The sequence below is a fragment of the Pelophylax lessonae genome (genome assembly GCF_965119305.1).
Source record: "Pelophylax lessonae genome assembly, chromosome: 1".
Taxonomy (NCBI): domain Eukaryota; kingdom Metazoa; phylum Chordata; class Amphibia; order Anura; family Ranidae; genus Pelophylax; species Pelophylax lessonae.
In genome coordinates, this window is record NC_138768.1 from 3,904,330 (window position 1) to 3,973,260 (window position 68,931).

Genomic DNA, 68,931 nt, shown 5'->3' on the forward strand with positions numbered 1-68,931 from the left:
CTGTTTCTCCTCTCTCCCCCTCTCCTTTCAGTTTATCCTCTCTCCTATCCCTCTCCTTTCTGTCTCTTCTCTCTCCTCTCCCATTCTCTGTTTTCCTCTCCTCTCTTTTTATCCTCTCTGTGATAGACTCACTCAGGACAGGGGCTTTTGGAGGGGACTGCAGGCTAGCCACTTGCCTACTGACTATGGGCCCTGGCTTTTAAGGGAACACTACTCTTTGTGGGTTGTATGCTGTATGGGGACCCTTGGAGTAATGTTGCTTTGGATTCAAGTACGTCTCCCCAAGACACACAGCTATGGGACTTTAGGCCTAGGGTCCCTGTTTATGGCCTAGCTGCCCCATTACCCATAGGGACTGCTCCACACAGTCAGACTCATAGCAGATGCTAATATCATCAGCTCAACCACCTGTCTTCCACACATTGTTAATTGTGCTAATTAACTCACCTATTGTCTGCTAGCAAACTATTTGGGGATGTGTTTTCACTTGTAATAATGTGTATTGTTCTTTGATAGCTCAATGCTGGCAAGTCTGACCTGGAATGAGAACCCTGATTGTCCAAGTGGTTAATTGTGTCACCTATTGTTTGCCTGCTAGCATTCTGTGTACTCCACTTAGGCTGGTTTAAGTGCTGAGTTAATTAGCATGGTAATTAGAACATTGTCAGCTAGTAGTTTCTAGAGGGGGATTAGCCATGAGTCGGCCCTGTCTCGTTAGTTAAACCATTGTGTGATGGTTTGGGTAAATATGTCGGTGGTCACTGACATACTTCTCAAGTGTATAAAAAGCCTGTATTCTTGTTCAATAAACAGTTCCAGACTTGCAGCTAAAATGAGTTCTGCCTAGTTCTTGGTTGCAATAGGGAGCTATAATATTTGATATCTATGTTCAAGACTGGAGGAAGCACTATACTGACGGAAGCACTCAAACACAGTGCGGGTCGGTTTGGTCACATTTGTGGCAAGCAGAGGGATGCTTCCTTCAGTCTGGGACATCCAAACCTTGATTGGTTCACGCTGCCGATGTGTCATTGTTTCTGGTGGATTTATAGGCATGATGGCCACGTCCGGTAACCACGCCCGGACGATGTCACGTATGATGAAACCGGTCGGGCGGTACCTGACGTGACGCTACCACGCCCCCTTGTGACGCCGGCTTTGTATCTACACGCGGGACGCCGCAATTTTACTGCTCTGCCTGTTTTTAATGGATGTATTGTAAGTGCAATTCCAATTAAACATTTGTTTATTATTTTACTGGATTACGCTATGTGCTTTTCCTTTCCACATTCCACATTCGGCTTTTACTAAATACCCCTGGAGCTGATTATGAGAGTCTATATCTGATATACATCTCCTCCCATGAAACCTGAAGGAATGATAATACTGTGGTTTCATATTTAAGCGCTTATGGCCTATCCATTAATTTGGAGGCCTAAGTTTCTGGTAAGCAGCCATTTTTTATATTCCCCACGGGTGTATTCCTGCTTCACCACCTCCTTGGGATCAAAGTCTTCCATCTATCATCGTCTATCCTGGGACTTGTTGTCTTGATTTATTTTGATTTTTTTCAATGGACTTTTTTCATATAGATGCACAGTCTTATGATATGGATAGGTCACCATTAAGTTTCATATTATTTGTATCTTTTGAGTACAATTTTCACACTGGTTTGATGTTAGCGCTACACATTTATAGGTATTATTGTGTTTGGTTTTCTATAGATCAAGTGTATTTGCTACTTTCATTATCACATATTTTCTCATTTACATTTATAATTTAGGATTCCTTTTGAATTTACCTATAATGTCTTGGATAAGACTTAGACTCCAAGCGGTGAGTCTGCTCCAGTGAAAAGTTCAGAACCCAGCCAAACCTTTGTAAGGTCTAAACTGTCAAAGTCACATTGTTGGCCAGAACCTGCACAAACAGTTTTTTTCAGCAAAAGGTCCTCCAGCTGTCCCATAATGGGACATGCCCTGGGATCATAGAAAGGCAAAACACAGGGGCTAGTACATTGGTGAACACTTGAGCTGCTGGGGCTAGGCCGAATGTCAGGACAATAAACTGTAACTCCATAAGCAAAAAAAAAAAACAGCTTGATCAGAGCCTGGGTCCCTTCTCAACCCCGCTCCAGTCCCCTGGGTCCCTTCTCAACCCCGCTCCAGTCCCCTGGGTCTCTTCTCAACCTCGCTCTAGTCAAATGGGTCCCTTCTTAACCTAAGTCCAGTCAAATGGGTCCCGTCTTAACCTCAGTCCAGTCAACTGGTTCCCTTCTCAACCTCAGTCCAGTCAACTGGGTCCCTTCTCAACCTCAGTCCAGTCAACTGGGTCCCTTCTCAACCTCAGTCCAGTCAACTGGGTCCCTTCTCAACCTCAGTCCAGTCAACTGGGTCCCTTCTCAACCTCAGTCCAGTCAACTGGTTCCCTTCTCAACCTCAGTCCAGTCAACTGGTTCCCTTCTCAACCTCAGTCCAGTCAACTGGGTCCCTTCTCAACCTCAGTTCAGTCAACTGGGTCCCTTCTCAACCTCAGTCCAGTCAACTGGGTCCCTTCTCAACCTCAGTCCAGTCAACTGGGTCCCTTCTCAACCTCAGTCCAGTCAACTGGGTCCCCTCTCAACCTCAGTCCAGTCAACTGGGTCCCTTCTTAACCTCAGTCCAGTCAATTGAGTCCCTTCTCAACCTCAGTCCAGTCAACTGAGTCCCTTCCCAGCCTTTAGTCCAGTCAATTGGGTCCCTTCTCAGCCTCAGCCCAGTCAATTGGGTCCCTTCTCAGTCCAATTAATTGGGTCCCTTCTCAGTCTTAGTCTAGTCATTTGGGTCCCTTCTCAACCTTAGTCCAGTCAATTGGGTCCCTTCTCAACCTTAGTCCAGTCATTTGGGTCCCTTCTCCACCTTAGTCCAGTCAATTGGGCCCCTTCTCAACCTTAGTCCAGTCAATTGGGTCCCTTCTCAACCTTAGTCCAGTCAATTGGGTCCCTTCTCAACCTTAGTCCAGTCATCTGGATCCCTTCTCAACCTTACTCCAGTCAACTAAGACTTCACAGACTAGTGTCACGGCCAAGGCAGGCTGCAAAGCAGGGCTTCAGTAAAATTATGGTGCAGCGCTACAATCTCAATAAGGATATAGAATAATATAATAAATATTCATAAAAGTCCATATATAAATTCATAAATGAATAAATACATAAATAAAATCTGTAAAAAAACAAGAGAAAGTGCATCCAGGCTTGTAAGACCCAAAGTGCACTGTGCTGTAAACTAATCAGAAGTGCTCACACTCAGTGTATATCCTCCACCAGTAGTACCAGCCTCTCACCTGAGGGCTGTGTAAACACAGCATATAATAGTAACCACGGACCGGCCTCTGGATAAAACCCTAAGGCAGTAAGGACTCAGATATCCACCTCTCAAATGGGTTCCTTATTCCTCTTGCCACTCAGAAGATCATGGTCCCCCAATGGATACAAAGATAAGGCAAACCATAGTGTAATACCATCAAACTAGTGAACTTTATTACATATGTTAAAAAGCCTCTTACTTGAACACAGGGGGAATCACAGCGTATCAGCATAAAAGTATAAAAGCATAACAGCATGTCAGGTACAAACGAAGCCGCTGGCGTCCTGAGCGCCGCTGCTCTTGCTTCCGACCGGACTGCGGGTGACGTCACAAACTCCTCCCTCCGCACGCGTTACGTCCCTAGGGGCGGGACTTCCTCAGCGGTGTGGGAGGAGGCTTAGATGTCACCTTTATACCCGAACTCCGGCTATCTAATCCAATGTATATCATTGCCTAGCGGCGACTTGGGAACCATCAAACAGGAAGTAACCCAGAAGTAAGCTGCCGAAGCGGCCATATTAGACTTCAGGGCACCCATATGGTAATGAATGAACCCGGAACTTAAAAGAAAGTACCCAGATGCATAGCCCATAATACTGCTCCTGGATTATAGCCAATTTTATTTAATGATTAATAACATCTATTAAAATACATGCTTTATATAGATGGAAACAATGGTTAAAAAATACCCTTATCAAATAAATACGCCAATAACATAAGAGGCATAATTAAAAGAAAAATCCAGAGATATATTAAAATATATTTCCAGAAAAATGGGAGGAGATACTAGACACATCACCCGCAGTCACCTGGATTACAAGCATTCTCAAAATATAAATATACTAAACAGAAAATACTAATATGGATATGTAAAACATTAAAAGATAAACCATTATAAAAATACAATAAAAACACAGTAAAAGACAATACATATTACCGGTCCGAAATGAAACAATTAAGGTCAAAATCAACATTGAGGCCTCTGGGAACTCCAACATTGGTCTCAAAGATCCAAAAGGACTCGCGTTTGCTAAGCTGTCATACAAAATTGCCCCCCCTCCAATGCTTCTTGACCTTCTCTATCCCCCAGAATTTAAGGTCACCGGGGTCTTTTTTGTGATAGTGCATGATATTGCACAACATGATGTAGTTTGCGGCCCTTTTTTATACTACTCATATGTTCTGCCACCCTGACTTGTAGGGTTCTTGAGGTGCGGCCAACATATTGCAGGCCGCACTTACATTCCAGCATATATACTACCCCTGTGGACGGGTAATCAAATCTTTAATTTTGTAAGACTTGCCAGTAGTGTGAGCCACAAATTCCTTTCTCTTCCTTAAGTTGGTTTTAGATGTCCGACAAGCCATGCATCTCCCACATGCGTGGAATCCGGACAGGAAGGAAAACGATTTGTTCTCACTATGTACTGGAGGGTCAATCACTCCCGATGCCAACACATTTCTGATAGTAGGAGCTTTTTTATATACAAATAATAGTTTGGCCGGTAGAGTGGGGCCCAATACTTTGTCCTGTTGGAGTATTGGCCAATGCTTAGCAATAATTTTTTCTACCTTTTTATGCTGAACATTGAAGTCTAAAATGATTCTACACCCTTCATTACCTCTAATTTGGGCAGAATCCTTATTAGTCAGCAAGTTATTCCTCTCAATGTTCTTGACCGCAGCAATATCCTTATTCAACTTGTTGCTCATGTATCCTTTTTCCACAAATCGTTCTTTTAAAATCTTTGACTGTGTAACATAATCCTCTTCCAATGAGCAATTCCGTCTCAGATGCTCGAATTGCCCCTTGGGTATATTACACAGCCAAGACCTGTGGTGGCAACTATCTAGGGGGAGCAGAGCAGGGCTTGTCAGGGAAAATAAAGCCTTGGACAGACTCCCCAGGCATTTGTTGATGGGATCCCTAAATACAGGAGCATCGGCTGCAGGGATCATCAGTGCTTTGTTAAGAAAAATGGGCATTTCCCACCAGGGATCACGCAATATTCCCTCTTAACAAAGAACCCTTCAAACTGATACTGGTCTAAAAACCATTTGGGGACTGTGGTTAACTTGTCAGGAGTCTTCAAGTAAAGGTTGGTTGGGAACAGCAGGTGCACTGAGAAGGTCTTGGTGGTCTTAAGGCCCCTAAAGCCTCGTTTCCACTGAGTGGTACGGTACGGTTCGGAACGGTACACCTTGCGTTTCCACTGCCAATAGTACCCTTTCATGATAGGCGTGGTGTAGCAGGAAAGCTGTGATAGATGATTCTCGGTCAACCAATCAAAGTTCTGCAGAGTGTAGCTCCACCCTGTTGGTACGGTACTAATGTGCTTGGTACCCCAACGAAAGGGTACCAAAAAGGGGTACGGTACGGTTCGGAAATAGGGTACCATTCACAATGGAAATGGCATAAGTAGCGTACTGTACCGAACCGTACCAGAAAGCTCAGTGGAAATGAGCCATTAGAGCCTAGCCAGGTAATGGCACTAGTAGAGGCTGTAGGCTGATCCTCCCGTTAAAGTGGAGAGAACCACATCATGAAGAGTGAAGACAATCTATTTAAGACTTGGACAAATGGCAGTGGCCGTGGCAACATCGTCCCTTAAAAGCTTCAGAGACTCAGCATCAGAAGGTTCAGATATTGAATGGGATAGAACCATAATGAGGGCCATTCCTGAAGGAGCTAAAGAAGGCTCACAGGATAACAGGAATGCAAGCAGAGGACAACAGTGTCAGGCCTTTCAGTGACTGCATTGCATGCAACCAAAAAACTGTTAGTGGATTGTGAGCTGAGGGGACCCAGTACAGTGGGACTGCTATTCGTGCATCTGGGATATATGTTGTTCTGCAAAGCAAGGACAACATAGCCAGGTAAGACCATGAGTACTTACAAGCCAGCCGCTGGTGGCAGGGCAGGAGAGGTTCAGGCCCACAGAAGTAACCAGGTCACTGTATCCGGGCAGAAAAGACCAACTTAAAGCGGAGTTCCGGGCACAAAAACGATATATTTTTTTTGTGCCCCTCCGCTAGTTCAACATTACCTGAAAAGGAATTGGATAGTTATTTTTTTTTTTTTGTTTACTTACCTTTTAATTGAAGATCGTAAATACTCACCTCAGAGTACTTCCTCCCTCGGCGCCGCGGCTCACCCCGTCACTTCCTGTCTCTCTATGATTCCTGGGAGCTGAACGTCATCGCTCCCAGGAATCAATGCGACGGTACCGGCCCCGCTCGTCACTTCCGGGCGACGCCGCATTCCCCTGCTAAACAGCTTCTGGGCATGCCCAGAAGCTGTTTAGGAATGCGGCGCCGCACCGGAAGTGACGAGCGGGGCCGGTGCAGGCGCATTCTGGGACAAGAAGACGCGGAAGAAGACACAGAAGAGGACCGCGCCAGCTTCAGCTGCCCACAAGAGAGATGGAAATGCTGTGGAAGAAATTTTATAAGTGAGTATTTCTTCTAAAAGGTAAGTGCGAACCGGGACAGATCAGAGGCTATCCATTGTGGAATGTGCTAGCCCTGACTGTCCCGGGGGTATGTTTGTTAAAAATTGACTTCTGTGCCCGGAACTCCACTTTAAGAAAGTCGACGTCGCTTGCAATCTGCAGCATAGTTACATAGTTGGTGAGGTTGAAAAAAGACATCAGTCCATCCAGTTCAACCTATGATGTGTGTGTGTGTTTGCTTTTAACCGTACATCGTATACCCCTGTATGTTGTTGTCTCTAAGGTGCCCATCTACTAGTTTTTTGAAACTATCAATGCTTCCTGCTGATACGACTGCTTGTGGAAGAGAATTCCACATCCTTACCGCTCTTACAGTGAAGAACCCCTTACGCACTTTAAGGTTAAACCGCCTTTCCTCTAGTTTTAGTGAGTGGCCACGTGTCTTATTGTATCTCCTCTCTCTGAATAGTTTGTTCCTTATGCTAGGGTCACCAGTACAGTATTTGTACATTGATATCATATCCCCCCTCAATCGTCTCTTCTCCAGAGATAATAGGTTCAGTGCTTGTAGTCTTTCCTCATAGCTGATGTCCTCCATTCCCCTAATCATTTTTGTTGCCCTTCTCTGGACTTTCTCCAGTTCCAGCACATCCTTCCTGAGGACCGGTGCCCAGAACTGGACAGCATACTCCAGATGTGGCCGGACCAGAGTCTTGTAGAGCGGGAGAATAATCTCTTTATTTCTGGAGTGAATCCCCTTTTTTATACATCCCAGTATTCTGTTGGCTTTGCTTGCAGCGGCTTGGCATTGCATGCCACTGCCAAGCCTGTTGTCTACCAGTACCCCCAGGTCCTTTTCCATCTTAGACTCACCAAGAGGTCCCCCCCCCCCCCCTAGTGAGTAGCTTGCTTTCTGGTTTCTGGCCCCCAGGTGCATTACTTTACATTTTTCCACATTAAACCTCATCTGCCATGTAGTTGCCCACCCCGTTATTTTGTTCAGGTCCGCTTGCAAGGTTTCCACATCCTGTATAGAAGCAGTGTCCGCAAGATGCTTCCTCAATGTTGACTCGTGCATACAAGACAATGGAGCAGGTGCACGAATCGATAGCCGATGCCAGCGCTGAGTCCCTCTCTTCGTGGTACACAATGAAGGATTGGGGATTAAAATGGTGACTAAATTTTTATTAACTAGTTATCTTCCAGTGCTTGGCCCACTAACAAAGTGAGTCACCGGAGGCTGAGTCAAATATGAAGCCGTGTGATGGCACTGGACCCGAAACATGATCCACACCTAACACAGCACACTCAGGTCTGGAAAAGCACCACAGTGCCGAGCCCGGGGGTTAAAGGTCACATTCAAGGTGAGCCCAGCGACAGCCAGCCCAATTAGGTCCAAGTACATTCTCCACAACTATAGCTGAGGAAATGCCAATCCTAAAGATGTGCATAGACAGCCCAGCTCAGTAGCTGGTAGAGAATCCTGATTCAAATAAATATGAATAGCCAGCAACTCCGACATCCGTGGTCAGATCTTTATTGGCTACAAAACGGTGACTGTTAAAACCAGCTTACGCGTTTCAAAAAATTGCCTTAGTAATAGCTATGGCTAAGGCTATTTGCCGAAACGTGTAAAATGATTTGGTCACCGTTTTGACTCAGGCCAAAAAACAAATAAAAGAACACGGATGTCCAAGTTGCTGGTTCTTCATATTTATTTGCATCTAGCACAAGTTTGGGGGACACTTGGAGCTAGAGCAGAGCATTGATGTTTTCAGATAACTTGTGTGGAAATATTGGACCCTGAATTGAGTGCTGCACCTGCTTCTTATAGGAGAATCTTGACTGAAGAAAAAAAGTGTCATGTGGAACAACAGAGAGAAAAAGAGAAAGCACCCAAAGGATCTTCCTCAAAAGGAAGACCCGTTCTGGTCTGAGGATATCTGTGGCAGGAGACTGGTGTTTTGCCCACCAAATGTCCAGTAATTTACTGGGCCTTTCTCTGACTACCTTCACCTACAGCCCAGGGAAGGAAGAGTAGTGGGATGATGCTTTCTCTATAACGAACAGCAGAAAAAAGGACACAGAGCACATGTATGCTCTACTTCATCCTGAAGCGCTAACCCTTTCCACGTTAAAACCAATGCTAATGGGAAATCTGAAAGTCAAAAGTGGTGCAAGTAGCAAGGTTCCAGTGCTCAGCCTGATTACCCTACTCAATAGAGTCTTTACAGAAAAGAAAAAAGCTTAGACACTGCCATGGCCCTGAACCTCAAAACCACTCTGCAGCTACGTTCTATCAGGACACAACACCTGGAAAGCACCACAAGCAGAACCCAATGGTCAAACGAGATCGCCCCTATGTAGAAAATAGCTCAAGCAGAGATGTGGTGAAGAAGAGTCCGCAATCCAAAATTGAAGACAAAAAGTTGGCAAAAGTTAGTTAGCCTATTCCCATCGCAGCTAAAGAAAAGATGCCCCTTCTTCTAGAGCAGGGGTCTTCAAACTTTCTAAACAAAAGGCTAGTTTACGGTCCTTCAGACTTTAGGGGGGCCAGACTGTGGCCAGTGGGAGAAGAAAGTGTTGAGACATCAGTGGGAGTAAACAATGCCCTGTCATTTGCATTAGGAGGAGAAATAGCGCTCCATCATTCGTGTCATTGGGAGGAATGGTGCCACCTCATTGGTGTCAGTGTGGGGGGGGGGGGGCAGTGCCCCATCATTGGCGTCAGTAGGAGGAATAGTGCCCCATCATTGGCGTCAGTGGGAGGAATAGTGCCCCATCATTGGTGTCAGTGGGAGGAATAGTGCCCCATCATTGGTGTCAGTGGGAGGAATAGTGCCCCATCATTGGTGTCAGTGGGAGGAATAGTGCCCCATCATTGGTGTCAGTGGGAGGAATAGTGCCCCATCATTGGCATCAGTGGGAGGAATAGTGCCCCATCATTGGTGTCAGTGGGAGGAATAGTGCCCCATCATTGGTGTCAGTGGGAGGAATGGTGCCCCATCATTGGTGTCAGTGGAAGGAATAGTGCCCCATCATTGGTGTCAGTGGGAGGAATAGTGTTCCATCATTGGTGTCAGTGGGAGGAATAGTGCCCCATCATTGGTGTCAGTGGAAGGAATAGTGCCCCATCATTGGTGTCAGTGGAAGGAATAGTGCCCCATCATTGGTGTCAGTGGGAGGAATAGTGTTCCATCATTGGTGTCAGTGGGAGGAATAGTGCCCCATCATTGGTGTCAGTGGGGAGGAATAGTGCGTCATCATTGGTGTCAGTGGGAGGAATAGTGCCTCATCATTGGTGACAGTGGGAGGAATAGTGCCCCATCATTGGTGTCAGTGGGAGGAATAGTGTCCCATCATTGGTGTCAGTGGGAGGAATAGTGCCCCATCATTGGTGTCAGTGGGAGGAATAGTGCCCCATGATTGGTGACAGTGGGAGGAATAGTGTCCCATCATTGGTGTCAGTGGGAGGAATAGTGTCCCATCATTGGTATCAGTGGGAGGAATAGGGCCCCATCATTGGTATCAGTGGGAGGAATAGTGTCCCATCATTGGTGTCAGTGGGAGGAGTAGTTTCCCATCATTCAGCTTCGGGTGTGGCTGCTGGAAGGTTCTCTGGCTGTGTTTCTGGAGCTGCTCCAGGTGATGTGTGTGAGAGGGGAGTGAGGTGAAATCCCTCCCAGCTCTCCTGGCTCCCTTCTGGGGAGGCCATGAAAGCCAGCGGGGCCTCTCCTGCTGGAGGCTCTCAGCCATCCCCTGGGCGGATGGATGGCATGCCTGCTCCTGGACAAGCCGTGGTTGGTGATCTCTCTGCACCTGGTGAGGATGAAGATGCTGGATCCATTTGGGAGCGAGTGGTGGCCGGGATCAAAGTCCTCAATAAGGAAAGAGACAAGCTCTACAAGCTTAGAGCGGATTTAAAGCGCCTGAGAAAGCAGCGTGAAGGCTTGTTCAGCCGGAACAGTGGATCCATGGATTCAGAGGTCCAATTGGCTAAGGTCCGTGTGGAACATCAGGAAACCATCGTGGCCATGATGGAAGGGAGAGCTGGTCCTTTCAAGGAAAAGTTTAGCAACGACCGAAGGTTTGCAAAGATGGACGTGGAGGAGGAGACCCCCAGTTCTGACCCCCTTCCCCCTCAAGGTGAGGTAAGCAGCCCAATGCCATCTCAGGGCTCAGGAGGCATGCTGAAAGTTATCCAGGTAATGGAGTCTCCAATGCAAAGTGATCAGCTGGTGTTTGGTGGTGTGGAGGACTTACCTGAGAGTGTGCCTGATAAAGTAAAGTATATAAAGCCCCAGGTAAAAGATAAAACAGTTTTTGTGCCTTTTAGCACCTTGCCTAGTGATGGGTTTCCTAATGACACTCAGTGTGATTCCCCTATGCTCAGCAATGTTGTGCCTGCTGCTGATGTCTCTAAACAGGAAAAGTTACGTTTAAAAAATGACATTTCTGCTGAAGAACCACAAAACCCAGAAGAGCCGATTAACCCCCCTTCTGGTGAGCTCAAAACTGTTTCAGTCACAGTTGAACAGGACTCTACAGCGCAGCAGCAGGAAGCACTTGGTACTGCATTAGAAACAGTAACTACACCTAATAACATTGCAGGTGTGGTGGGACCCACCATTGTATGTGGAACTGATAATGCTGCTTGTTTAGGCCAAGCTGGTAAAAATAATAATAGTAGTGTACCTGATAATGTGACATCAGTGTGGGGTCTTGGCCCTAATAAGCCTACATTTGCACAGGTGGTAAGCTGTGCTCCTGGCAATATCATCAAGCCAGGGTTACAATCAAGGAGGAGCTCCGCTTCCAATCGGGGTTTCCCTTGCAGGCTGCCACTATGAGCACCATTGGATCTGGTCTTGGGTCTATGGCTCCTGCTGGGGGTCCAAGGCGGAACGTAGTCCTCCTTAAATGGGAAGGTGGTGCAGTCCCTGTAGCACGGCGTATGGTGGTGGACCTGATTTTAGATATGGGTTTTGGGGCTGATGACCTATATGCCTTGATACATGTGGCTGGAAGCCGGGAGTACACGGTTAGTTTCACCAGACCAGAGGGTCTTGACTTGTTCTGGGAACGATATATGGCTCGGTGCAGGTCAAGACCCGAATGGGAAGGTCTGGTGCCAGTGGCAGTTTCCCAAAGGTCAACAGTAAAGAAAATTACTATTATCCTTACAAATGAGAGTGTTCCTTCTCGGGACTTAGAGGTCTGGTTGAAAAATTATGGGGATGTTTTGACCAGGCCAGATAAAATTTATGATGAGCGTGGCATCTGGACCGGGGGTTGGTCGGTAACGGTCAGGTTGGCTAGGGATGGGAATGTTGTCCGTCACCTGCCCTCCTCTGCCTTTATAGGGAGGGATAGGATGACTATTTTTTATCCCGGTCAGCCAAAACTGTGTCACCGCTGTGGAGAAAAGGGCCATTTTAGCTCCTCTTGTTCAGCACTGATCTGTTCAGTGTGTCGGGGACAGGGTCATGTGGCCAGGGACTGCACCCAGGTGATAAGGTGCAACCTGTGCCTGCGCCTTGGCCACCCCTACAGCCGATGTCATGAAGCCTGGCATAATATGGATAGAGAGGTGATAGATGATCTGTTAAGGCTGGACAGGATGGAGGATGAGGCCCCTGTTGTACCACCCTCCTCTGCGGGGACTGACTCCCCTGGTCTTGTTCAGGATCCCTCCCTAGTCCCTGTGCCCACCCCTCCTGTATCTATAAGTATTCCTTCTGTGTCTGTCCCTGTGTCCCCCCAGCCTACTGTACCTGCTCCTCTTGTGTCAGAATCTGCCAAGTCTGTGCCCCCCAAGTCAGTTATTCCCGATAAATCTTCCCTTCCTAGGTGTGACCTTAAAGAAGCCCCCCACCCACCAGGAGTGGTAGAGGGTACCAAAAAGGGTGCTGCTGCGGCTTCCTCTGTAAAGAAGTCTTCTGTGAAGACTTCAAAGAAGAAGACAAGAGATGAAAGCATCTCTGAATCTGACCTGCAGTACCTGGAGGAGAGAAGGAAGGTTGTGAGGCGGAAGAGACAGACGGTGAGGACGGAACAGGGACAGGATGCCTCAGTGACTGTCTCCAACCGTTCTAGGGCTTCTGCTTGGGATATCTCCTCATCTGGGGATTCTTCTGAGCAGAATTCAGAAATTGAAATGGAGTTGGAGGAGGCTTCAAGAAAGAGAGAGGCTTCTGGTGATGAGCAGCAGAGGGGAGCTAAGAAGCAATCCACCCAATAACCCAAATGGTGGTTCCCCCTCCGTTAAAAGTGGTGACAATAAATGTCGCCAGTATTAAGTCGGTAAGAGCTCGTTCTATGGCCTTCTTTTTGTTCAATATCAAGGGGGGAGGGGAAGGGGGGAAGGTGATGATGGTTGGTATCAGGAAGCAGAGGCAATTGGCATATTGGGTAAAACAAAGTAGTGGATAATGTATGGTAAGACATAAAATCCGTAGACTATATTTGAATATAAAGCCGATTCGCCTGAGGTTACTGACAAATAAAATAGGTAAGAGGGGAATGCAAAAAAAACACCAAGGAGAGAGCCAAGGATAAAAAAATGGGACTTTGAGTGAGAACAACTGGGTTGTAAAAGGAATTAATGAATGGTTTATTAAAAAAGGATCACATATACAACCGAAAAAACACATACAGAGAATAGACATGCAAAACATTGTAGGATTTGCATTATATAAACATAAATACAATTACACATGGATCACAATAGGATCTCTAAAGGTATAACAATTATGTAGTAACATCGTATCCCCTGTAGGTTTACATTCTTGACTTGTTCAGACTTAAAAATACATATGAGTTATTCTAGGCTCGACGCGTTTCTTGGACCTCCGTCCATTCATCAGGAGCTTAATTGTAGGTTGTATATCTGAAACTGGTAATCTGAATAAAAATATATATAAGGAAGGATTTTATTATAGTATAATGAAATAATCAAAAAGGATAAATTGGTAGAAAAAAATCACACTACCTTGAGTAGTCTAGTATATTTAAAAAGATATAGTCCAATCCCGAAGAGGGGGGCGTTTTTCCGGGTCGGCCCCGTCCCCCCTCTTCGGGATTTGACTATATCTTTAGAGATCCTATTGTGATCCATGTGTAATTGTATTTATGTTTATATAATGCAAATCCTACAATGTTTTGCATGTCTATTCTCTGTATGTGTTTTTTCGGTTGTATATGTGATCCTTTTTTAATAAACCATTCATTAATTCCTTTTACAACCCAGTTGTTCTCACTCAAAGTCCCATTTTTTTATCCTTGGCTCTCTCCTTGGTGTTTTTTTTGCATATGCATTTAGGGATGGAGGCAACTGGAGAGCAAAGGTGTCAGACCATAACTCTTCTGTTTTAGGTAAGAGGGGAAACAGATGGGACTTTAGATGAGGTGCATGAGAACGGTTGGCAGATAAAAAGTACAATCACAGATATAAAACATATGAAAAGATTTAATGGACAAATCTCATCACAGTACATGAATATGGATAGATGCATGATACAAACATGTAATACATAATAATGGAAACAGAAAACAATGTTGGGCACTCCATGCAAAATATAGGATGTACATTGGAAGGGGATGAACAATCATGGTAGTTGCTGTGTATGGAATCCAAATCAATGGAAAATAGGAAGGATGCACGTAAAGAAGCTCAACGCGTTTCGTGGATTTTCCCACTCATCAGGAGCAAGTGCATCACCAAACCCACTTTGACAGTGGAGCCATGTAGGTATGATAGAAGCGTTTGGTAAAATAGTTTGGTAAGGAAATTGGTAAAAGTATTGTGGACGATTGTCTCACCCTCCATTCACTCCCTATGCATTAGTACTACCATTTTCCATCACTCTTTTATTTTAGGCGATCTTGGGTCTAATTCTTTCCTCACTTTGGGTGCCTACTCTCACTCTATTTGTCACTCCTATTATCCCAACCTTTGAGTAATCATTTACCTTTTACCTTATTTACACAGTCATCCATGGGGATCTTATGTTGACATTCATCATCACACTTAACCCAGGCCTTTGTCGCCTTCTTCTTCCAGGGATATCCGTGAGGGGTGCCCTCTGGCCGCAGACGAGGCCACCACAGCTCCCGTATAAGACCCCTGGCCCTTCTGGACAATCGTCCACAATACTTTTACCAATTTCCTTACCAAACTATTTTACCAAACGCTTTTATCATACCTACATGGCTCCACTGTCAAAGTGGGTTTGGTGATGCACTTGCTCCTGATGAGTGGGAAAATCCACGAAACGCGTTGAGCTTCTTTACGTGCATCCTTCCTATTTTCCATTGATTTGGATTCCATACACAGCAACTACCATGATTGTTCATCCCCTTCCAATGTACATCCTATATTTTGCATGGAGTGCCCAACATTGTTTTCTGTTTCCATTATTATGTATTACATGTTTGTATCATGCATCTATCCATATTCATGTACTGTGATGAGATTTGTCCATTAAATCTTTTCATATGTTTTATATCTGTGATTGTACTTTTTATCTGCCAACCGTTCTCATGCACCTCATCTAAAGTCCCATCTGTTTCCCCTCTTACCTATTTTATTTGTCAGTAACCTCAGGCGAATCGGCTTTATATTCAAATATAGTCTACGGATTTTATGTCTTACCATACATTATCCACTACTTTGTTTTACCCAATATGCCAATTGCCTCTGCTACCTGATACCAACCATCATCACCTTCCCCCCTTCCCCTCCCCCTTTGATATTATACATTAGGGATGGAGATTTATACCATTGGTATAATGCCTCATCCAAAGTCCCAACTTTTTTTGTTTTTGTTTTTTCAGTCTTTTGATATTCATAGGGATGGAGGTGCATGGCTCTGTGATTGGACAGCAATGCAGGTTTTTCCAGCCTACATGTTACTAATGTATTCATTGTATCTATTGTTATTCTTGAATATGTATACTACTCCATCAGTGGATTTATGTATCATTGTTGCCATTCATCATGCACAAGGTTCATATTGGTTGGAAGCATAGATTTCCAATCTAATTTTGTTTCTGGGAGATTCTCCGCTTGGGCCGTTGTCTAGCTTGGGAGCTGCGATGCACTCTGGGGGGCCTCCAGGCGCGGGCTGGGCCGGGGGGCAAGGTGGCAATTTCCCCCCGGGCCGATCTGATCCCCCTCAGAAAAGGCCGCTAAGTATCTTGTGTCAGTCGGTAGTCGGTACTCGATTGAAAATCGGAGGCGCTCAGGCACTTACACAGTCACATGCAGCGCTGACACTGTCTGTCACTTCCTGGAAGTTCCGGCGACTGCCCTGCCCTGGAGACCTGGTTGCTAGATCACCGCTTAGCGTCTAGCAACCAGTGACGTCACGGTCTCCAGAGCAGAGAGGAGGACCCATGCAAAGCGCCGCGGTCAGCCGTCCTCCGCGCCGATTACTGGCCCCAGCCGCTCGGCCCCACCCTCCATCCATCAACGTGGGGCCGATGCAGAAGAGAGGGCTGGCCTGGCCTGGTAAACTTACGGCGGCAAATCGGCAATCCAGATTTAAAGTGAAGTTACCTGCTGGCTGCTGCGGTGGACACAGTGTCTGTGAGGACGTGGTCGGGACTCGGAGAAGAATTTCCAGTGAGTGACAAAAAAAAAAAAAGTGTCATGTGATGTGTGGACAACATGTGGAGCATTTTTTCCCTGTACTTACCCCCTGGCACTGTATACAGCCTGTATATTGATGTCTAGCTGTTCCTGGCACTATATACCTGTATTATACAGGTATGAGACAAGTATTTAGAGCCAGGAGCAGCTAGACATCAATATACATGCTGTATACAGGCCAGTTAAAGAGGTTGTAAACCCTTCTTTTTTTTTTTTTCTTTTTGACCCTGCAAGACAAACACATAATGAGCTAGTATGCATCGCATACTAGCTCATTATGAAATACTTACCTTAGAACGAGCCCCCGCCGTGCCGTCCGCTTACCTGTACGACGGGCGTTATGTCCAGTCACCCGTCTTCCGCGATCTCGGCATCTGGCCATCTGATTGGCTGGAAACCCGCAGTGACGTCACTCCCGCGCACGCATGCGGGAGCCGACGGTCACGGCACAGGCTCTGAAGAAATGGCACCAGCAGCCGTTCCTTCAGAGCGCATGCGCCAGTGACGTCACTGGCTGCATGTCAGGTAAATATCTCCTAAACCGTACATGGAGGTATTTACAGTACCTATAGGGAAGTCTTATCATAGGATCATCTATAGGTAAAAGTGTCAGAGGAGGGTTTACTTCCTCTTTAAAGAAATATTTACCTGACATGCAGCCAGTGACGTCACTGGCGCATGCACTCTGAAGGAACGGCTGCTGGTGCCATTTCTTCAGAGCCCGTGCCGTGACCGTCGGCTCCCGCACGCGTGCGCGGGAGTGACGTCACTGTGGGTCTCCAGCCAATCAGATGGCCGGATGCCGTGATCCCGGAAGACGGGCGACTGGACATGTCGCCCGTCATACATGTAAGCGGACGGCACGGCGGGGGCTCGTTCTAAGGTAAGTATTTCATAATGAGCTAGTATGCGATGCATACTAGCTCATTATGGGTTTCTCTTTCAGGTTGCAGCAAAAAAAAAAAAATAGTTTCATGGGTTTACAACCTCTTTAAAGGTATTGGGTTCCTGAGGTCCCCTAGGGCTCCCCCTTGTGTCATGGGAGCGTAAGCTGGCCGGAAAGGAGGAGGTCACATGTGTAGATCTCAGCCAGGGTTCATGCTGGGACTTGCAGTCCTTTGCTTTTGGGGATGTGATCCCCCCAAAAGTGAAGGACTACAGGTCCCAGCATAAGCCCCTCAGAGCTCAGCATGTGTCACCCACCCCCGATCCCCCAACTAGTGAAGGACTACAGGACCCACTCATCCAGCTTAACCACTTCCAGACCGCCCACCGCATATATAGTGTGGCAGGGCGGCCTGGCTGTGCAAAATCACATACCGATGCGTGATTTTGTGCACGGGTTCTAGGGGACGCGACACAGCGGGAGCCAATCAGCAGGTCTGCAATCATGCAGGAGAATGACAGAATGGCGGTCTGCCTTTGTAAACAAGGCAGATGGCTGTTCTGTCACAGGAAGCTGAGCTGAAACACAGATCTTTTTATTTTCTCTAGTACATCCATCCCCCACACAGTAAGAAAGCATTCCCTAGGAGCAAACATAACCCCTTGATCACCCCTAGTGTTAACCCCTTTCCTGCCATTGTCATTTATACAGTAGCAGTGCATTTTTTTAGCACTGATCACTGTATTAGTGTCACTGGTCCCCAAAAAGTGTCACTTTGTGTCAGATTTGTCCGTCGCAATCCCACTAAAAAGCACTGATCGCCGCCATTACTAGTAAAAACAATAAAAAATAAAAAAAATGAGTTTTTGCAGGTTAAGATGCCTGCTGTCCTATGTATTTTTTGTAATAAAAACTGGCATGTAGTTGTGTATCTGTATGGGGGGCGGCTGACAGACGGTAGTGACCCAGCGCTGCGGTGGACATCTCCTTGTGCTGTGCGTGGGAAGCTGAGAAGTGGGAGCCTGATATGCTGGATTTTGTAGTGCCATAAGGATTCTCTCTTCTCTCTCCCTCGCTTGCTTTCTCTTTCCCCCTCTCTCTCATTGCCTCTGTCTTTTCTCCCCATCTCTTATCTTTCTCTCTCCCTCCCTCTCTTTCCCCCTCTCTCTCTCCCTCTTCCCCTCTCTTTCCCTCCCCCTATCCCCCCCCCTCTCTTTCCCTTTCCCTCCCCCTATCCCCCCCCCCTCTCTCTTTCCCTCTCCCCCCCCCCCCTCTCCCTCTCCCCTTCTCTCCCTGACTTCTGTACTCCATACTCTCTGTTGTATGTTACACAGTCCTAACCAAAGTGTTCATTCTCTCAACAGTTACTAATTGTATTGAAGTTCTTCTTTAAGGTAGGCTCAGACAGACAAAGGGATATCATTCTCTGTGCAAAAAAGGCAAATGTAGTTAAAAAGTTTTAGTTTTGAAAAAATAATTGTCTATACTGAGGTGTGAGGTGTGAGGTGTGTGGCTGTGAGGCTGTCAGTTGTCCGTGCCCCGTGTAGTTACCACACATGTGCAAAGGATTCAGCAAGTGTGATCTTAAAGTGTTTTTGATGAAGTATAAAGACATTGGTCAGTCTCTCCTGACAGTAATCTGCAGTCACCCTGTATTTAACAATAGGTGAGGTGTGAGGTGTGAGGTGTGAGGTGTGAGCTAAGTGATTATAAAATGCTTACTTAACCCCTTAACGCTGACATAATGCAAATTTGCATTCTTTGGCTTCAAGGGGTTGTATTAGGGTCATGCCTACAGCTGCATGCATCACCCTGGTACCGTTTCTTAGTGCAGACAGTTGACTTTCTTGTGATAACAACCAGTGTGGTTAAGCAGCTGCTTGGCTGTTATCACAAGCAGCGGAAGGGGATGTCATACCATCACTTCCGGTCACTGGAGACCTAAAGGCAAAAGATTTTAAAAAAAACAAAATGGCAGTATTCAAAGCAACCAAACTTGGCTTTAGAGTGCTTTAAAATGCAGGGGAGGGATTTGGGGTCTTATAGACCCCCGATCCATCCATAAAGAGTACCTGTCACTTCCTATTACTGTCACCAAGGGATGTTTGCATTCCTTGTGACAGCAATAAAAGTGATCAATAATTTTTTTTTTAAACTACTTTCGGCCCGCACTATAGCCGAAAGACGGCTGCAGCGCGGGCTCTAATTTCAGGGAGGCCATCTTTAAACGGCCTCCCAGTGACAGGCTCCCGGCGCGCTCCCACGAGCGCGCATCTGGGAAAAATTTGTGTCTGCCGTGTCCCTTGGACACAGCCAATCACAGATCGTGGTAAATGGCCAATCACAGCGGCCATTTACCACGTGATCGGCCCATGCAATGTAAACATATGAGATCATCTCTCATCACCAGCTCTCCTTCCTCACACAGAGACTGCAGTGTGAGGAAGAGGAGAGCCGATCAGCCGCCGGGGACACAGAGGAATGTAATCAGGGCACCGATCACCAGTGCCCTGATTACAACAGATTACAATTTTATTTTTGTTAAACCCCCTTTGTTGCTATTAAAATTTAATTATGATACCACATTGTATCAAATTTGTCTTGCTATATAACATGAATATCCGTTTTAAAACCAGGTGGGCATGGATGATGAGTTGATTAGGTGGTTCAACGGGCCACTTGACTGGACTTGCCCCCCAGGCTTAAGGCTGCCAGCCCTCCCCTGGGGGCCTCCCCCCTCCCCTTCGTTCCCATGTGGACACGGGGTGTGGGGGCGGCACTCCACTGTGCATCGGCGTTATGTCTTCCGTGCCGTTCGTGTGACGTCATCACTTGGCGCCACTACGTTAACGGCACGTGTTGTCCACCTCGCGCTCATATACATGGGAGACTGTGCGGTGCCGCTATCCTGGACAAAGCTTGCTTGTCGGCGATGCGGCAACCCTCTCCCTTTACTGAGCATGGACATGACGCTGATGACCTCGCTGTGACTAGCCTCCGGTACACACCTTCTTGGACACCGTTCACTTCCTCCAAGCCTTGTCTCACCCTATCTATTCCTCTCCTAGGCACTCAGCATTCACCTCTATGGCTATCATAGCCTTATCTCACTGGACTTTCACTCACGACAATTTTGTCGTCTTCTCTTCTTTTTTCTCTCTCTCACCCTCCATTCACTCCCTATGCATTAGTACTACCATTTTCAGTCACTCTTTTATTTTAGGCGATCTTGGGTCTAATTCTTTCCTCACTTTGGGTGCCTACTCTCACTCTATTTGTCACTCCTATTATCCCAACCTTTGAGTAATCATTTACCTTTTACCTTATTTACACAGTCATCCATGGGGATCTTATGTTGACATTCATCATCACACTTAACCCAGGCCTTTGTCGCCTTCTTCTTCCAGGGATATCCGTGAGGGGTGCCCTCTGGCCGCAGACGAGGCCACCACAGCTCCCGTATAAGACCCCTGGCCCTTCTGGACAATCGTCCACAATACTTTTACCAATTTCCTTACCAAACTATTTTACCAAACGCTTTTATCATACCTACATGGCTCCACTGTCAAAGTGGGTTTGGTGATGCACTTGCTCCTGATGAGTGGGAAAATCCACGAAACGCGTTGAGCTTCTTTACGTGCATCCTTCCTATTTTCCATTGATTTGGATTCCATACACAGCAACTACCATGATTGTTCATCCCCTTCCAATGTACATCCTATATTTTGCATGGAGTGCCCAACATTGTTTTCTGTTTCCATTATTATGTATTACATGTTTGTATCATGCATCTATCCATATTCATGTACTGTGATGAGATTTGTCCATTAAATCTTTTCATATGTTTTATATCTGTGATTGTACTTTTTATCTGCCAACCGTTCTCATGCACCTCATCTAAAGTCCCATCTGTTTCCCCTCTTACCTATTTTATTTGTCAGTAACCTCAGGCGAATCGGCTTTATATTCAAATATAGTCTACGGATTTTATGTCTTACCATACATTATCCACTACTTTGTTTTACCCAATATGCCAATTGCCTCTGCTACCTGATACCAACCATCATCACCTTCCCCCCTTCCCCTCCCCCTTTGATATTATACATTAGGGATGGAGATTTATACCATTGGTATAATGCCTCATCCAAAGTCCCAACTTTTTTTGTTTTTTCAGTCTTTTGACCTTCTTTTTGTTCAGCCAATTAGATTGAACAGACAAGGAGTCACTGCTCAAGGTGGTGTAATTGCCTGATGACTCACACAGGTGCATGCCCCGGCTCGCCTCCGTGAAAACTTGATAAAAGAAAAGGAATTGGTAATGATTAAGCACACAGTCAGTGTGTGAAACGCGTCTACCTTGTCACGATTGTCATATTTGGATGTCCAGTCAATAAACCTGGATTTTGACTCAACCTGGAGTGCTGCAAATTCCTTTTCTTCAGCCAATTAGATGCTGAAATTTTAATTTTGCAGGAGACTAGGCTCACCTCATTGGCAGATATTCATATGGCCAAGAGAGAGTGAAGGTGTGGAAAAACTGGTCTCTTGCGGCCGAGCCTTACGGCGGTGTGGCGGTGTTGTTCAAAAACCAGCATGGTAACTGTCCGGCGGGTTATTGAGGTGGAGATTGGGAGATGTATGGTTAGACGTCCTTGTGGGAGGGCAGGACCTGCGCCTAATTAATATTTATGGGCCGCACACAAAGTGGGACAGGAAATGCCTTTTTACAAGGATCAAGCCATTTCTTTTTACATCCCGGCAAGTGGTTTTTGGAGGTGACTTTAATACTGTGACTAGGCCCAAGAACAGGAAGCACTTCAATGACAGGCTGGGATATGATAGCGTTTTTTAAATAGTATGGTTAGGGATGCTGGTCTTGTGGATGTGCACATTAAGCACCTTCCGGATGACACAGGGTTCACCTTTCATCGTGGTAATAGTCAGAGTAGGATAGATAGGTTTTTTTTGAAGGAGGCCTCTGCTTTCTCACCCCCAGTGGTGCAGGCAGTGGAGTTCTCTGATCACTGTATGCTATCTGTGGTCTTGAATGCTTCAGACTTCCCTCAGAGGGGCAAAGGCATCTGGAGATTAAATTCGACTCTCCTTGAGGAAGAACATGTTAGACAATCCTTTGAGGAATTCTTTCAGGCACAGGTGACCATTGTAACGGACCGTTTCAGCAGACAAGGGGTTAAAATCCGTTTAGGCGATATGCCCCTTTCTGAGAGACAGGCACAGCTACTGCAGAACACCAAACTCCCGAACTGGATACAAAATAGCACTCCAACCTGGAACCTCACGAATAGCTGCTAGCAGACGAACAGGAAAAGCATACATCAGCTTACACTCCTAGCAATCAGTCTCCAACAGCATACAGTGAATCCCCCCAAGAACGAGACAAAGCTCCGAGTTGAGGGTAAAACAGGAACAACAACATTTATTGGAAGAACACAGCACACTTATATACAGAAATTGGAACATCCTTCCCCCAACAACCGCTTTCCCATTGGTCAATTGCAAGGTACCTGCAGTTACCATTCAGGTCCTCTTTTAGCCATGCAAATGAGGAATTGAAAATGAGTCAACAGGGATTGGTCAGATAGCTTTGACCAATGCAAGGAGACAGAAGCCGCAGAGGGCAATCAATGTATACAATAGTCAGACACAGAACAATGGTTCCCTAACGAGCCCTCAATACACATTACTCTGAGTGTCAATACATCCCTTAGCAGACAACAGGTGAGGTCATTAGCACACCTGACAATAGCTGAATGGAGAGCCACCTCAGACAGCCCGTCTCCTCAGAACTTCCTGTAATGACCATATTAGGAGTTGACTTCCTGTTCAGAGACCTCATGGCAAATGGGAACAAAAATCTTCATATTACAAGGGAGACATTTTTCCTGAATATGATTGTCCCATTTGTAGTAGTCCAAACCATATTTTCAGTGTTCAACACCCTCCTGGTCACCCTGCATTCACCAAATCCATACGAATTAGAACCAGGGGCTGTTTGTTCGGTAGATAGAATCTACCGAAAGGCTGTGCAGAAAGGGAGAAATAAATCCTTCTGCACCGTAAAATTAACCCTTTAGCTGCCGGTCCATAATCCAAAGGCAGCAGGCGGGCAACCAGGCTCCTCCAATGCAATGTGGCGAGGTTGGTCTTGTCACAACCATCTTGGACTTTTGTAGCAGCAAGGCTGAGTGGTGGGAGCTGACCAAAAAGAGGATTGCTGGATTCTTCAGGGGCCTAGCCAATAAAAAACAGTTTAATAGATACATGACCTACCAACGTTTGCGGAGGAAGCTGGATATTCTTGTCTCCAGAGGAGGAGATCCTGGGGCAATCTCTGAAGTGAAAATCCTCCTCAGGAAGCGTCAATATGACCGGCATACCTCTTTGGTTCTGAAGCGGGACTATGGGAAATACCACTCGCCTGACCCTTACCAGAACTGCAAATAGGGTGTAGCTGTTAAGATGGTCATGGCCTTAAGGATAGTACAGGTTCCTTGACAAAGTCCAGGTCAGGGATCCTGGAAGTCGTGAGGTCTTTTTATGCTGAACTTCTTAGGAGGAAAGAGCTTGACCGAGACAAGATGGAAAGCTTTTTGGACTCTACTCCAGGTCTAAATGGTGGAGATGTCCCTTTGATGAATTTAACAGAAGAGATCACAGTTGAAGAGGTGACGAGGGCAATTGAAAAGCTTGCTATCAAAAAGTCACCTGGACCGGATGGTCTGACAGCTGAGTTTTACAAAGCCTTTAAGTCTATTCTGGCCCCACATTTGGTAGAGGTTTTTAACAGTTGTCTTGCTGAGGGGGTGCTTCCCCCTTCCATAAGACACTCAGCTGTGATTCTTCTTTCAAAAGGTAAAGATCCTTCGATGATTGAGAACTGGCGCCCCATCAGCCTTCTCAATGTCGATAGAAAGGTGCTGGCGAAGATACTTTTCTGGCGCCTATCGGCAGTAGCAGAGTCTTTGCTTTCTCGCCATCAGCACTGTTCGATCCCGGGTAGGAGCACCTTAACAGCGGTTTTAGCTGTCTGGGAATCCTTGGAGCAGTGCAGGGCTGCAGGCTGGGGAAAGTATTTACTGGCATTGGATCAGGCAAAGGTTTTCGATCGTGTCAACCATGAGTACCTGTGGTTGCTCTTTAGTAAGTACGGTCTGCCGGGTGGTTTTGTCGATTGGTTAAAAGTCTTGTATAAGGGGGCAGAAAGCTTCCCTCTTATTAATGGTTGGGTTGGACAGTCCTTTGAGGTTGGCTCTGGGGTGCGCCAGGGTTGTCCCCTGCTCTATGTGTTTGCAATTGACCCACTTCATCAGGAGGCTAGAGAGCAGCATGTTGTGTGGGGTACCAGTGGGAATCCTGGGTGAGCCGCCTTTGAGGGTTGTTGCCTATGCAGATGATGTGTCGGTGATTGTCACTGGGACAGATGAACCGGAGGAGGTGGTCTCTCTGACGTCACGGTACTCTGAAGCATCAGGCTCCAAGATCAATCAGGAAAAGAGTGAAGTTTTCTGGATGGGAAAGGAAGGTGAGGGGTTTGATCTCCCGGACACCTTTCCATTGCCCCAGGAAAAAATTAAGATATTAGGCATTGAATTTGGACCTGGCGATTATGGCCTCAAAAACTGGGAAGGCAGGCTGGAAGTTGCCAATACTAAGGTGGTCAGCTGGAAGAGATGGAAGTTATCTTTGAGGGGAAAGGGTTGATTTGATTAAGACTTACCTGATACCGATCTTCTTGTATGTCAGCCCTGTCATCATCTTGCCAGTGTCTCTCTATGCTAGGATCTGTAGTGTGTTCTTCCAGATGCTGTGGGGGAACAGACTGAACCCCATCAAGAGGAATGTCCCCTATCTATCCAGCAGGGAGGGTGGCTTAGGTATGGTCAACCCCGTTCTTTTCTTTTCACTGTTATTTCTCAAGTTTAATATTGGTAGTATGCTTGCAGTGGAACCTCCTGGATGGGCAGGCATGTTTAGATCTTGGTTTAGGCCCTTTCTGCGACTTTGGGAAGAAGGTGGCCAAGTGAAGAATCTCAGGCGTCATCGTGGTCAGCTTCCAGCCTATGTCGCTCCGTGTCTGAAGTTGCTGCGGCAGTGGCGACTGTCGGCTGAAGATCTCAGATCCGCTCCGAGGAAAGTCCTTATGAGCCGAGTCTTGAGTGAAGTCTTTCATGACCCACTGGCCTTAAGGGATTGCCCAGGCCCAATTTTGAGGGAAGGGTTAAGACTGATTCATTTGGCTAGAGTCCCCCTTAAATTCAGGGATCTGGCCTGGTTGTGCTTCCACGGGAGGCTCTATGTTCGGGGCAATTTGAAATTCCGCAGTGGGATGGATCGTGGTTGTCCTTGGGAGGAATGTGCAGGTGAGGAGGAGACTATGGACCATTTTCTGCTTCGTTGCCCTTTTAACATAGAGGTATACAAACAGGTGGGGCGGGCCCTCGGTGTTCCTTTCCTCTCCAGGCTGGGTTATGCTGAGTGGGTGTACGGAGCATTCAATACTGGTGGGGGCTTTTGTTTGGATACACTTTTTTTAGTTAGCTTAGTAGTCCGTTATTACACCTGGAATGCACGGTGTCAGGTCACCCTTCGGCGTAAAATCCTTCCTGTTCAGGTGGTGGTGTGTGACATTCTGCATGAGGTGGGGAAGATTCGGGCGCTTCAGAGAGACAAGTGGGGTCAGAGGGCTTGGTTGAAGGCGTGGAGGGGTTTCAAGCCTCCCTGACTGCCAGGAGTCTCTTTCCTGGGTGTGGCTTTCTGTCTCTTATCACCCTAGATTTTTTCTTAATGCTTAGTTTTTGATAAATGGCTGCATACATAGGTGATGGGTTGTGCCTCTTAGGCCCTCTCTGCTGCTTTATGTAAATAGTTTTCTAAGAATGTTGGAAGTGGATTATGTATATATTGTATATATTCTGCACATGGATGTGTATTCCTTTGTTTTCTGTTGGAATATTGTACTATAGTTCTGTTTTTTACTTTTGTATAAAATTTGTTGCTTGATTCTTTTCAATAAAAGATCAATAGTGTCCCATCATTGGTGTCAGTGGGAGGAATAGTGCCCCATCATTGGTGTCAGTGGGAGGAATAGTGCCCCATCATTGGTATCAGTAGGAGGAACAGTGTTCCATCATTGGTATCATAGGGAGGATTAGTGTCCCATCATTGGTGTCAGTGGGAGGAATAGTGTCCCATCATTGGTGTCAGTGGGAGGAATAGTGCCCCATTATTGGTATCAGTGGGAGGAATAGTGCCCCATCATTGGTATCAGTGGGAGGAATAGTGACCCATCATTGCTGTCAGTGGGAGGAGTCGCTTCCCATCATTCAGCTTCGGGTGTGGCTGCTGCAAGGTTCTCTGGCTGTGTGTCTGGAGCTGCACCAGGTGATCTGTTTGAGAGGGGAGTGAGGTGAAATCCCTCCCAGCCCTGCTGGCTCCTTCCTGGGGAGGCCATGCAGGCCAGCGGGGCCTCTCCTGCTGGAGGCTCTCAGCCATCCCCTGGTCGGATGGATGGCACCCCTGCTCCTGGACAAGCCGTGGTTGGTGATCTCTCTGCACCTGGTGAGGATGAAGATGCTGGATCCATTCGGGAGCGAGTGGTGGCCGGGATCAAAGTCCTCAATAAGGAAAGAGACAAGCTCTACAAGCTTAGAGCGGATTTAAAGCGCCTGAGAAAGCAGCGTGAAGGCTTGTTCAGCAAGAACCGCGGATCCATGGATTCAGAGGTCCAATTAGCTAAGGTCCGTGTGGAACATCAGGAAACCATCGTGGCCATGATGGAAGGCAGGGATGGTCCCTTCAGGGAGAAGTTTAGCAACGACCGAAGGTTTGCAAAGATGGAGGTGGAGGAGGAGACCCCATGTTCTGACCCCCTTCCCCCTCAAGGTGAGGTAAGCAGCCCATTGCCATCTCAGGGCTCAGGAGGCATGCTAAAGGTAATCCAGGTAATGGAGTCTCCAGTACAGGGAGATAAGCTGGTGTTTGGTGATGTGGAGGACTTGCCAGATCATGTACCTGATAAGATAAAAGCTATCAAGTCTCAGGTAATAGACAAAACTGTTTTTGTGCCTTTTAGCACCTTGCCTAATAATGAGGGTTTTCCCAGTGACACCCAGGATGATACCCCTGTGCTCAGCAATGCTTTGCCTGCTGAGAAAATGTTACGTTTAAAAAATGACATTTCTGCTCAGGAACTACAAAACCCAGAAGAGCCGATTAACCCTGCTTCTGCTGAGCCCAAAACTGTCTCAGTAATAACTAACCAGGACTCTACAGCGCAGCAGCAGGAAGCATTTGGTACCGCATTAGAAACAGTAACTACACCTAATAACATTGCAGGTGTGGTGGGACCCACCATTGTATGTTTAACTGATAATACTGCTGATTTAGGCCAAGCTGAAAATAATAATAGAAATGTACCTGATAATGTGACATCAGTGTGGGGTCTTGGCCCTAATAAGCCTACATTTGCACAGGTGGTAAGCTGTGCTCCTGGCAATATCATCAAGCCAGGAATACAATCAAGGAGGAGCTCCGCTTCCAATCGGGGTTTTCCCTTGCAGGCTGCCACTATGAGCACCATTGGATCTGGTCTTGGGTCTATGGCTCCTGCTGGGGGTCCAAGGCGGAACGTAGTCCTCCTTAAATGGGAAGGTGGTGCAGTCCCTGTAGCACGGCGTATGGTTGTGGATCTGATCTTGGATATGGGTTTTGGGGCTAATGACCTATATGCCTTGATACATGTGGCTGGAAGTCGGGAGTACACGGTTAGTTTCACCAGACCAGAGGGTCTTGACCTGTTCTGGGAACGATATATGGCTCGGTGCAGGTCAAGACCCGAATGGGAAGGTCTGGTGCCAGTGGCAGTTTCCCAAAGGTCAACAGTAAAGAAAATCACTATTATCCTCACAAATGAGAGTGTTCCTGCTCGGGACTTAGAGGTCTGGTTGAGAAATTATGGGGATGTTTTGACCAGGCCAGATAAAATTTATGATGAGCGTGGCATCTGGACAGGGGGTTGGTCGGTAACGGTCAGGTTGGCTAGGGATGGGAATGTTGTCCGTCACCTGCCCTCCTCTGCCTTTATAGGGAGGGATAGGATGACCATTTTTTATCCCGGTCAGCCAAAACTGTGTCACCGCTGTGGAGAAAAGGGGCATTTTAGCTCCTCTTGTTCAGCTCTGATCTGTTCAGTGTGTCGGGGGCAGGGTCATGTGGCCAGGGACTGCACCCAGGTGATAAGGTGCAACCTGTGCCTGCGCCTTGGCCACCCCTACAGCCGATGTCCTGAAGCCTTGCATAATATGGATAGAGAGGTGATAGATGACCTCTTAAGGCTGGACAGGATGGAGGATGAGGCCCCTGGTGTACCACCCTCCTCTGCGGTGACTGACCCCCCTGGTCTTGTTCAGGATCCCTCCCCAGTCCCTGTGCCCACCCCTCCTGTATCTGTAAGTATTCCTTCTGTGTCTGTCCCTGTGTCCCCCCAGCCTACTGTCCCTGCTCCTCTTGTGTCAGAACCTTCCAAGTCTGTGCCCCCCAAGTCAGTTATTCCCGATAAATCTTCCCTTCCTAAGTGTGACCTTAAAGAAGCCCCCCACCCACCAGGAGTGGTAGAGGGTACCAAAAAGGGTGCTGCTGCGGCTTCCTCTGTAAAGAAGTCTTCTGTGAATACTTCAAAGAAGAAGAAGAAAACAAGAGATGAAAGCATCTCTGAATCTGACCTGCAGTACCTGGAGGAGAGAAGGAAGGTTGTGAGGCGGAAGAGACAGACGGTGAGGACGGAACAGGGACAGGATGCCCCAGTGTCTGTCCCCAACCGTTCTAGGGCTTCTGCTTGGGATATCTCCTCATCTGGGGATTCTTCTGAGCAGAATTCAGAAATTGAAATGGAGTTGGAGGAGGCTTCAAGAAAGAGAGAGGCTTCTGGTGATGAGCAGCAGAGGGGAGCTAAGAAGCAATCCACTCAATAACCCAAATGGCGGTTCCCCCTCCGTTAAAAGTGGTGACAATAAATGTCGCCAGTATTAAGTCAGTAAGAGCTCGTTCTATGGCCTTCTTTTTGTTCAGCCAATTAGATGCTGAAATTTTATTTTTGCAGGAGACTAGGCTCACCTCCTTGGCAGATATTCATATGGCCAAGAGAGAGTGGAGGTATGGTCCATCTTACTGGTCTCTTGCGGCCGAGCCTTACGGCGGGGTGGCGGTGTTGTTTAAAACCGGCATGGTAACTGTCCGGCGGGTTATTGAGGTGGAGATTGGGAGATGTATGGTCTTCGATGTTCTTGTGGGAGGGCAGGACCTGCGCCTAATTAATATTTATGGGCCGCACACAAAGTGGGACAGGAAATGCCTTTTTACAAGGATCAAGCCATTTCTTTTTACATCCCGGCAAGTGGTTTTTGGAGGTGACTTTAATACTGTGACTAGGCCCAAGGACAGGAAGGACTTCAATGACCGGCTGGGATATGATAGCGTTTTTTTAAATAGTATGGTTAGGGATGCTGGTCTTGTGGATGTGCACATTAAGCACCTTCCGGATGACACAGGGTTCACCTTTCATCGAGGTAATAGTCAGAGTAGGATAGATAGGTTTTTTTTGAAGGAGGCCTCTGCTTTCTCACCCCCAGTGGTGCAGGCAGTGGAGTTCTCTGATCACTGTATGCTATCTGTGGTCTTGAATGCTTCAGACTTCCCTCAGAGGGGCAAAGGCATCTGGAGATTAAATTCGACTCTCCTTGAGGAAGAACATGTTAGACAATCCTTTGAGGAATTCTTTCAGGCACAGGTGACCATCCTGGACTTTTGTAGCAGCAAGGCTGAGTGGTGGGAGCTGACCAAAAAGAGGATTGCTGGATTCTTCAGGGGCCTAGCCAATAAAAAACAGTTTAATAGATACATGACCTACCAACGTTTGCGGAGGAAGCTGGATATTCTTGTCTCGAGAGGAGGAGATCCTGGGGCAATCTCTGAAGTGAAAATCCTCCTCAGGAAGTGTCAATATGACCGGCATACCTCTTTGGTTCTGGAGCGGGACTATGGGAAATACCACTCGCCTGACCCTTACCAGAACTGCAAACAGGGTGTAGCTGTTAAGATGGTCGTTGGCCTTAAGGATAGTACAGGTTCCTTGACAAAGTCCAGGTCAGGGATCCTGGAGGTCGTGAGGTCTTTTTATGCTGAACTTCTTGGGAAGAAAGAGCTTGACCGAGACAAGATGGAAAGCTTTTTGGACTCTACTCCAGGTCTAAATGGTGGAGATGTCCCTTTGATGAATTTGACAGAAGAGATCACAGTTGAAGAGGTGACGAGGGCAATTGAACAGCTTGCCATCAAAAAGTCACCTGGACCGGATGGTCTGACGGCTGAGTTTTACAAAGCCTTTAAGTCTATTCTGGCCCCACATTTGGTAGAGGTTTTTAACAGTTGTCTTGCGGAGGGGGTGCTTCCCCCTTCCATGAGACACTCAGCTGTGATTCTTCTTTCAAAAGGTAAAGATCCTTCGATGATTGAGAATTGGCGCCCCATCAGCCTTCTCAATGTCGATAGAAAGGTGCTGGCGAAGATACTTTTCTGGCGCCTATCGGCAGTAGCAGAGTCTTTGCTTTCTCGCCATCAGCACTGTTCGATCCAGGGTAGGAGCACCTTCACAGCGGTTTTAGCTGTCCGGGAGGCCTTGGAGCAGTGCAGGGCTGCAGGCTGGGGAAAGTATCTACTGGCATTGGATCAGGCAAAGGCTTTCGATCGTGTCAACCATGAGTACCTGTGGTTGCTCTTTAGTAAGTACGGTCTGCCGGGTGGTTTTGTCGATTGGTTAAAAGTTTTGTATAAGGGGGCAGAAAGCTTCCCTCTTGTTAATGGTTGGGTTGGACAGTCCTTTGAGGTTGGTTCTGGGGTGCGCCAGGGTTGTCTGCTGAGTCCCCTGCTCTATGTGTTTGCAATCGACCCCTTCATCAGGAGGCTAGAGAGCAGCATGTTGTGTGGGGTACCAGTGGGAATCCCGGGTGAGCCGCCTTTGAGGGTTGTTGCCTATGCGGATGATGTGTCAGTGATTGTCACTGGGACAGATGAAGCGGAGGAGGTGGTCTCTCTGACATCACGGTACTCTGAAGCATCAGGCTCCAAGATCAATCAGGAAAAGAGTGAAGTTTTTTGGATGGGAAAGGAAGGTGAGGGGTTTGATCTCCCGGACACCTTTCCAGTGCCCCAGGAAAAAATTAAGATATTAGGCATTGAATTTGGACCTGGCGATTATGGCCTCAAAAACTGGGAAGGCAGGCTGGAAGTTGCCAATACTAAGGTGGTCAGCTGGAAGAGATGGAAGTTATCTCTGAGGGAAAGGGTTGATCTGATTAAGACTTACCTGATACCGATCTTCTTGTATGTCAGCCCTGTCTGCATCTTGCCAGTGTCTCTCTATGCTAGGATCTATAGTGTGTTCTTCCAGATGCTGTGGGGGAACAGACTGAACCCCATCAAGAGGAATGTCACCTATCTATCCAGGAGGGAGGGTGGCTTAGGTATGGTCAACCCCGTTCTTTTCTTTTCACTGCTATTTCTCAAGTTTAACATTGGTAGTATGCTTGCAGTGGAACCTCCTGGATGGGCAGGCATGTTTAGATCTTGGTTTAGGCCTTTTCTGCGACTTTGGGAAGAAGGTGGCCAAGTGAAGAATCTCAGGGGTCATCGTGGTCAGCTCCCAGCCTATGTCGCTCCGTGTCTGAAGTTGCTGCGGCAGTGGCGACTGTCGGCTGAAGATCTCAGATCCGCTCCGAGGAAAGTCCTTATGAGCCGAGTCTTGAGTGAAGTCTTTCATGACCCACTGGCCTTAAGGGATTGCCCAGGCCCAATTTTGAGGGAAGGGTTAAGATTGATTAATTTGGCTAGAGTCCCCCTTAAATTCAGGGATCTGGCCTGGTTGTGCTTTCACGGGAGGCTCTATGTTCGGGGCAATTTGAAATTCCGCAGTGGGATGGATCGTGGTTGTCCTCGGGAGGAATGTACAGGTGAGGAGGAGACTATGGACCATTTTCTGCTTCGTTGCCCTTTTAACATAGAGGTATACAAACAGGTTGGGCGGGCCCTCTGTGTTCCTTTCCTCTCCAGGCTGGGTTATGCTGAGTGGGTGTACGGAGCATTCAATACTGGTGGGGGCTTTTGTTTGGATACACTTTTTTTAGTTAGCTTAGTAGTCCGTTATTACACCTGGAATGCACGGTGTCAGGTCACCCTTCGGCGTAAAATCCTTCCTGTTCAGGTGGTGGTGTGTGACATTCTGCATGAGGTGGGGAAGATTCGGGCGCTTGAGAGAGACAAGTGGGGTCACAGGGCTTGGCTGAAGGCGTGGAGGGGTTTCAAGCCTCCCTGACTGCCAGGAGTCTCTTTCCCGGGTGTGGCTTTCTGTCTCTTATCACCCTAGATTTTTTCTTAATGCTTAGTTTTTGATAAATGGCTGCATACATAGGTGATGGGTTGTGCCTCTTAGGCCCTCTCTGCTGCTTTATGTAAATAGTTTTCTAAGAATGTTGGAAGTGGATTATGTATATATTGTATATATTCTGCACATGGATGTGTATTCCTTTGTTTTCTGTTGGAATATTGTACTATAGTTCTGTTTTTTACTTTTGTATAAAATATGTTGCTTGATTCTTTTCAATAAAAGATCAATAGTGCCCCATCATTGGTGTCAGTGGGGGGAATAGTGCCCCATCATTGGTGTCAGTGGGGGGAATAGTGCCCCATCATTGGTGTCAGTGGGGGGAATAGTGTCCCATCATTGGTGTCAGTGGGAGGAATAGTGCCCCATCATTGGTGTCAGTGGGAGGAATATTGTCCCATCATTGGTGTCAGTGGGAGGAATAGTGCCCCTTCATTGGTGTCAGTGGGAGGAATAGTGTCCCATTGTGGGTGTCAGTGGCGAGAACTGTACCCCATTGTTGGCGACAGTAGGAGGGAGAATGTCCCAAGGGCCAGATAAAAGCAAGCAGAGGGCCGCAGTTTGGGGATCACTGTTCTAGGACAATAGTAATAAACGGAGGCATGCTCAGTAAAGGAGCGGGTACTCTGGGCCAACCAATATATTTACTGTTTCCAGTGTCCAAACCTTTCTGAAGATGGCAGCAACACCCAACTGTATCTGATTTCCGGTGTCCCTCAATGGACGAGAAAGAAGAGAGTCTACCTGCAGTTTGGATTAAAGCAGACCAATACTCCAATATCCCACTTTATTCATACTGCCCCCCATCTGGTGCCAGTCACATGACCAAACCAAAGCACAGACATCATGTGATACCAGCTGAAGGATACGCGGAGTGTTCAGGCAGAGTTGTACCACCACTTCTTTGACGTTAGTACCTTTAGATGAGATCACACGGCCAGTGCCTCTTCTTGTGAACAGCACCAGAGGGACCCCAGAGCCGGGATTCAGAACTCCAGGCAAACAAACATCAAATTCTAAACCACCAAACTAATTCTAACTCTGTTCAGCCAGTTTTATGATTTACTCAGATTTGTCACACCGTATAGACCAGGCAGGTAACATATCTATGTCCGGGTTGAGTTGTGGAGCTCCCCAGTGTCACTGCTATGTCTCCAGCCTACTCATTGACTGATAAAAACCCATCCTCCCCACTGTTCCAAGGAGAAGGGACCTATAAAGCAGCAGTGACCTCCCTGGCTGTGCAGTGCGAATCAGAAGATTGTCTGAACGGTGCGGCTCCAATAGGGCTGCACAGGAGAACGGAGGGGAATACCATGTCCAATTTTCATCCCTTGTGTCCAACTGTCTGTCCTGTGTGGTGTCAGTCCTGTTACCAGACCCTCCGATCACACAATAGACGCTGCATTCCAGAGGTTTGAGGTGGATAAAGTGCGTAGAGGTGACCGCATATCTATAGGTAGCATCTCTAGATCCTCTATACACACAGACAGAGAAGAGCGGTGAGTGGAGGCGGAGTCTTCAGTCACAGCTCCACCAATAAGTGTACAGCTAATGCTACAAGGCCATAAGACATCCTATATCTGCACATAGCGGATGATCTCGCTCAGATCGTATCCCGTCACAGCGAAGGACGACCCCTGAGGATCGCAGAAGCGCGCTCCACAAATCTGAGTGTCTGTCACGCATTCCGAATGGCGGTGCTCCACCTGGAACGGAAATTATTATCAGATATAAAAGCTTTCCTCCAATAAACCCTTCAGAAGTAGAAGAAACCCCTTTACCTCTATAGAGCCGGACTCAGCACAGCGAGTCAACTGCCAGATCTGGATGAAGGAATCCTCGGCTCCCGAGAGAAGCTGGGGACACAGATAAAGGGAGGACACAGATTTATCTAGAGAAGAAGAGGAAGAAGAAGAGGAAGGAGGGAAGGGAAGAAAGGAGGAAGAGGAAGGAGGGAAGGAGGAAAGGGAAGAAAAGAGGAAGAAGAGGAAGGAGGAAAGGGAAGAAAGGAGGAAGAGGAAGAAGAAGAGGAAGAAGGGAATAAAGGGAGGAAGAAGAAGAGGGAGGAGGGAAGGGAAGGGAAGAAAGGAGGAAGAGGAAGAAGAGGAAGGAGGAAAGGGAAGAAAAGAGGAAGAGGAGGAAGAAGGGAAGGGAATAAAGGGAGGAAGAAGAAGAAGAAGAAGAGGAAGGAGGGAAGGTAAGAAGGGAGCAAAGGAGGAAGAGGAAGAAGAAGAGGAAGGAGGGAAGGGAATTAAAGGAGGAAGAGGAAGAAGAAGAGGAAGGAGGGAAGGTAAGAAGGGAGCAAAGGAGGAAGAGGAAGAAGAAGAGGAATGAGGGAAGGGAAGAAAGGAGGAAGAGGAAGAAGAAGAGGAGGAAAAATGAGGAAGAGGGAAAAGGAGAGGAAGAGAAAAGGAGGAGGAAGGGAGAAGAAGAGAGGAAGAGAAAGAGGTAGAAAGGAGGGGAGAGTCATACTCTGCCTGTCTCAGGGGCCACATCCAGAGTGTAGATCCACCTAGCGTGGGCATCCAGCTCCGCACATACAGTCCCTGTGGCGGCGTCATACACCCGAATCTGACCCGTTCCATAAGCGGCTGCAATCACTCCATCCCACAGCTTCACCGAGGAACATGTCACCCTGCAGAACAGAAAAGAGATCGTCATCTCCACTGGAAAATCCCAGCTATCAGAACAATTCTTATCATGTACTGTAGCAGGCTGTGTCATGTGATGTCCCTTCTGCAATAAAACAAACTTAGCTGTCCATTCACAATCTTCTTTAGAACTTACACTGAGCTCAGAGCACATTTATGACATACGAGGGAGTTACATCATTCAGGCTCGGCCAATCAAGATGGCAGAACTTGGAAAACAGAGGCAAAGGCAGGCGAGGATACAGTACTGCCATGTATCCTGTATACAAGTGGTCATGTGACCGTGTTCATCCCCTCCCGAGATCATATCCTGTATACAAGTGGTCATGTGACCATGTTCATCCCCTCCTCAGATCATATCCTGTATACAAGTGGTCATGTGACCGTGTTCATCCCCTCCTCAGATCATATCCTGTATACAAGTGGTCATGTGACCATGTTCATCCCCTCCTCAGATCATATCCTGTATACAAGTGGTCATGTGACCGTGTTCATCCCATCCTCAGATCATATCCTGTATACAAGTGGTCATGTGACCGTGTTCATCCCCTCCTCAGATCATATCCTGTATACAAGTGGTCATGTGACCATGTTCATCCCCTCCCGAGATCATATCCTGTATACAAGTGGTCATGTGACCGTGTTCATCCCCTCCCGAGATCATATCCTGTATACAAGTGGTCATGTGACCGTGTTCATCCCCTCCTCAGATCATATCCTGTATACAAGTGGTCATGTGACCGTGTTCATCCCCTCCTCAGATCATATCCTGTATACAAGTGGTCATGTGACCATGTTCATCCCCTCCCGAGATCATATCCTGTATACAAGTGGTCATGTGACCGTGTTCATCCCCTCCTCAGATCATATCCTGTATACAAGTGGTCATGTGACCGTGTTCATCCCCTCCTCAGATCATATCCTGTATACAAGTGGTCATGTGACCGTGTTCATCCCCTCCTCAGATCATATCCTGTATACAAGTGGTCATGTGACCATGTTCATCCCCTCCCGAGATCATATCCTGTATACAAGTGGTCATGTGACCGTGTTCATCCCCGGTGTTCCGTGAGAATTACCTACCCGTGAGAAAAACCTACCCTCGTCACTTCCGGTTCACCCTCATTGTCTGTAACGCGGCGGTGACATTAAAACAGCTGCCCGACAATATGAATCATCTCCGCTCCTTCCCCTGTCACTTCACTGATGTCGGCTAGTAAATATAAAAGCGCCGCCGGGTGTATGAGAAGATACATAGCGGACCCGCCAGCCGCTTTTATATTTACTAGCCGACATCAGTGAAGTGACAGGGGAAGGAGCGGAGATGATTCATATTGTCGGGCAGCTGTTTTAATGTCACCGCCGCGTGGGTAGGTTTTTTTCACGGACACCCTAATACTGTCATACTACTGCGCATGCCCAGTAGTCAGCTCCTTATCTTTTTCATTAGGTTTCCGGGGCTCTGAGCATGCGCAGTGCTGCGCTGCTCAGCTGTTCCTGCCCGGAAGTGACGAAGGTAGGTTTTTCTCACGGGGTAGGTAAATCTCACGTTACACCCTCCTCAGATCATATCCTGTATACAAGTGGTCATGTGACCGTGTTCATCCCCTCCTTAGATCATATCCTGTATACAAGTGGTCATGTGACCGTGTTCATCCCCTCCTGAGATCATATCCTGTATACAAGTGGTCATGTGACCGTGTTCATCCCATCCTCAGATCATATCCTGTATACAAGTGGTCATGTGACCGTGTTCATCCCCCTCCTCAGATTATATCCTGTACATACTCCACACACGGTACACGGAGGGGTCTCCCTGTGTTGGACTCATGTGGTCCTCTCTGGAGTTGGAATGTCCCTGGTGTCAGATCTGGCAGTGTATGGCCACTCACCCGTACGCAGAGATCTTGCTGACAAGTCGGAAGTCCTCTCCGCTCTTCCAGACACACAGTAGGCCGGAATCGTCAGCTGTCACCAGGTCAGCCGCTCTGTTCTGTAACACAGACTGGGATTAGTACGTAGAATGTAACTGCTGGGGATCTGTACGGGACTACGGCCTCATACCTGCCCTCCCCCGCACGTCTCACTGGCGATGTCAGTGATGGAGTCTCTGTGCTCAGCCAGGACCTCAGCCAATGTGATGTTGGTGCCTTTGGCTGGAACGTCAAAGACCAGGACCAGACCAGAGGAGGTTCCTGCACAGGGACAGTACCAACAATATCACTGCTATGGGCTTCTCACAGGAGTCAGAAACTATGGGCTTCCTACAAGAAATGGTCAAAAACTATGGGCTTCCTACAAGAGATGGTCAGAGACTATGGGCTTCCTACAAGAGATGGTCAGAGACTATGGGCTTCCTACAAGAGATGGTCAAAAACTATGGGCTTCCCACAAGAGATGGTCAAAAACTATGGGCTTCCCACAAGAGATGGTCAGAAACTATGGGCTTCCCACAAGAAATGGTCAAAAACTATGGGCTTCCTACAAGAGATGGTCAGAGACCATGGGCTTCCTACAAGAGATGGTCAGAGACCATGGGCTTCCTACAAGAGATGGTCAGAGACTATGGGCTTCCCACAAGAGATGGTCAGAGACCATGGGCTTCCTACAAGAGATGGTCAGAGACTATGGGCTTCCTACAAGAGATGGTCAGAGACTATGGGCTTCCTACTGGAGATGGTCAGAGACTATGGGCTTCCTACTGGAGATGGTCAGAGACTATGGGCTTCCTACTGGAGATGGTCAGAGACTGGGATTCCTACAAGAGATGGTGAGAAACTATGGGCTTCCTACAAGAGATGGTCAGAGACTATGGGCTTCCTACAAGAGATGGTCAGAGACTATGGGCTTCCTACAAGAGATGGTCAGAGACTGTGGGCTTGCTACAGGAGATGGTCATAGACTATGGGCTTCCTACAAGAGATGGTCAGAGACTATGGGCTTCCTACAAGAGATGGTCAGAAACTATGGGCTTCCTACAAGAGATGGTCAGAGACTATGGGCTTCCTACAAGAGATGGTCAGAAACTATGGGCTTCCTACAGGAGATGGTCAGAGACTCTGGGCTTCCTACAGGAGATGGTCAGAGACTATGGGCTTCCTACGGGAGATGGTCAGAGACTATGGCCTTCCTACGGGAGATGGTCAGAGACTATGGCCTTCCTACGGGAGATGGTCAGAGACTATTGGCTTGCTAAAGGAGATGGTCAGAGACCATGGACTTGCTACGGGAGATGGTCAGAGACCATGGGCTTGCTAAAAGAGATGGTCAGAGACTGTGGTGGAAGAGATATTGTCCAGGAACAGAGAGGTGAACTCACCGACACAGATGTACTGTCCTCCAGCCGGAGCGATACCGCGGGCAAACACCGCCTGAGCTGTGCACACAGAGGACACAATAAGATAAACAGAAAATAAACGGACAACGTATATCCCGTATATAATATACCAGCCCCACACAGGAGGGAGGTACTTCACTCAGCCCCTCCCTCTTTAGGGTGACAGAAGGCAGTAATTGGACTCAGCCCCTCCCACTGGCGCTGATACCAGTTGATCCATGTGTTCTACTGACCCTGCGGAGTTTCCAGAGCGTCCAATGCGTGCCAGTACACCATGATGGATCCATCAGACTCATACATCTATAGAGGAGAGGAGGAAGGGGGAGGGGTGAGTGACAGGTCACTATACAGAGGTATACAGGTTATGGGAGTGATCATGTGACCCACTTACCTGAATGCCCTTCTGTGAGGTCAGTACCAGCAGAACACGGGACGGAAGGACGCACCAGCAGGCCTGGAAAAGACAGAGAGGTTACAGAGGGGTGTGGGGTTCCATCTTTTCTCACTGAATCCCAACCAGTACCTGTCCCTGACTCCCTGCACCTACCTTCCCTACCAACCTGACCCGCACCTACCTTCCCTACCAACCTGACCCGCACCTACCTTCCCTACCAACCTGACCCGCACCTACCTTCCCTACCAACCTGACCCGCACCTACCTTCCCTACCAACCTGACCCGCACCTACCTTCCCTACCAACCTGACCCGCACCTACCTTCCCTACCAACCTGACCAGCACCTACCTTCCCTACCAACCTGACCAGCACCTACCTTCCCTACCAACCTGACCAGCACCTACCTTCCCTACCAACCTGACCCGCACCTACCTTCCCTACCAACCTGACCCGCACCTACCTTCCCTACCAACCTGACCCGCACCTACCTTCCCTATGCCCCTGACCCGCACCTACCTTCCCTACCAACCTGACCCGCACCTACCTTCCCTACCAAACTGACCCGCACCTACCTTCCCTACCAACCTGACCCGCACCTACCTTCCCTATGCCCCTGACCCGCACCTACCTTCCCTACCAACCAGACCCGCACCTACCTTCCCTACCAACCTGACTCGCACTTACCTTCCCTACCAACCTTCCCCGCACCTACCTTCCCTACCAACCTTCCCCGCACCTACCTTCCCTACCAACCTGACCCGCACCTACCTTCCCTACCAACCTGACCCGCACCTACCTTCCCTACCAACCTGACCCGCACCTACCTTCCCTACCAACCTTCCCCGCACCTACCTTCCCTACCAACCTGACCCGCACCTACCTTCCCTACCAACCTGACCCGCACCTACCTTCCCTATCAACCTGACCCGCACCTACCTTCCCTACCAACCAGACCCGCACCTACCTTCCCTACCAACCAGACCCGCACCTACCTTCCCTACCAACCTGACCCGCACCTACCTTCCCTACCAACCTGACCTGCAGAGCTGCAATCAGCTGTAGTGCCTGCCACACTACACGAGACTGCTGCACGAGACTGCCACGCTCTACATGAGACTGTTGCACGAGACTGCCGCGCGCTTCACGGGACTGCCCCACGCTTCACGGGACTGTCATGAAATAGACGATGCCATGCTAGAACACAATGTAGGTACAAGTCATCTGTGGGTAGGTGACACTCCACAGGACTCTGGGGAAGGTGTAATGACTCCACCCACCTGTGTGATGAGGGAGGAGCTCAGAGCGACACTCCCTTCCTTGGACTGCAGCTGGCGGTGGGAGAAGTTCAGTCCGTCGGCGGAGGCGCTCACCATGTTGACGGTGTTGCCGTGGACGACGGTGAAGTAGGTGAGGCTCTTGTCGCTGATGGGTAAAACGCTGAGATTATTGTAGAGCGCCGAGGCGCTGCTCTTCATCTGGATGCTCTTATCCTTCCGATACATGGTGGGGTGTCCTGCGGGGGAGGAACAGATCAATCCCCGCATGCCTCTATGACAACACTCACACCACTCTGTACATAACACATTCCCGAACACCGCACTCTGTGCATAACACACTCCTGAACTGCGCACATGAAACACTCCCGACCCCATACTCTGTATATTACACACTCCCGACCCGTATATGACACACTCCTGACCCCTGTACTCTGTGCATTACACACTCCTGATCCCTGTACTCTGTGCATTACACACTCCTGATCCCTGTACTCTGTACATTACACACTCCTGACCCCTGTACTCTGTACATTACACACTCCTGATCCCTGTACTCTGTACATTACACACTCCTGATCCCTGTACTCTCTACATTACACACTCCTGACCCCTGTACTCTCTACATTACACACTCCTGACCCCTGTACTCTCTACATTACACACTCCTGACCCCTGTACTCTCTACATTACACACTCCTGACCCCTGTACTCTGTATAACACACTCCTAAACTCCGCACATGAAACACTCCTGACCCCCATACTCTGTACATTACACACTCCCGACCCCCGCACATGACACACTCCTGACCCCTGTACATGACACACTCCTGACCCCTGTACATTATACACTCCTGACCCCTGTACATTATACACTCCTGACCCCTGTACTCTCTACATTACACACTCCTGATCCCTGTACTCTCTACATTACACACTCCTGATCCCTGTAACCTGTACATTATACACTCCTGATCCCTGTACATTACACACTCCTGACCCCTGTACTCTCTACATTACACGCTCCTGACCCCTGTACATTACACACTCCTGACACCTGTACTATGTACATTACACACTCCTGATCCCGGTACTCTGTACATTACACACTCCTGATCCCTGTACTCTGTACATTACACACTCCTGACCCCTGTACATTACACACTCCTGACCCCTGTACATTACACACTCCTGACCCCTGTACATTACACACTCCTGACCCCTGTACATTACACACTCCTGACCCCTGTACATTACACACTCCTGACCCCTGTACTCTGTACATTACACACTCCTGACCCCTGTACTCTGTACATTACACACTCCTGATCCCTGTACTCTGTACATTACACACTCCTGATCCCTGTACTCTCTACATTACACACTCCTGACCCCTGTACTCTCTACATTACACACTCCTGATCCCTGTACACTCTACATTACACACTCCTGACCCCTGTACTCTCTACATTACACACTCCTGACCCCTGTACTCTCTACATTACACACTCCTGACCCCTGTACATTACACACTCCTGACCCCTGTACATTACACACTCCTGACCCCTGTACATTACACACTCCTGACCCCTGTACTCTGTACATTACACACTCCTGACCCCTGTACTCTGTACATTACACACTCCTGACCCCTGTACTCTCTACATTACACGCTCCTGACCCCTGTACATTACACACTCCTGACACCTGTACTATGTACATTACACACTCCTGATCCCGGTACTCTGTACATTACACACTCCTGATCCCTGTACTCTGTACATTACACACTCCTGACCCCTGTACATTACACACTCCTGACCCTTGTACATTACACACTCCTGACCCCTGTACATTACACACTCCTGACCCCTGTACATTACACACTCCTGACCCCTGTACATTACACACTCCTGACCCCTGTACATTACACACTCCTGACACCTGTACTCTGTACATTACACACTCCTGACCCCTGTACTCTGTACATTACACACTCCTGATCCCTGTACTCTGTACATTACACACTCCTGATCCCTGTACTCTCTACATTACACACTCCTGACCCCTGTACTCTCTACATTACACACTCCTGACCCCTGTACTCTCTACATTACACACTCATGACCCCTGTACTCTCTACATTACACACTCATGACCCCTGTACATTACACACTCATGACCCCTGTACATTACACACTCATGACCCCTGTACATTACACACTCCTGACCCCTGTACATTACACACTCCTGACCCCTGTACTCTGTACATTACACACTCCTGACCCCTGTACTCTGTACATTACACACTCCTGACCCCTGTACTCTCTACATTACACGCTCCTGACCCCTGTACATTACACACTCCTGACACCTGTACTATGTACATTACACACTCCTGATCCCGGTACTCTGTACATTACACACTCCTGATCCCTGTACTCTGTACATTACACACTCCTGACCCCTGTACATTACACACTCCTGACCCTTGTACATTACACACTCCTGACCCTTGTACATTACACACTCCTGACCCCTGTACATTACACACTCCTGACCCCTGTACATTACACACTCCTGACCCCTGTACATTACACACTCCTGACCCCTGTACATTACACACTCCTGACCCCTGTACTCTGTACATTACACACTCCTGATCCCTGTACTCTGTACATTACACACTCCTGACCCCTGTACTCTCTACATTACACACTCCTGACCCCTGTACTCTCTACATTACACACTCCTGACCCCTGTACTCTCTACATTACACACTCATGACCCCTGTACTCTCTACATTACACACTCATGACCCCTGTACATTACACACTCATGACCCCTGTACATTACACACTCATGACCCCTGTACATTACACACTCATGACCCCTGTACATTACACACTCATGACCCCTGTACATTACACACTCCTGACCCCTGTACATTACACACTCCTGACCCCTGTACATTACACACTCCTGACCCCTGTACTCTGTACATTACACACTCCTGACCCCTGTACTCTGTACATTACACACTCCTGACCCCTGTACTCTGTACATTACACACTCCTGACCCCTGTACTCTGTACATTACACGCTCCTGACCCCTGTACATTACACACTCCTGACACCTGTACTATGTACATTACACACTCCTGATCCCGGTACTCTGTACATTACACACTCCTGATCCCGGTACTCTGTACATTACACACTCCTGATTCCTGACCCCTGTACATTACACACTCCTGACCCCTGTACATTACACACTCCTGACCCCTGTACATTACACACTCCTGACCCCTGTACATTACACACTCCTGACCCCTGTACTCTGTACATTACACACTCCTGACCCCTGTACTCTGTACATTACACACTCCTGATCCCTGTACTCTGTACATTACACACTCCTGATCCCTGTACTCTCTACATTACACACTCCTGACCCCTGTACTCTCTACATTACACACTCCTGACCCCTGTACTCTGTACATTACACACTCCTGACCCCTGTACATTACACACTCCTGACACCTGTACTATGTACATTACACACTCCTGATCCCGGTACTCTGTACATTACACACTCCTGATCCCTGTACTCTGTACATTACACACTCCTGACCCCTGTACATTACACACTCCTGACCCTTGTACATTACACACTCCTGACCCCTGTACATTACACACTCCTGACCCCTGTACATTACACACTCCTGACCCCTGTACATTACACACTCCTGACCCCTGTACATTACACACTCCTGACCCCTGTACATTACACACTCCTGACCCCTGTACTCTGTACATTACACACTCCTGACCCCTGTACTCTGTACATTACACACTCCTGATCCCTGTACTCTGTACATTACACACTCCTGATCCCTGTACTCTCTACATTACACACTCCAGACCCCTGTACTCTCTACATTACACACTCCTGACCCCTGTACTCTCTACATTACACACTCATGACCCCTGTACTCTCTACATTACACACTCATGACCCCTGTACATTACACACTCATGACCCCTGTACATTACACACTCCTGACCCCTGTACATTACACACTCCTGACCCCTGTACATTACACACTCCTGACCCCTGTACTCTGTACATTACACACTCCTGACCCCTGTACTCTGTACATTACACACTCCTGACCCCTGTACTCTCTACATTACACGCTCCTGACCCCTGTACATTACACACTCCTGACACCTGTACTATGTACATTACACACTCCTGATCCCGGTACTCTGTACATTACACACTCCTGATCCCGGTACTCTGTACATTACACACTCCTGATTCCTGACCCCTGTACATTACACACTCCTGACCCCTGTACATTACACACTCCTGACCCCTGTACATTACACACTCCTGACCCCTGTACTCTGTACATTACACACTCCTGACCCCTGTACTCTGTACATTACACACTCCTGATCCCTGTACTCTGTACATTACACACTCCTGATCCCTGTACTCTGTACATTACACACTCCTGATCCCTGTACTCTCTACATTACACACTCCTGACCCCTGTACTCTCTACATTACACACTCCTGACCCCTGTACTCTCTACATTACACACTCCTGACCCCTGTACATTACACACTCATGACCCCTGTACATTACACACTCATGACCCCTGTACATTACACACTCCTGACCCCTGTACATTACACACTCCTGACCCCTGTACTCTGTACAGAATAAAAGATATGTGGGGGGAAGGGAAAGGTTCTCCTTGTATAGTGTAGTATGGAGGGAGGTGACAGGTGCTCTTTGTATACATATATATATATATATATATATATATATATATATATAATGTCATCTCTTCCATGTGATTACCTTTGACCAATCATAATCAATCGCAACAAAACAAACTGAATGAATCCGCTTCATTCAGTAAAATCCTTGCTTGCTATAAGCAATAATAATGTAAAAATAAAAAAAATCCCAACACTTCCCCAAAGTAGCGCAGAGTTACCATGGTAACATTATGTTGCTCTGGTCACTTCCCCAGAGTAGTGCGGAGTTACCATGGTAACATTATGTTGCTCTGGTCACTTCCCCAGAGTAGTGCAGCGTTACCATGGTAACATTATGTTGCTCTGGTCACATCCCCAAGAGTAGTGCAGTGTTACCATGGTAACATTATGTTGCTCTGGTCACTTCCCCAGAGTAGTGAGGAGTTACCATGGTAACATTATGTTGCTCTGGTCACTTCCCCAGAGTAGTGCGGCTTTACCATGGTAACATTATGTTGCTGTAGTCACTTCCCCAGAGTAGTGCGGTGTTACCATGGTAACATTATGTTGCTGTAGTCACTTCCCCAGAGTAGTGCGGTGTTACCATGGTAACATTCTGTTTCTCTAGTCACTTCCCCAGAGTAGTGCAGTGTTACCATGGTAACATTATGTTTCTCTAGTCACTTCCCCAGAGTAGTGCTGTGTTACCATGGTAACATTATGTTGCTCTGGTCACTTCCCCAGAGTAGTGCGGAGTTACCATGGTAACATTATGTTTCTCTAGTCACTTCCCCAGAGTAGTGCAGCGTTACCATGGTAACATTATGTTGCTCTGGTCACTTCCCCAGAGTAGTGCGGAGTTACCATGGTAACATTATGTTGCTCTGGTCACTTCCCCAGAGTAGTGCGGAGTTACCATGGTAACATTATGTTGCTCTGGTCACTTCCCCAGAGTAGTGCGGCTTTACCATGGTAACATTATGTTGCTGTAGTCACTTCCCCAGAGTAGTGCGGTGTTACCATGGTAACATTATGTTGCTGTAGTCACTTCCCCAGAGTAGTGCGGTGTTACCATGGTAACATTCTGTTTCTCTAGTCACTTCCCCAGAGTAGTGCAGTGTTACCATGGTAACATTATGTTTCTCTAGTCACTTCCCCAGAGAAGTGCGGTGTTACCATGGTAACATTATGTTGCTGTAGTCACTTCCCCAGAGTAGTGCGGTGTTACCATGGTAACATTATGTTGCTGTAGTCACTTCCCCAGAGTAGTGCGGTGTTACCATGGTAACATTCTGTTTCTCTAGTCACTTCCCCAGAGTAGTGCAGTGTTACCATGGTAACATTATGTTTCTCTAGTCACTTCCCCAGAGAAGTGCGGTGTTACCATGGTAACATTATGTTGCTGTAGTCACTTCCCCAGAGTAGTGCGGTGTTACCATGGTAACATTATGTTGCTGTAGTCACTTCCCCAGAGTAGTGCGGTGTTACCATGGTAACATTCTGTTTCTCTAGTCACTTCCCCAGAGTAGTGCAGTGTTACCATGGTAACATTATGTTTCTCTAGTCACTTCCCCAGAGAAGTGCGGTGTTACCATGGTAACATTATGTTGCTCTGGTCACTTCCCCAGAGTAGTGCGGAGTTACCATGGTAACATTATGTTGCTCTGGTCACTTCCCCAGAGTAGTGCGGCTTTACCATGGTAACATTATGTTGCTGTAGTCACTTCCCCAGAGTAGTGCGGTGTTACCATGGTAACATTATGTTGCTGTAGTCACTTCCCCAGAGTAGTGCGGTGTTACCATGGTAACATTCTGTTTCTCTAGTCACTTCCCCAGAGTAGTGCAGTGTTACCATGGTAACATTATGTTTCTCTAGTCACTTCCCCAGAGAAGTGCGGTGTTACCATGGTAACATTATGTTGCTGTAGTCACTTCCCCAGAGTAGTGCGGTGTTACCATGGTAACATTATGTTGCTGTAGTCACTTCCCCAGAGTAGTGCGGTGTTACCATGGTAACATTCTGTTTCTCTAGTCACTTCCCTAGAGTAGTGCAGTGTTACCATGGTAACATTATGTTTCTCTAGTCACTTCCCCAGAGAAGTGCGGTGTTACCATGGTAACATTATGTTGCTCTGGTCACTTCCCCAGAGTAGTGCGGTGTTACCATGGTAACATTATGTTGCTCTGGTCACTTCCCCAGAGAAGTGCGGTGTTACCATGGTAACATTATGTTGCTGTAGTCACTTCCCCAGAGTAGTGCGGTGTTACCATGGTAACATTATGTTGCTGTAGTCACTTCCCCAGAGTAGTGCAGTGTTACCATGGTAACATTATGTTTCTCTAGTCACTTCCCCAGAGAAGTGCGGTGTTACCATGGTAACATTATGTTGCTCTGGTCACTTCCCCAGAGTAGTGCGGTGTTACCATGGTAACATTATGTTGCTCTGGTCACTTCCCCAGAGAAGTGCGGTGTTACCATGGTAACATTATGTTGCTGTAGTCACTTCCCCAGAGTAGTGCTGTGTTACCATGGTAACATTATGTTGCTCTGGTCACTTCCCCAGAGTAGTGCGGTGTTACCATGGTAACATTATGTTGCTCTGGTCACTCCCCCCCCTGTACACACACAGTATATATATATATGGAGGAGATGAGGGGTCCTCGCTGTGCAGTGTACAGGGAGGGGGAGTTGCCGGCCATCTCTCTATGTATATATTGAGAAGAAGGGGGGAGGTGTGATGCATCTGTATAAGGGAGGGGTATGAGACACCTCTCGGGGGGGGGCTCCTATATGGGGGGGGGTATGAGGCTCCTCTATGGGGGGGGGTATGAGGCTTCTCTATGGGGGGGGGGGGGTTTGAGGCTCCTCTATGTGGGGGGTATGAGGCTCCTCTATGGGGGGGGGGGGGTATGAGGCTCCTCTATGGGGGGAGGGGGAGGTATGAGGCTCCTCTATGGGGGGAGGGGGTATGAGGCTCCTCTATGGGGGGGGTATGAGGCTCCTCTATGGGGGGAGGGGGAGGTATGAGGCTCCTCTATGGGGGAGGAGGGGGTATGAGGCTCCTCTATGGGGGGGGTATGAGGCTCCTCTATGCGGGGAGGGGGAGGTATGAGGCTCCTCTATGGGGGAGGAGGGGGTATGAGGCTCCTCTATGGGGGGAGGGGGAGGTATGAGGCTCCTCTATGGGGGAGGAGGGGGTATGAGGCTCCTCTATGGGGGGGGTATGAGGCTCCTCTATGCGGGGAGGGGGAGGTATGAGGCTCCTCTATGGGGGAGGAGGGGGTATGAGGCTCCTCTATGGGGGGAGGGGGAGGTATGAGGCTCCTCTATGGGGGGAGGTATGAGGCTCCTCTATGGGGGAGGAGGGGGTATGAGGCTCCTCTATGGGGGGAGGGGGAGGTATGAGGCTCCTCTATGGGGGGAGGGGGAGGTATGAGGCTCCTCTATGGGGGAGGAGGGGGTATGAGGCTCCTCTATGGGGGGAGGGGGAGGTATGAGGCTCCTCTATGGGGGGGAGGAGGTATGAGGCTCCTCTATGAGGGGGAGGTATGAGGCTCCTCTTACCGTTCTCCGTGTATCTCTATGGCCGCTGTGATGGATCGCTGTTTCCATGGATACCGGAACATTTCATCATCAGGAACGGCCTGAGGTGACGTCACTGCTCGGCGACTCCGCCCTCTATTTTACATTGAATTTCCAGGATGCGTATAAAACAAGCGACACCAATCCTCCGTCTCCCGGGCAACATTGGACGCCTCTGTGACGTCATCACTGCGCGACTCCGTCTCCAAGGCAACCCCCGGACACAACAACCGGAGAGGAGAGAGAAGGATGAGCGGAGCGAGGAGCGGAGCGCCCGGGAGATCCACAACCACTCCGGTACATTACCCTCCCCCACCTCTCCCCCACTACTACACCCCCTCCCCATGTGACAGGAGACTGCAATCCCCTCCCCCAGAGATCTATGAGGACAGAATCATGTGACAGGAGACTGCAGCCCCTCCCCCCAGAGATCTATGAGGACAGAATCATGTGACAGGAGACTGCAGCCCCTCCCCCCAGAGATCTATGAGGACAGAGTCATGTGACAGGAGACTGCAGCCCCTCCCCCCCCCAGAGATCTATGAGGACAGAGTCATGTGACAGGAGACTGCAGCCCCTCCCCCCCCCAGAGATCTATGAGGACAGAGTCATGTGACAGGAGACTGCAGTCCCCCCCCCCAGAGATCTATGAGGACAGAGTCATGTGACAGGAGACTGCAGTCCTCTCCCCCCCCCAGAGATCTATGAGGACAGAGTCATGTGACAGGAGACTGCAGCCCCCTCCCCCCCAGAGATCTATGAGGACAGAGTCATGTGACAGGAGAAATTCATGTGGTGGGGGTGGGGTGAACGGTGTCTTCTTGTAACTCCTCCCCTTTCCTCCATAGGGCGTGTCCCGGGTGGCGGCCTCCAAGTCTCGCTCTGATAAGTTGCGTTCGGTGACGGTGGCTCCCCTCCCCCCTCTCAGTGTGGATGTCATTCCCGGCCGCTTCACCGAGGAGGACTGGAACTCTATGGTGAGCTCAGAGGACGGGGAGGAGACTGTCGGGGAGATCCTGGACTCTCTGATTGGTCGTGTGCTGGACGAGTGCTACAAAGTCTACATAGAGAGACAGGTGAGCCAATCACAGAGCACCATTCATTCCTTTCCCACCATTTATTTCCCACCATTCACTTCCCACTGTTCATTTCCCATCATTCGCTTCCCACCATTCACTTCCCGGCATTCACTTCCCACCATTCTTTTCCCATCATTCACTTCTCAGCATTCACTTCCCACCATTTACTTCCCACCATTCACTTCCCACCATTCACTTCCCACCATTCTTTTCCCATCATTCACTTCCAATCATTCACTTCCCGGCATTCCTTTCCCACCATTCACTTCCCACCGTTCATTTCCCATCATTCACTTCCCACCATTCTTTTCCCATCATTCACTTCCCACCATTCTTTTCCCATCATTCACTTCTCACCATTCACTTCCCACCATTCTTTTCCCATCATTCACTTCTCAGCATTCACTTCCCACCATTTACTTCCCACCATTCACTTCCCACCATTCTTTTCCCATCATTCACTTCCAATCATTCACTTCCCGGCATTCCTTTCCCACCATTCACTTCCCACCATTCACTTCCCACCGTTCATTTCCCATCATTCACTTCCCACCATTCTTTAACCATCATTCACTTCCCACCATTCACTTCCCACCGTTCACTTCCCACCATTCACTTCCCACCGTTCATTTCCCATCATTCACTTCCCACCATTCTTTTCCCATCATTCACTTCTCAGCATTCACTTCCCACCATTCACTTCCCACTGTTCATTTCCCATCATTCGCTTCCCACCATTCACTTCCCGGCATTCACTTCCCACCATTCTTTTCCCATCATTCACTTCTCACCATTTACTTCCCACCATTTACTTCCCACCATTCACTTCCCACCATTCTTTTCCCATCATTCACTTCCAATCATTCACTTCCCGGCATTCCTTTCCCACCATTCACTTCCCACCATTCACTTCCCACCGTTCATTTCCCATCATTCACTTCCTACCATTCTTTAACCATCATTCACTTCCCACCATTCTTTTCCCATCATTCACTTCTCACCATTCACTTCCCACCATTCTCTTCCCACCATTCTTTTCCCATCATTCACTTCTCAGCATTCACTTCCCACCATTCACTTCCCACCATTCACTTCCCACCATTCTTTTCCCATCATTCACTTCTCACCATTTACTTCCCACCATTTACTTCCCACCATTCACTTCCCACCATTCTTTTCCCATCATTCACTTCCAATCATTCACTTCCCGGCATTCCTTTCCCACCATTCACTTCCCACCATTCACTTCCCACCGTTCATTTCCCATCATTCACTTCCTACCATTCTTTAACCATCATTCACTTCCCACCATTCTTTTCCCATCATTCACTTCTCACCATTCACTTCCCACCATTCTCTTCCCACCATTCTTTTCCCATCATTCACTTCTCAGCATTCACTTCCCACCATTCACTTCCCACCATTCACTTCCCACCATTCTTTTCCCATCATTCACTTCCAATCATTCACTTCCCGGCATTCCTTTCCCACCATTCACTTCCCACCATTCACTTCCCACCATTCACTTCCCACCATTCACTTCCCACCGTTCATTTCCCATCATTCACTTCCCACCATTCACTTCCCACCATTCTTTAACCATCATTCACTTCCCACCATTCACTTCCCACCGTTCACTTCCCACCATTCACTTCCCACCGTTCATTTCCCATCATTCACTTCCCACCATTCTTTTCCCATCATTCACTTCTCAGCATTCACTTCCCACCATTCACTTCCCACCGTTCATCTCCCACCATTCGCTTCCCACCATTCACTTCCCACCATTCACTTCCCACCATTCACTTCCCACATTCACTTCCCAGCGTTCCTTTCCCACCATTATTTTCCCATCATTCACTTCCCACTATTCACTTCCCACCATTCACTTCCCACCATTCACTTCCCACCGTTCATTTCCCATCATTCCTTTCCCACCATTCCTTTCCCACCATTCACTTCTCAGCATTCACTTCCTGGCATTCCTTTCCCAGCATTCCATTCCCAGCATTCACTACCAAGAATTCCATTCACAGCATTCCTTTCCCAGCATTCATGTGACAGGAGTCACTTTGGGCATGGGGGTTGTGGACCCCAAATTCCTTTAGAGAGGTTGGGGGGCACCATGCCCAGCCTTATGGGGCTCTCTTGTGTTTAAGTCACCCTGCGTCTGTTATGGATGCAGGGTGACCAGGAGGGTGGTGAACACTGAGAATATGATTGGACAATAATATGCATTAACCGTATCTCTCAGGAAATATGGAGATCTATCTTATTTCTTTACACTGTCAGGCACAGGAAGTGCAACTCCTAATTTGGGCGTCCAGGAACTAGGAGAGACACCATGTCTGCTAATCATTGAAGTGCTTTTGTCTAAAATAGGGTCTGAGACAGCTTTTCCATTCACCTATTGTTAAGTGTGCTAATGAGCCCACCTGTCTGTCTGCTAGGGGATTTAATTACACCGAGTAATGTGTATTGGGGATCGTATAGAAACCATTGTGTGATGTGGGGGGTGGATCTGTGTAATGGCTCATGTTCTATTCTCAAAGTGTATATAAAAGTCTGAAAGTTGGTCCAATAAACAGTTCATTCTGGTTTGACCCCAAAACTTGTACTGTCGAGTTCTTGGGGTAAGTATAGCCAGAATCACGGATCCCGTGTTCCAGAGCTTAGGAAGCAGGTTACTGGCAGAGATACCCAGTCAGTGGTGTCCGGATACCGTCACAATTCACTCCTCAGAATTCCATTCCCAGCATTCCTTTCCCAACATTCACTTCCCAGCATTCCTTTCCCGACATTCCTTTCCCAACATTCCTTTCCCAACATTCCTTTCCCGGCATTCACTTCCCAGCATTCCTTTCCCAGCATTCCTTTCCCAGCATTCCTTTCCCGGCATTCACTTCCCAGCATTCCTTTCCCAGCATTCCTTTCCCAGCATTCCTTTCCCAGCATTCCTTTCCCAACATTCACTACCAAGAATTCCATTCCCAGCATTCCTTTCCCAGCATTCCTTTCCCGACATTCCTTTCCCAACATTCACTTCCCAGCATTCCTTTCCCAGCATTCCTTTCCCGACATTCCTTTCCCAGCATTCACTACCAAGAATTCCATTCCCAGCATTCACTTCCCAGAATACCATTCCTGCCATTCACTTCCCAGCATTCCTTACACAGAATTCCATTCCCAGCATTCCTTTCCTGGCATTCACTTCCCAGAATTCCTTTCCTGGCATTCACGTCCCAGCATTCCTTTCCCGGCATTCCTTCCCTGGCATTCACTTCCAAGAATTCCTTTCCCAGCATTCCCTTCCCAGTATTCACTTCCCAGAATTCCATTCCCGCCATTCACTTCCCAGAATTCCTTTCCTGTCATTCACTTCCCAAAATTCCTTTCCCGACATTCCTTTCCCAGCATTCACTTCCCAGCATTCACTTCCCAGCATTCCTTCCCAGCATTCCTTTCCAGAATTCCTTTCCCAGCATTCCTTTCCAGAATTCCTTTCCAGAATTCCTTTCCCAGCATTCCTTTCCAGAATTCCTTTCCCAGCATTACTTTCCTGGCATTCCTTTCCCAGAATTCCCTTCCTGGCATTCACTTCCCAGAATTCCTTTCCCGGCATTCACTTCCCAGAATTCCTTTCCCAGCATTCACTGGGAAGTGGGAGGAGTTATATATAGCATTATAAGAGTGTGAGCATTGTGGAGTAGGAGGGGTTATATAAAGAAGTGGGAGGAGTTATGAATAGTATTATAAGTGTGTGGGCATTGTGGAGTAGGCGGGGTTATAAGAAGAATTGGGAGGAGTATTATACCTGTCTGTGTATTGTGGAGTAGGAGGAGTTATAGGAAGAAGTGGGAGGAGTTATATATAGTATTATACGTATGTGGGTATTGTGGAGTAGGAGGGGTTATAGGTGGATGTGGGAGGAGTTATATATAGTATTATACATGTCTGTGTATTGTGGAGAAGAAGGGGTTATATGAAGAAGAAGAGGGAGGAGTTATATATAGCATTTTGTAAGTATTATGGAGTAGGAGGGGTTATAGGATGTCATGGGAGGAGTTATATATTGTAATATACATGTGTAGGTATTGTGGAGTAGGAGGGGTTATAGGAGAAAGTGGGAGGAGTTATATATAGTATTATAAGAGTGTGAGTATTGTGGAGTAGGCGGGGTTATAGGAAGTAGTAGGGAGGAGTTATAAATAGTATTGTGAGAGTGTGAGCATTGTGGAGTAGGAGGGTTTATAAGAACGGGAGGAGTTAAAAAATAGTATTACAAGAGTGTGAGCATTGTGGAGTAGGAGGGGTTATATAAGGAAGTGGGAGGAGTTATAAATAGCGTTATAAGAGTGTGGGCATTGTGGAGTAGGAGGGGTTATAGGAAGAAGTGGGAGGAGTTATAAATAGTATTATAAGTATGTGGCTATTGTGGAGTAGGCAGGGTTATAAAAAGTGGGAGGAGTTATATATAGTATAATGAGTGTGGGTATTGTGGAGTAGGCAGGGTTATAAGAAGTGGGAGGAGTTTTATATAGTATAATGAGTGTGGGTATTGTGGAGTAGGAGGGGGTTATAGGAAGAAGTGGGAGGAGTTATAAATAGTATTATAAGTATGTGGCTATTGTGAAGTAGGCGGGGTTATATGATGAAGTGGGAGGAGTTATAAATAGTGTTATAAGTATGTGGCTATTGTGGAGTAGGCGGGGGTTATAGGAAGAAGTGGGAGGAGTTATAAATAGTATTATAAGAGTGTGGCTATTGTGGAGTAGGCAGGGTTATAAAAAGTGGGAGGAGTTATATATAGTATAATGAGTGTGGGTATTGTGGAGTAGGCTGGGTTATAGGAAGAAGTGGGAGGAGTTATATATAGTATAATGAGTGTGGGTGTTGTGGAGTAGGCGGGGTTATAGGAAGAAGTGGGAGGAGTTATAGTATAATGAGTGTGGGTATTGTGGAGTAGGTGGGGTTATAGGAAGTGGGAGGAGTTATAGTATAATGAGTGTGGGTATTGTGGAGTAGGCGGGGTTATAGGAAGTTGTAGGATTCTGAAATAATATTGTACGAATTAAGGGAGTAAACAGGAGGCGGAGCTAGGAGGGGTTACAGAAAGTAGGAGGAGCTATAGAAAGTCTTGTTGGCGGGTAATTGTAGGAATAAATGTGATTTCAGCTGATCCCGTACACCATCAGCCGAGTAGAAGACGTGATGATTCAGATGGTGGAGTGGACTTTCATTCCTCAGGATGAGGGAGAAGATGAGACGTCCCCTGAGGAAGCCTGGCAAGAAGAACCTCAGCCGTGTCCTAATGATTCCTGGGCACAGGGGTGTGTACCCATCACCCAGCCTGTCCTCACACCCCGCTCCACTCTCCCTCAGGTAGGTACCTCCTCAGAGGAGTTCATCATCATCCCGTCATTAGAAGATGAGGTATGGGAGGCACAGTATGTGTGGTACCTCCTCAGAGGAGTTCATTATCATCCCGTCATTAGAAGATGAGGTATGGGGGGGCACAGTATATGTGGTACCTCCTCAGAGGAGTTCATTATCATCCCGTCATTAGAAGATGAGGTATGGGGGGCACAGTATGTGTGGTACCTCCTCAGAGGAGTTCATCATCGTCCCCTCATTAGAAGATGAGGTATGGGAGGCACAGTATGTGTGGTACCTCCTCAGAGGAGTTCATCATCCCGTCATTAGAAGATGAGGTATGGGGGGCACAGTATGTGTGGTACCTCCTCAGAGGAGTTCATCATCATCCCGTCATTAGAAGATGAGGTATGGGAGGCACAGTATGTGTGGTACCTCCTCAGAGGAGTTCATCATCATCCCGTCATTAGAAGATGGTGTATGGGAGGCACAGTATGTGTGGTACCTCCTCAGAGGAGTTCATCATCATCCCGTCATTAGAAGATGGTGTATGGGGGAGGCACAGTATGTGTGGTACCTCCTCAGAGGAGTTCATCATCATCCTGTCATTAGAAGATGAGGTATGGGAGGCACAGTATGTGTGGTACCTCCTCAGAGGAGTTCATCATCATCCCGTCATTAGAAGATGGTGTGTGGGGGAGGCACAGTATGTGTGGTACCTCCTCAGAGGAGTTCATTATCATCCCGTCATTAGAAGATGAGGTATGGGGGGGCACAGTATATGTGGTACCTCCTCAGAGGAGTTCATTATCATCCCGTCATTAGAAGATGAGGTATGGGGGGCACAGTATGTGTGGTACCTCCTCAGAGGAGTTCATCATCGTCCCCTCATTAGAAGATGAGGTATGGGAGGCACAGTATGTGTGGTACCTCCTCAGAGGAGTTCATCATCCCGTCATTTGAAGATGAGGTATGGGGGGCACAGTATGTGTGGTACCTCCTCAGAGGAGTTCATCATCATCCCGTCATTAGAAGATGAGGTATGGGAGGCACAGTATGTGTGGTACCTCCTCAGAGGAGTTCATCATCATCCCGTCATTAGAAGATGGTGTATGGGAGGCACAGTATGTGTGGTACCTCCTCAGAGGAGTTCATCATTATCCCGTCATTAGAAGATGGTGTATGGGGGAGGCACAGTATGTGTGGTACCTCCTCAGAGGAGTTCATCATCATCCTGTCATTAGAAGATGAGGTATGGGAGGCACAGTATGTGTGGTACCTCCTCAGAGGAGTTCATCATCATCCCGTCATTAGAAGATGAGGTATGGGGGGCACAGAATATATTTGAAAAGGATAAAATAGAATAGAAAATAAATGAAGAGAAACAAATAGAGTAAAACAGAACAGACTAAAAAATATCAATAGAATAGAAAATAATGGAATAGAATAGATTTGAAAATGATAAAATAGAATAGAAAATAATAGAGTAAAACAGAACAGAATAGAATATAATAGAAAAAAATAGAATACAGCTGTTTTCCAGAATTAGAATTTTGAATAGAATAGAAAATAAAAGAATAGAATAGAATATATCTGTCTTCCGAAATTCAAATTTCGACTACACTAGAACCAGCTATGCTTCACAATGAATTCAGATTGATTCAATATTTTCTATTCAGATTTGATTCACATTTGATTCAAATCCATTATAAAATTGTGAATGTGGTAGAAAACAAATAAACTAAACAAAACAAATTTCGGTATGAATGTAACAAAATGAAATTAGTAACTTTAACAAATCGATCCAAAAAGAAATGGAGAAGTTTTTCCATTCTGCAGATGTCTTCTCCTCAGTATACAGGACTAAGGATGATCGAACTTTTGAAAAGTTCGGTTCGACCAGAACACCCGAACTTCCCGAAAGTTCAGCCCGGATTTCAGAACCCCATTGAAATCAATGGGACCCGAAATTCGGTAATCAAAAACACCATTTTGAAGCCCTAAAACCCAATAAATGCCCCTAAAAAGTGCCTAGGGTTCTGAGCCATGCCCCAGGGACTATTAATCACACAAAAAAAATTCTTAAAAATTGTCATTTTTGATAGAGAGCCAATTATTGAAAAAATTATTTAAAAAAAAAAATGAGATTTCTTTGGATTCTTTTTGGGTCTAAAAAGTGTACCTGTGAAGTTCCAGCTCTGTAGCATGTCCAGAACCAGAAACAAAAAGATCCTTTGTCTTAGAATTGCAGTAGAGCAGGGATATGGCTTCGCTATTTTCACACCTGGGCGTTTTTGTTTCAGGCGTTTTTTTGGGCATTTTTTGGGCGTCTTTGGAGGCAGGCATAACATCTGAACTTCTGTATAGGGGTATATATACACACACACATGTATGTATATATACACATATATAGGTGTGATAGGAGCGGAGACATATGCCTGTTAATTATTTCATTAGCGCAGGCATAGGGTTCTGCTATTTTCACACCTATATATGTGTAGGTGTATATATACATACATGTGTGTGTATATATATATATACCCCTACACAGAAGTTCAGATGTCATGCCTGCCTCCAAAGACGTCCACAAAAAAGCCCAAAAAATGCCTGCAACAAAAACGGTGTGAAAATAGCGGAGCCACTACCCTGCTCTACTGCAATTCTAATACAAGAAATCTTTTTTCTCTGGCGGTCACCCTGACATGGAAGGGTTTTGTCACCCTGCCATAGCAGTCAGAGTCAGTTCACCCTACACTACACTACGGTCACCCTGGCACTTCACACTTTCCCTACAGAAACTAGATTATTAAATCTAACTATAGTGGAAAATAGCACCCTAACTACACTAGATATCCCTTTCCTCACACTAATAATTACTAAATGACACTTTGAAGCAGAAGTAACAGAACTGCTTCCACTCTCTTTCACAGCCCCTGTATTACAATACTAGGAATTTGGTGGGGCTATCTTATATACTGGGGGGCGTATTCACTCCTGATTGGCCTCTGGACCCCCTAGTCACTCCAATCACATTCCTAGCATTCTCCTGCCTCCTCAATTGGCTTTTACTGATGGTTCTGGTCCAATCACGGGCTTTTGAAGCCCAGTTCCTGTCCCATTGCATTTTGGTCGGTTCTGGTTGCCGAATTCCGAACTTTTTCCGCAAAAAGTTTGGAATTCGGCGGAATTTCGAACAGTCAATGTTCGGGTCGAAACCGATGGTTGACCCGAACTGTTCGATCATCCCTATACAGGACATGGCGATGATCACATCATTCTCATCCTCCAATCTTCTTAGTTCTTTGGTCATAATTGTTGACTTTAACCCATCAGTCTCCTAATTCTCCACTTTTCCGATCCCGATCAGGCATCGTCTGGGCACTCCATTACCTGTATCCCTGAGCAAGAAGCAGAAACAGAACCCCAGGAGGTGGAAGTCTCCAAATCTCCCAATCCTACTGAGGATCGGCCTCCAAGCTCCCAAGAATTAAACCCTTCTCCGGAAGAGAAGACAGAAAAAGAGGCTTCAGTGACTCAAAAGTCCCCAGCAATTATGAAGCCAACCCCACCCCCTAATCCTCCAAAGGAAAAGACCGGATATCGTCCATATCGTGGACCTCTACGCTCGGCTGGGCTGAAGAACCTTACGAAATCCCTGGAGGACACAGAAAAAGAAATGCTTTTAGAAGAATTTCTGAAAGTGAAAGAAGAGAATGGCCTCAACGAAAGCCTCAACCTCCTGCCGACTTCCCTGCACAACATCCTGAAGATCCAGCTTGGGAGGCCGCCTCAGAAAAAAGATGTCATCTACGACGGTGAAGGCAATGTTCTTTCTGTGCCAAAACTGGACCTGGCCAAGCTCCCCCAGCATCATGTACGCCCCCGCATTGAGGTGGTGGACTCCAGCAAAGAAGCTGAGTGTCGGGTTAGAAAGTCGGGTCAGGTGGATGTACGAACACCCATCCACCAACCACAAAAAGAGAAGAAAATCAGGGATAAGGGGCAACTCAAACTGTCTCGTATTACTGGACAGAAGCGTGGCCCTTCAACCTTTGACTCTCAGACTTTCCAGGCTTTCACCTTTACTAAACCAGATCACACGACAGGCCCGGTGCCCAGCACTGCAGGCCTCATTCTAGATACCATACAACTTTCCCATGGAGTGATTCTACGAGAGGGCAACACAACAGAACGAGGCTCCATACAAAGCCTGCGACAGCGAGAGCTGGCATGGAGGGAGGAAAGCAGGCAGTTACAGCCTATCCGACCTTCTGTAACTCTACCGAGTCTATCCGTGGATCAGCTAATAAAGAACAATATCCCCCAGGTCACGCCACTTATCACCTTCATGCCATCCTAACTTTTTGTGTAGGTCCGGTTTTTTTTGGTGCCATCCCAACTTTCTGTTATTTAGCAACACATGCACTTGAGACCATCCTAACCTTCTGCCCAGCTCCTTGTGTGCTCCATGTTCCTAACCTTCTGTCCTTCAGCTCCTTATGCATTTCATGTATCTCACCCTCTGTCCTCCAACTCCTTGTGTGCTCCATGTTCCTAACTTTCTGTCCTTCAGCTCCTTGTGTGCTCCATGCACCTCACCTTCTGTCCTCCAGCTCCTTATGCACTTCATGTATCTCACCCTCTGTCCTCCAACTCCTTGTGTACTCCATGTTCCTAACCTTCTGTCCTTCAGCTCCTTGTGCGCTCCATGTTCCTAACCTTCTGTCCTCCAGCTCCATGTGTGCTCCATGTTCCTCACCTTCTCTCCTCTACCTCCTTTTGTGTTCCATGCACCTCACCTTCTGTCCTCCAGCTCCTTGTGTGTTCCATGCACCTCACCCTCTGTCCTCCAGCTCCTTGTGTGTTCCATGTTCCTCACCCTCTGTCCTCCAGCTCTTTGTGTGCTCCATGCACCTCACCCTCTGTCCTCCAGCTCCTTGTGTGTTCCATGCACCTCACCTTCTGTCCTCCAGCTCCTTGTGTGTTCCATGTTCCTCACCCTCTGTCCTCCAGCTCTTTGTGTGTTCCATGTTCCTCACCCTCTGTCCTCCAGCTCTTTGTGTGCTCCATGCACCTCACCCTCTGTCCTCCAGCTCCTTGTGTGTTCCATGCACCTCACCCTCTGTCCTCCAGCTCCTTGTGTGCTCCATGCAGCTCACCTTCTGCCCAGCTCCATGCACCTCACCTTCTGTCCTCCAGCTCCTTGTGAGCTCCATGGTCCTCAACCTTCTGCCCACCAGCTCCTTGTGAGCTCCATGCACCTCACCTTCTGTCCTTCAGCTCCTTGAGTGCTCCATGCACCTCACCTTCTGCCCAGCTCCTTGTGTGCTCCATGCACCTCACCTTCTGCCCAGCTCCTTGTGTGCTCCATGCACCTCACCTTCTGTCCTCCAGCTCCTTGTGAGCTCCATGTTCCTAACCTTCTGTCCTTCAGCTCCTTGTGTGCTCCATGCTCCTCACCTTCTGCCCAGCTCCTTGTGTGCTCCATGCACCTCACCTTCTGTCCTCCAGCTCCTTGTGTGCTCCATGCACCTCACCTTCTGTCCTCCAGCTCCTTGTGAGCTCCATGCACCTCACCTTCTGTCCTCCAGCTCTTTGTGTGCTCCATGCACCTCAACTTCTGTCCTCCAGCTCTTTGTGTGCTCCATGTTCCTCATCTTCTCTCCTCCAGCTCCTTGTGTGCTCCATGCACCTCACCTTCTGCCCAGCTCCTTGTGTGCTCCATGCACCTCACCTTCTGTCCTCCAGCTCCTTGTGAGCTCCATGTTCCTCACCTTCTGCCCTCCAGCTCCTTGTGAGCTCCATGTTCCTCACCTTCTGCCCTTCAGCTCCTTGTGAGCTCCATGTTCCTCACCTTCTGCCCTCCAGCTCCTTGTGAGCTCCATGTACCCAACTGCTTCTTCATATTATCTCACCTCTGATCTTGAATTTTCTTTTTTTTTTTTCATACATTTTTAATGTTTAGGAATGAAAATGATTTCACTGGTGAATTGACAAATATCTCATCACTTTATAGGATAAGCCAAGTTCTGCAGTGTTCTTATTCCGGTTTGATGTTTTTATTGTTTATGGAGAAATAAAGTTCTATCTAGAATCATTTATATGTATTAGCACTGTAAGGGCCGGTGTCACACTAGCATTCTTCTCTTCAGGAACAGGATCTCTAGAATATGCAGGGAGGACACACGCCTACCTTATACCTATTGCCTCTTCATTGCTGAAACTCCTGCCAACTGAGTGACACCAACGGGTGAGCGTGTCACCTCCTTGCTGTGTCCTCCAAAGCCATCTTGCACCCAAGGAGTTCTTACCACCAGTGACACCAAGAAGTGTTTCAAAGTAGAATGGTCTAGGACAGTGATGGTCAACTCTAATCATAAAGGGGACCTTAGGTAGGGCCCCTCACAGTACCAGAGGGCCACATATAATAGTAAATAAATTGCTAAATAGACCTTTCAGAGACTGCTGACACATGTAACAGGAGAGATCAAGGACTATGGATAGTGCTACAAGGGATGGCCAGAGACTGCAGACATCATATAGGAATTGTTGGTGACTGGGGACATCCTATAGGAGACTGGAGACATGCCAAATGAGTTGTTGGTGACTGGGGACATGCTATAGGAGTTGTTGGTGACTGGGGACATCCTATAGGAGTTGTTGGTGACTGGGGACATCCTATAGGAGTTGTTGGTGACTGGGGACATGCTATAGGAGTTGTTGGTGACTGGGGACATGCTATAGGAGTTGTTGGTGACTGGGGACATCCTATAGGAGTTGTTGGAGACTGGGGACATGCTATAGGAGTTGTTGGTGACTGGGAACGTGCTATAGGAGTTGTTGGTGACTGGGGACATGCTTTAGGAGTTGTTGGTGACTGGGGACATGCTATAGGAGTTGTTGGTGACTGGGGACATGCTTTAGGAGTTGTTGGTGACTGGGGACACGCTATAGGAGTTGTTGGTGACTGGGGACATGCTTTAGGAGTTGTTGGTGACTGGGAACGTGCTATAGGAGTTGTTCGTGACTGGGGACATGCTTTAGGAGTTGTTGGTGACTGGGAACGTGCTATAGGAGTTGTGGGTGACTGGGGACATGCTTTAGGAGTTGTTGGTGACTGGGAACGTGCTATAGGAGTTGTTGGTGACTGGGGACATCCTTTAGGAGTTGTTGGTGACTGGCGACACCCTATAGGAGTTGTTGGTGACTGGGGACACGCTATAGGAGTTGTTGGTGACTGGGGACATGCTTCAGGAGTTGTTGGTGACTGGGGACATGCTATAGGAGTTGTTGGTGACTGGGAACATGCTTCAGGAGTTGTTGGTGACTGGGGACATGCTTCAGGAGTTGTTGGTGACTGGGGACATGCTTCAGGAGTTGTTGGTGACTGGGGACATGCTATAGGAGTTGTTGGTGACTGGGGACACGCTATAGGAGTTGTTGGTGACTGGGGACATGCTTCAGGAGTTGTTGGTGACTGGGGACATGCTATAGGAGTTGTTGGTGACTGGGGACATGCTTCAGGAGTTGTTGGTGACTGGGAACATGCTTCAGGATTTGTTGGTGACTGGGGACATGCTATAGGAGTTGTTGGTGACTGGGGACATGCTATAGGAGTTGTTGGTGACTGGGGACATGCTTCAGGAGTTGTTGGTGACTGGGAACATGCTTCAGGATTTGTTGGTGACTGGGGACATGCTATAGGAGTTGTTGGTGACTGGGGACATGCTATAGGAGTTGTTGGTGACTGGGGACATGCTTCAGGAGTTGTTGGTGACTGGGAACATGCTTCAGGATTTGTTGGTGACTGGGGACATGCTATAGGAGTTGTTGGTGACTGGGGACATGCTATAGGAGTTGTTGGTGACTTGGAACGTGCTTCAGGAGACAACTGCAGACCGGAGACACGTTACACAAGGCTGCTGGAGGTCACTGCTATTACAGGGCAATAGGGAAACACAGACTACAGTCGGCAGAAATCACAAAGGTCACCCAAAAAGTGACAAAGGCCACATGGTAAATGCAGGCTTCATGTTAGGTATCGGGAGGGGGGATCTAGAAGGTCAATACCATCCATAATTATTTTAAGCTATTGATATATTTTTGAAGTTTGATGTTTTGTATGAGCCTGTATTGGTTCAAACGATCATAAATACCAGTAATAACTGGGAAAATATGTATTCCTTTGAATAAATCAAAGTTCTAACAGAAAATGTTAAAAGAAAAGAAGTAAAAGTCTGGAATTCTTGCTTTACATTCACAATACAAACTAAGCTGGGCTCAACAGTTCTGGATTTATCATTTCATAATACACAAATTATCCATATCTACTGTAACATTAGCAGGAAAAATGTCATAAGTGCAGCTTCCCAGTCTTTAGATTTGGTGGCTGCGTTACTTTTCTTTATCCTTTTTCCCAGGTGATTCTGCCAGCAACCTCCCTTCCCGTTCTAGGATGACACCATTCTCTCATACTACATCTATGGAGGATCAGTGATGTCATCCTAGGACTACAATGCCCCCCCCCCCATCCCATTTCTATAACATGGGGGTTGTTCTGTAAGAAATGGGAACAATGTAAACAATAAGAGTACAGTACAGGCAGAGAACAAAGGAAGTAGTCAGCTCACAAGATTTCTGGCAGGATCAACAAGTATTTTCTCAAATATTGAACCGATATAAGAAAACACTTATATAGAAGATCAACGTCAGGGATCATAAGAGAAGATGATGGTCAGGGATCATAAGATAAGATCATTGTCAGGAATCAAAGAAGAAGATCATTGGGAAGATGATTACCAGAGATCATAAGAGAAGATGGTGGTCGGGGATCATAGGAGAAGATGATGGTCAGGAATCCTAAGAGAAGATGGTGGTCGGAGATCGTATGAGAAGATAATGGTCAGGGATCATAAGAGAAGATGGTGGTCGGGGATCATAAGAAAATGTGGTGGTCAGGAATCATAAGAGAAGATGATGGTCAGGAATCATAAGAGAAGATGGTGGTCAGGAATCATAAGAGAAGATGATGGTCAGGAATCCTAAGAGAAGATGGTGGTAAATGATCATAGGAGAAGATGATTGTTGGGGATCATAGGAGAAGATGATTGTCGGGGGATCATAAGAGAAGATGATTGTCGGGGGATCATAAGAGAAGATGGTGGTCGGGGATCGTACGAGAAGATGACGGTCAGGGATGATAAGAGAAGATAGTGGTCAGGGTCAGGGATGATAAGAGAAGATGGTGGTCAAGGATCATATGAGAAGATAATGGTCAGGGACTATAAGAGAAGATTATTGCTAGGAATCATAAGAGAAAATGGTGGTCAGGGATCATAAGAGAAGATGGTGGTCAGAAATCATAAGAGGAGATAGTGGTTGGGGATCATAAGAGAAGAAGATTGTTAGAGAAAAAGGAGAAGATCATTGTTAGGAATCATAAGAGAAGATGGTGGTAAATGATCATAGGAGAAGATGATTGTCGGGGGATTATAAGAGAAGATGGTGGTCAGGGACAGAGATCATAAGAGAAGATAGTGGTCAGGGATGATAAGAGAAGATGGTGGTCAAGGATCATAAGAGAAGATGAATATCGGGGATCATAAGAGAAGATTATTGTTAGGGAAAAGGGAGAAAATCATTGTCAGGGATCATAAGAGAAGATCATTGGGAAGATGTTTATCAGAGATCATAGGAAAAGATGGTGGTCAGGGAACATAAGATAAGATAATTGTTAGAGAAAAGGAAGAAGATCATTGTCAGAGATCATAAGAGAAAATAATGGTCCAGGATCATAAGAGAAGATGGTGGTCAGAGATCATACAAGAAGATAATGGTCATTGATCATAAGAGAAGATAATGGTCGGGGATAATAAGAGAACATAATGGTCAGGGATCATAAGAGAAGATGGTGGTCAGGGATCATAAGAGAAGATGGTGGTCAGGGATCATAAGAGAAGATAATGGTCAGGGATCATAAGAGAAGATGCTGGTCAGGGATCATAGGAGAAGATGGTGGTCAGGGATTATCATGTACCTTATCCGAGGCCAAGATGCTGAGAGGGCTACCCTTGCGGCTAAGTGCGGCACACCCCTGAAGGTGGTACAGGAGATGTAGTGCCCAAAGTAACACAGCTTGCCAACAGGGTGCTGAAGAGCTGGGAAGGTGGACGCCTGGAGGGTGCTGGAGAAGGCAGGATACACAGCAAGGCAAATCTCTCTCGAAAGCTCCAGAGGAACTTGGCAACCTTGAGCACACAAATGGAAGCAGTGGTAAAGTCCAGGCTGAGGATCAAACATGGGTTGACAGTCAGAGGATAAGCCAGGTAGCAAAAACAGGAACTAGCTGAGGTCACAACAAGGAAGCAGGTAGGAGAAGATAGCAAAGTCCATAATGTGAGCCAGGGTCATACACAGGAAAGCTGACCCGTAGTATAGAGAAGTCTTTGAGGCAAGCTGGGGTCATACACAGGAAAGCTGACCCGCAGTATAGAGAAGTCTTTGAGGCAAGCCGGGGTCATACACAGGAAAGCTGACCTGCAGTATAGAGAAGTCTTTGAGGCAAGCCGGGGTCATACACAGGAAAGCTGACCCGCAGTATAGAGAAGTCTTTGAGGCAAGCCGGGGTCATACACGGGTGATCAACAAGAACAAGATTGGTGAAGCAAGCCAGAGGGCCAACGCCAGGAAGAGAAGATCAAGGCTAACCCACATGTTAGCGGAGATCCTGCGGAGCAGACTGGAAAGCCGACATCAACCCTGTGGGATACAGGGGTGCGACTGGTGCCCGATGAAAGACTGGCGTTGTGCACCGAAGGAGGCGTGGAACATTTGTGCCTGGTATGTAGTCAGTGTCTGAATGTTACCATGCAGATGCAAGTTTGGGGCAAGTACGGGCATTGCGGCAATCTGCTGCTGCGGGCAGAGAGGAGTGAAGGTCAGCCCAGAAGATTGAGTGTGACATGGGAGACCGGGGTCACTCGTGCCCTGTCGGCTGAGGAATTGGGACTCTTTATGGGCAGAGGAAGAGGAATGCTCAGAGTGTTAAAGGAACTGGGTTCTGTGACATCTGCTAGTGCTACAGTGTGCAAGATGAGAGAAACCCGAATGTCCGAAGCCGTGGTAGTGAGGGCCGGGGAGCGGCCACCTGATGCACAGAAAATGGCAGTGACAGACACCCGATTTGCTCCAATAAAGGAAGAGGGGAGTAGATGGCCTGCAGTGACCAAGGCTGCAAGTTTGTGCAGCGAGGAAGAGGCTGGGGTCATCGATGTAGGGTCTCCCAGTTTCCAACATCATTATGGATCCTTGGAGGAGGGGATGGATGTATGGAAATCAGAGGAAGAGACCAAGTGGGACTGGGGGTTGGATGATTGGAGAAGTTCGGCCAGTCCAGGTGTTCCTGATGAGGAGATTAGGGATTCTGTGATGCATGGACAGTGCGCCAAGAATCTGGGGTTCTGTGAAGCCTACTCTAACCGGGTCCCAGATCTATCCCCGTCTCCAAACTATGCCCGGGCTCAGGACCAAGCCTATGCAACACTCATCATCAAGGAGGAGACCCCGTATTCCCCACCTGGGAGAGGCGACAGACAAACCCTCCCCAGGTTCTCCAGGATGCAAAGGCTGATGCAGAGGAAGGTGGCCTTAGAATACGGGTATGACTACCCCTATGCTCCAAGGGAGATTATGTTCGAGATTGAGGCCAAGAGAGAGGCCTGATGTGACAAGGCTGTGTGGGACTTCCTCTATGTCCTGAAACCCCACCGTAACCAGTCAAAGCCAGAATTGTGGAGGACCTTCCAGTCTGTAAAGGCAAATTGGAACTTTGGGCGGGCTATCTACATAGACCGAGTAGAGGTCTGCTTTCCAGACGGATCTGGCCAGGCCTGGTCAATCCATGGGAGAGATTCACAGGGGAAAGTTGTTCAAGTCCCCAACTCTGACTATTATTACTAAAGACACAGGATGCTGAATCAAGTGAGGCTGGCTAGCCTGAGTGTGCAAAATTAGAAGGGATGGATAGCCCAGATGTAAAGAGAACAGGAAAGTTCCGGTTCATCTTCTTACCAGGGCCCAAGCCCTATTCCCAATATCCCTTCCCCTTCTATCCTTGCAAGAGGGGTTGGGAAATCTACAATCACCCCTACTAAGTGGTTCTACTAAAGAGGGCCGACCCTCCAACTTTCAAAGAGAAGAGACCTTTGTTAAATGTCTAATACTGTAGATCCCTGTGATATCCAATCACTCTCTAATAGATCCCGGTGACATACAATCACTCTCTAATAGATCCCAGTGATATACAATCACTCTCTAGTAGATCCCAGTGATATACAATCTCTCTCTAATAGATCCCAGTGGCATACAATCACTCTCTAATAGATCCCAGTGACATACAATCACTCTCTAATAGATCCCAGTGATATACAATCACTCTCTAATAGATCCCAGTGACATACAATCGCCCCCTATTAGATCCCAGTGATATACAATCACTCTCTAATAGATCCAAGTGGTATACAATCGCTCTCTAATAGATCCCAGTGACATACAATCGCTCTCTAATAGATCCCAGTGACATACAATCGCTCCCTATTAGATCCCAGTGATATACAATCACCCTCTAATAGATCCCAGTGATATACAATCACTCTCTAATAGATCCCAGGGATATACAATCACTCTCTAATAGATCCCAGTGATATACAATCACTCTCTAATAGATCCCAGGGATATACAATCACTCTCTAATAGATCCCAGTGATATACAATCACTCTCTAATAGATCCCAGTGACATACAATCCCTCTCTAATAGATCCCAGTGATATCCAATCACTCTCCAATAGATCCCTGTGATATCCAATCACTCTCTAATAGATCCCAGTGATATCCAATCACTCTCTGATAGATCCCAGTGATATACAATCACTCTCTAATAGATCCCAGTGACATACAATCACTCTCTAATAGATCCCGGTAATATACAATCCCTCTCTAATAGATCCCAGGGATATACAATCACTCTCTAATAGATCCCAGTGATATCCAATCACTCTCTAATAGATCCCTGTGATATCCAATCACTCTCTAATAGATCCCAGTGACATACAATCACTCTCTAATAGATCCCAGGGATATACAATCACTCTCTAATAGATCCCAGTGACATACAATCACTCTCTAATAGATCCCAGTGACATACAATCACTCTCTAATAGATCCAAGTGACATACAATCACTCTCTAATAGATCCCAGTGATATACAATCACTCTCTAATAGATCCCAGTGATATCCAATCACTCTCTAATAGATCCCAGTGACATACAATCACTCTCTAATAGATCCCAGTGATATCCAATCACTCTCTGATAGATCCCAGTGATATACAATCACTCTCTAATAGATCCCAGGGATATACAATCACTCTCTAATAGATCCCAGTGACATACAATCACTCTCTAATAGATCCCAGTGACATACAATCACTCTCTAATAGATCCCAGTGACATACAATCACTCTCTAATAGATCCCAGTGACATACAATCACTCTCTAATAGATCCCAGTGACATACAATCACTCTCTAATAGATCCCAGTGATATCCAATCACTCTCTAACAGATCCCAGTGATATACAATCACTCTCTAATAGATCCCAGGGATATACAAT

General features: G+C 47.4%; 2 protein-coding genes across 2 annotated transcripts; one reads left to right on the forward strand and one right to left on the reverse strand.

Moving 5' to 3' along the window:
• Positions 1 to 34,222: 34,222 nt before the first annotated feature.
• WDR54 (WD repeat domain 54) lies at positions 34,223 to 48,851 on the reverse strand. The gene is made up of 10 exons (XM_082243216.1): positions 48,792 to 48,851; positions 40,452 to 40,687; positions 39,171 to 39,233; positions 39,013 to 39,079; positions 38,762 to 38,818; positions 37,507 to 37,637; positions 37,335 to 37,435; positions 35,264 to 35,426; positions 34,573 to 34,647; positions 34,223 to 34,497 (listed from the first exon to the last, which is right to left on the reverse strand). The coding sequence occupies exons 2-10, from the start codon at positions 40,674 to 40,676 to the stop codon at positions 34,366 to 34,368; spliced, it is 1,014 nt and encodes a 337-aa protein (XP_082099342.1). The 5' UTR covers positions 40,677 to 40,687; positions 48,792 to 48,851; the 3' UTR covers positions 34,223 to 34,365.
• Positions 48,838 to 59,857, forward strand: LOC309550924 (uncharacterized protein C2orf81 homolog; the record flags this gene model as incomplete). Its single annotated transcript, XM_082251323.1, has 4 exons — positions 48,838 to 48,876; positions 49,658 to 49,885; positions 55,064 to 55,270; positions 58,629 to 59,857. 4 exons carry the CDS (start codon positions 48,838 to 48,840, stop codon positions 59,619 to 59,621), a joined length of 1,467 nt encoding a protein of 488 aa, XP_082107449.1. The 3' UTR covers positions 59,622 to 59,857.
• Between the last annotated feature and the right edge of the window lie 9,074 nt (positions 59,858 to 68,931).

Bases quoted from the DNA above. Each gene is read 5' to 3' on its own strand.
- WDR54 (XM_082243216.1), bottom strand. From the start codon at position 40,676: ATGTATCGGAAGGATAAGAGCATCCAGATGAAGAGCAGCGCCTCGGCG. The intron at 38,819-39,012 runs GTCAGTAGAACA...CTGTGTGCACAG, and splicing joins CGCTCTGGAAACTCCGCAGG to CTCAGGCGGTGTTTGCCCGC. The intron at 34,648-35,263 runs GTATGACTCTCC...CTGTGTCCCCAG, and splicing joins TGGCCCCTGAGACAGGCAGA to CTTCTCTCGGGAGCCGAGGA.